Source organism: Phyllobates terribilis, unplaced genomic scaffold, assembly GCF_046119375.1.
Source record: "Phyllobates terribilis strain yellow unplaced genomic scaffold, ASM4611937v1 Scaffold_88__1_contigs__length_6355796, whole genome shotgun sequence".
Lineage (NCBI taxonomy): Eukaryota > Metazoa > Chordata > Amphibia > Anura > Dendrobatidae > Phyllobates > Phyllobates terribilis.
In genome coordinates this window covers 5,225,553-5,288,099 of record NW_027362848.1, presented here as the reverse complement: position 1 = coordinate 5,288,099, position 62,547 = coordinate 5,225,553, and the positions used below count along the sequence as shown (strand labels likewise).

General features: G+C 45.9%; 1 protein-coding gene across 1 annotated transcript; it reads left to right on the top strand.

Moving 5' to 3' along the window:
• Positions 1 to 4,567: 4,567 nt before the first annotated feature.
• LOC141197822 (uncharacterized) lies at positions 4,568 to 33,638 on the top strand. Its single transcript, XM_073662899.1, has 7 exons — positions 4,568 to 4,624; positions 9,674 to 9,823; positions 9,953 to 10,132; positions 10,216 to 10,339; positions 10,423 to 10,520; positions 10,719 to 10,809; positions 32,101 to 33,638. Exons 2-7 carry the CDS (start codon positions 9,731 to 9,733, stop codon positions 33,294 to 33,296), a joined length of 1,782 nt encoding a protein of 593 aa, XP_073519000.1. The 5' UTR covers positions 4,568 to 4,624; positions 9,674 to 9,730; the 3' UTR covers positions 33,297 to 33,638.
• Positions 33,639 to 62,547: the final 28,909 nt, after the last annotated feature.

Below are 62,547 nucleotides of genomic sequence, written 5' to 3'. Positions count from 1 at the left end.
GAACATTTGTATAGGAACACTAATCCCAATATCGGGAAGAGAAGAAACCATGGTTCCTATTACTGTTCTGGGCATTCCTGTTAGTAATACACATTATCTATTACAGTACACAGATTTTGCATTTGATGGTACCAACACTGGACAATTAGACATTTCTTCATACTTACATTTTGTTTCTAAGGTAATGTGTCTACCTGGACAGGATAAAGTCATTTATAACTTGTGTTTCCATAATCATACCTCATGTCATGCCAGAGTTGAGAATGTGCACACGATACATGACTTGGTGACTCCAATAAGCTCAAACAAAATTTGTTTCCAAGTTATGTCAGAAAAAGAAGTTGTTTCTGTATTCTTCTCATCTTGTGTACATGCTGAAAATCTGACCATAGTTTTCACACTTCCCTCCGTACAATATAAACCTATCTCCAAGAAGGAAGTATTAATATTACGTCAATAGGGACAGGAAATCTGAAAATCCTTCCTATACAGTTCAGTTTGTCACAAATACACTGCTCAAAAAAATAAAGGGAACACTTAAACAACAGAATATAACTCCAAGTAAATCAAACTTCTGTGAAATCAAACTGTCCACTTAGGAAGCAACACTGATTGACAATCAATTTCACATGCTGTTGTGCAAATGGAATAGACAATAGATGAAAATTATGGGCAATTATCAAGACACCCTCAATAAAGGAGTGGTTCTGCAGGTGGGGACCACAGACCACATCTCAGTACCAATGCTTTCTGGCTGATGTTTTGGTCATTTTTGAATGTTGGTTGTGCTTTCACACTCGTGATAGCACGAGACGGACTCTACAATCCACAGAAGTTGCTCAGGTAGTGCAGCTCATCCAGGATGGCACATCAATGCGAGCTGTGGCAAGAAGGTTTGCTCTGTCTGTCAGCTTAGTGTCCAGAGGCTGGAGGCACTACCAGGAGACAGGCCTGTACACCAGGAGATGTGGAAGGGGCCGTAGGAGGGCAACAACCCAGCAGCAGGACTGCTACCTCCGCCTTTGTGCAAGGAGGAACAGGAGGAGCACTGCCAGAACCCTGCAAAATGACCTCCAGCAGGCCACAAATGTGCATGTGTCTGCAAAAACGGTTAGAAACCGACTCCATGAGGGTGGTATGAGGGCCCGATGTCCACAGATGGGTGTTGCACTCACAGCCTAACACCATGCAGGATGCTTGGCATTTGCCACAGAACACAACACCAGGATTAGCAAAGTATCAACTGGCGCCCTGTGCTCTTCACAGATGAAAGCAGGTTCACACTGAGCACATGTGACAGACGTGACAGAGTCTGGAGACGCTGTAGAGAGTGATCTGCTGCTTGCAACATCCTTCAGCATGACCGGTTTGGCAGTGGGTCAGTAATGCTGTGGGATGGCATTTCTTTGGAAGGACTTACAGCCCTCCATGTGCTCGCCAGAGGTAGCCTGACTGCCATTAGGTACCGAGATGAGATCCTCAGACCCCTTGTGAGACCATATGCTGGTGCGGTTGGCCCTGGGTTCCTCCTAATGCAGGACAATGCCAGACCTCATGTGGCTGGAGGGTTTCAGCAGTTCCTGCAAGATGAAGGCATTGAAGCTATGGACTGGCCCGCCCGTTCCCCACACCTGAATCCAATTGAGCACATCTGGGACATCATGTCTCTCTCCATCCACCAATGTCACGTTGCACCACAGACTGTCCAGGAGTTGGCGGATGCTTTAGTCCAGATCTGGGAGGAGATCCCACAGGAGACCATCCGCAACCTCATCAGGAGCATGCCCACGTGTTGTAGAGAGGTCATACAGGCACGTGGAGGCCACACAGAATACTGAGCCTCATTTTGACTTGTTTTACGGTCGTTACATCAAAGTTGGATCAGCCTGTAGTGTGTTTTACTACTTTAATTTTGGGGGTGACTCCAAATCCAGGCCTCCATTGGTTAATAAATTTGATTTCCATTGATGATTTTTGTGTGATTTTGTTGTCAGCACCTTCAACTTTGTACAGAACAAAGTATTCAATGAGAATATTTCATTCATTCAGATCTAGGATGTGTTATTTGAGTGTTCCCTTTATTTTTTTGAGCAGTGTATATAATTTCCCTTGGGATATGTGGACAAATGAGATAAAGACAAAGGTTTGTTAAATTTGTTAACAAAACAACTAAAAGAAGCTGAAATTGTATTCCGACATGAACAAGGCCATTTAAATGATATTGAACATGAATGGACAAGTATGTCAGGCTCATCTTGGTGGAAAAATCTAGGAAGATCAGTAACTAGTTGGTCACAGTCTTCAGCAAAAATGGCTGCAGGAAGCGTATTAACAAATCCAATCATAATCATATTTATTTTGATCTTGCTGTGCATTTTTTATCAGATTTTTGTGTGTAAAATTAAGAAAATATATTAAAAGATAAAGACAGAAATGAAAAAGGAAGATGGTCTTTATTTTTAATTTAGAAGTTTTTGGGAACTCAGATGACGTTCAATACAGGAGTTGATACAAGGTTTTCAGAATAAAGAATGAATGTGATACGAATGGTGAGAGAATGAGTTTAGGATTGATTATGATATTTCTTAAATCATAATCAGGGGGGACTGTAAAATATTAATCTCTAATGATAAAATAAATACATAATAAGAAACTTTGAAGCTCTGGTTCGAACCATATTCAGTTTTAAACATTTTTAGAGCGAGACTGAGGGGTTATTTTGAAGATCTTGGCAGAGACACCTGTTCTGTATGTCAAACCTATAGGGCTCTTGTCAATATGGGTTATTTGGAGATAACTAATGATCCTTAAAGGTCACTAGCCATATGTTTAAAATATACCAACATAAAGTAATTGTGCACGTAGCCAAAAGGCATATTCCATGAGTTACTAGTTTTGTTCTAACATGGTAGAAGTTACTAATATACCTGAAAGCCGCCATATTGGGTTATGAAACTGTAAAAATAATCTCCAATGTACGTCTATGAGGCGAGATGGTATATAAGGAGAGCCAGACATGAATGGGCAGCTGTCTCATACCTTGAGAATCTCCACCACGGACCATCTCATGCTGTATACTTAAGAACTTATGAATGTTGTTTTCTCTCTTATAACCTGATACTTCTTTCTGTGCTATCAACTATTTTTTTCCTTATTTTGTAACCACTTTTGAATAAACCTTAAACAAGCTTTTGTTTTATCCACACAATTCAATATTGCTTTCCTTCCAATCCTCACTGTACTCTTACTCCAACGTAAGCCTTATATTTGTAACAGTGATGGAAAAGTATCATAGTCTTTAGTAAGTGGGCAGCTCCTCACACATCGTACACACGCGGCTCCGCTCCGTACACACGGCTCCGCTCCATACACCTCAAACACATGGCTCCGCACACCTCGTACATGCGCGCCTCCGCTCCGCACACCTCGTACAAGCGCGCCTCCACTCCGTACACGTGCGCCTCCGCTCCGTACACCTCGTACACACGCGGCTCAGCTCCGTACACCTCGTACACACGCGGCTCCGCTCCGTACACCTCGTACACACGCGGCTCTGCTCCGTACACCTCGTACACACGCGGCTCAGCTCCGTACACCTCGTACACACGCGGCTCCGCTCCGTACACCTCGTACACACGCGGCTCCGCTCCGTACACCTCGTACACACGCGGCTCCGCTCCGTACACCTCGTACACACGCGGCTCTGCTCCGTACACCTCGTACACACACGGCTCTGCTCCGTACACCTCCTACACACGCGACTCTGCTCCGTACACCTCCTACACACGCGACTCTGCTCCGTACACCTTGCACACACGCGACTCTGCTCCGTACACCTTGCACACACACGGCTCTGCTCCGTACACCTCCTACACACGCGGCTCTGCTCCGTACACCTCGTACACACACGGCTCTGCTCCGTACACCTCGTACACACGCGGCTCTGCTCCGTACACCTCGTACACACGCGGCTCTGCTCCGTACACCTCGTACACACGCGGCTCTGCTCCGTACACCTCGTACACACGCGGCTCTGCTCCGTACACCTCGTACACACGCGGCTCTGCTCCGTACACCTCGTACACACGCGGCTCTGCTCCGTACACCTCGTACATACGCGGCTCTGCTCCGTACACCTCGTACACACGCGGCTCCGCTCCGTACACCTCGTACACACGCGGCTCTGCTCCGTACACCTCGTACACACGTGGCTCCGCTCCGTACACCTCGTACACACGCGGCTCTGCTCCGTACACCTCGTACACACACGGCTCCGCTCTGTACACCTCGTACACACGCGGCTCTGCTCCTTACACCTCGTACACACGCGGCTCTGCTCCGTACACCTCGTACACACGCGGCTCTGCTCCGTACACCTCGTACACACGCGGCTCTGCTCCGTACACCTCGTACACACGGCTCTGCTACATCCACACTGTAAACCCCTCCTGACCCCACACATAAACTTCAGCTCATCCAGCACCATGACAACCAGCACAGCAGAGTCCTGCATCCACTGAGGCCCCTGATCATGTGACCCCTGACTCCTCCCCTCCTGTGACCTCATCACAGCTCCTGTGCGCACAGAGCAGCCATATATGTGGTGGCGGCTCTGCAGGTGGAGGTATGTGGAGACCCCATTACTGGGCGCAGGGGGCATTAACCCCTTCAGCACGGAGACTCTTTTGGGGTCTTGTGTTGCCCCTTTATAAGAATTATAAGGTTTTTGTTCTGTTTCCTGTAATAGATACATATGACCCAACTATGGAGACAAGAAGGGAGGAAACATATTGTTCTCATAGTACAGGACCCCTTTACTGGCCCCACAGTGTAATGCCCCCATTATGCCCCTTATGCAGGATGTATGATGCCCCCACAAGTGTAATGCCCCCATTATGCTACTTATACAGTATGTATGATGCCCCCACACAGTGTAATGTCCCCATTATGCCCCTTATGCAGTATGTATGATGCCCCCACAGTGTAATGCCCCCATTATGCCCCTTATGCAGTGTGTATGATGCCCCACACAGTGTAATGCCCCCATTATGCCCCACACAGTGTAATGCCCCCATTATGCCCCTTATGCAATGTGTATGATGCCCCCCACAGTATAATGTTCCCCCAGTACCACCTGAGGTTTTACATGTGGAATAATCCCTCTGGAGTTGGTTTTCCCTTTTCCTGCTCCCCTCCATGTATACCCTCGAGCATGTATACAGGCATGTAGGGGAGCAGGCCTTACTAGATATCGAGGCTTTGTACAGTAATATACCGCATGAGGATGGTATCAGAGGAGCAAGACGTTTCTTGAAATCGAGATCAATAGAGTGTAGCAGACATAATGACTTCATGGAGGATCTTCTAAAATTCACTCTTACTCATAACTTCTTTCTTTTTGACAGGAAGTACTTCCACCAGCTCAGGGGTACTGCGATGGGGAGCCCCTGTGCCCCCTCGTATGCTAATCTATTCCTGTGCTGGTGGGAGGAAACCACAATATTCAGGGATGATCATAAGTGGTGGCATCCATATATTGGGGTATGGTATAGATATATTCACAAAATTTTTCTAATCTGGTCAGGGACGAGTGAAAAGTTTATTGAATTTGTTAGGGAACTCAACGTCAATAGAGTGGGCCTGAGATTTATATCAGAATTCAACTATTACCAGTTGCCTTTCCTGAATGTACCAATCAAGAAAGTACGGGATAAGACCATAGGGACACTCATCTATCAAAAACCTGCAAGCACTAATAAACTATTGAAGTGGGATAGTCACCACCCCATCCTCCTTAAAAAAAAGCAATATCCAAGGGCCAATTTTTACGGTTGAGAAGAGACTGCTCTAATGTCACAGATTTTAATATACAGGCAATAGACATGAACACCAGATTCATGAAAAAAGGGTACCAACAGTACATTTTGGATTCCGTACCATTGTTTGCAGAAAATCGGGAGAGACAGACATTCCTCTATAGCTAACCAAGAGAGCAAGAAAAAGATGGGATAACACGAGTAATAGGAACTTAAAAGAATCAGAGTGACCATATCTTTAATATCCTCAGAAAACCCTGGCCGACCTGGACCTGAGGGTGCTGTGGGATCTACTCCCACAATAAGTTTCAGAAAGGGTTGGTCAATTAGGGACTGTTTAGTGCATATTTTCGATAAAAACCTGCACCCAAGTGGACTTGGCTGGATAGAAGAACCCCGAGAAAGTTGTATATGTAATTGGATGAGACCATGTAAATATTTCTCGAGTTCCTCTACAGGTAAAATCTTTTTCCAGAGGGATTATTCCAACTGTAAAACCTCAGGACTTTTATATGTGGCCACATGCACCTGTCCCCTAGATTATGTATGCACGACCAAGAGTTAGTATAGGAGGAAGGTGGGGGGCATTTGGGCAAAATACACCATGGTTGGGACACCCCATTAGTGAGACACATGAACAGTGCACATTGAGGTGAAACAAGAGACATCTCCTTTTGCATCATTGAGATGGTTAAACCCAATGTGAGAGGAGGTGATCTCAATACATGTGTAGTCAAAAAGGAAAGTGAGTGGATTTCCAGACTGGATTCACTAGCCCCTAAGGGACTGAATGAACAAATTTCCTATGCCTGTTTTGTATGAATACAGACCCATTCTGGATTACATTTTTGGATTTTATACTCTACCCATTTCTACTCAAGTCCCTGTGAATATGGTTCACATATTGTTTTACTTCATCAAGAGATCTGAGCTTCTATATCAGAATTATTTCTTATCAGTTATATCCCACTTATACTATTAAGTAACTAACAAGTGTGGTGTTCCTTGTGTATGTCTAATTATGTAATGGGGGTTAAATTTGACCATTTAGGAATTTACTGTGGGCCACCATCCCATATTTTCTGTAGTGATAAAGTAGATCTACATGCCTATTACATGATGGGAGGATGTGGAATACCTGTTTTTAGTCTCCCATGACGCTGATCTCAGAGATAGGATTTTTCTGTTGGTGGAATGCAATCCAATATCATATGTGCTCCGGTGTGGAGTGCAGACATCTGGGCATGCGCAATCGTGGACAATGATCCTAGATGCACTCCGGTGTGGAATGATAACTACGGCCATGCGCAGTCACAGGTATGAGTGGAGCGGCCGCAATCAGTTTATCTGGCATTTCAGTGTAAAGCACGTCACTTCCCAACATGCACACTAGGGGATGGACATTATCGGTCCTCTAGCTCATGAGAAGTAGCGTAGGTGCAGTACATTATTGTAGACAGACTCCATTCTGTATATCCTGTGACAATTCACCTCTAGGAATGGGAATGGGCCTCCTAGTCTGGGAGGGGTTTTGGATGAATTGGGCTATTTAAACATGGACACCTGGCTATTAGGCACACTATGCTGAACATCATGAATTATCATCCCAGTATCAAGCCTCCTGATGAACCTGTTGGGGGAAATGCGTTGAGGTGGATTATTGAAACATTTTCTGCGTACCATACCCTTTTCTTTATACATATAGTAGGGGTTTTACTCACTTGGATGCGACGGGAGGAAAATATGAGGCATGTTCCTTTAAAAGTTCATGTGGGTTTATTGCTTCATAAACCCAGAAGCCAAACAGAAAAGCAAATAGCCTTTAGATCAGGCAAACAAAGTAAATGTCCTTAGCATGTGTCTGCTCAGCCAGGCCTGTGTGGCACAAGCTGGGGTAGCGTCCAGTGTCCTGGCTTGGTCTGAAGACAAACATACACAGGAGGCCTTCTCCCTCCAAACACACAGACCATGTGCCAAACAACAACCTTCATTTTATAGGCTGTTAACCACACCCAGAGGTGAGGTATGTGGGTAGCTGGACCCGCCCATTCTCTCCTAGCTACCCGTAACCCGACTCCTAGGTGCACCGAACAATCCTCTTAGTGCTTATGTGCCCTAGAGAAACACTCCGGGTTACATCACAGAGACCAGCCATTTCTGTGACACATGCCTCCCATCGACTATGCGACCACTAGCCACCTTACAATACCTTGATATGTATCTGGTTTTATGACTACCCCACAGCTGATTAAAGGGAATCTGTCACCCCCTGGGACTTATCTGACCTCTACTATGGGCATACAGGTGATAGCAATGTGAATCTATACATCTATGCCTCATATTAGAGGTCTGTTTGCTGTGACATGGCTCTTAATTCAGTGAAGATTCCAATGCTTGCTGGCCGGGGGACGGGAAGAAATCCTCGCCTACTGTGTTAATTAAAATATTTCCCACCTCCCCTGCACGTCACAGTGCCCTGTGACGTGCAGTCACCATGTCCAGATCCCACGACTGCGCGCTTTTTACGGTAGTGACGAACTTGTACTGTGTACTAAGCAGTTATAGTACTGAAGGGATCTTGTGCCCAGGCGCCGGGAAGTCACCATGACTCGCCAGTGCCTGTGCACAAGATCCCTGCAGCACTATGATTGCCTAGTACACAGTACCACTGTGCCTTCCGCAAGAAGTGAAGTGCGCGGGACCTGGACATGGTGACTACACGTCACAGGGCATTTCTTCCCGGCCCGCAAGCATCGGAATCTTCACTGAATAAAAAGCCTTTTCACAGCAAACAGACCTCTAATATGGGCCATACAGGTAAGTATAGATTCACATTTCTATCACCTGTATGCCCATATTAGAGGTCAGATAAGTCCCAGTGAGTGACAGATTCCCTTTAATCAGCCGTGGGGTAGTCGTTTAAGTGGATTCCCTTTAATAAATACTCACTTAGCCCCATTCTTGGTGCAGGTACTAATGAATCCAGGACCTATGAGATTTTTACCAAATGATAGTTGGATAGTTAGGGGGTGTATCATCCATAGCGTCGGCCCATACGGCCACTATGGTGCCCGTGAAAAAACACAGATTTTGAGCTTGGTTTAAATTGATATCCATGCAGCACATAGACGCATGTTTACTATGGCCATAAATCAGAAAAAAACTATAAAGAAAAATTATCATAAACCCTACTGTAAATAAATAAATAAATAAAAAGCAAAAGTGCATTTAAATAAATTAGGGTTCTTATCAACACTGTTTTTGATCAAAAATAGCATGAAAGCTATCCCACCATAGCAAGGTGCACCCATTCGAGATAGTCCTACTCTGTATAATATTAAAAACCTTACCATGTGTGAAAGCCTCAAACTTCTGTGTGTGAATCAGACATGAGATCTAACGTGATAGAACATTACAGTCCGGGGAAGACGGAAAACATTCATATAGACGACCGGTGGAGATGTAGTCAGTAAAGCACTCTAGCCAAATATCTTTCTACAGCCGTAGTAGAAGATGAAGATGTCGTCCTATTCATGAAGTAATTATTTCTCATGTCACGTGTAATGAATATCTCCTGCAGTATTGCTAATGTCGACTGCAGTGTCGGTAAATGAGATGAGAATTAGCATTATGGAAGATGAGTCTTTGAGAAACGAGTTCAGCTACAGACTCCAAGGAAGAAACTGCTTGTTGTCTGTGGCCTAAAATATATAGGTTTTATTACTAGATGTAAAGAAGAAAACTAAATACTGTAAAATGATATATCTCCTCATATGTTTTCCCTTATTATCTCCAGTAATTGTGTAATTACACAGTATTTTTATGATGTTACATTGGCTTATCATCTTCTCATTCAGGTCCCTACAATATCGGATGCTCTCAGTGAAGATCTTCTATTTAAGAGAATTTTCCTTATGGACCCATCAAAGATGGGTATGGACAGAGACAAGATGGCGGAGAGGATATTGTGCCTCACCCTAGAGATCCTCTTCCGACTTACTGGAGAGGTGAGAGATTCTGATGACGTCACATTACCTCATTCTTATCTATGGGAGTTACAGATGGACAGAACTTGAGAGGTGAGGACTCTGGAAATGTCTGTAGTGAGATTTAATAATTTGTCTCTCCATAACCAGCATTACACAATAGTGAAGAAGACCTCTAGTGGGCGCTGTCAGGCCCCTGTGTCTGAGGGATGGGGAAGACCACAGAGCCCAATCACCGGGGCTCCATCTCACCCCCTGATACATGAGGACATCAATGACCAGAAGATCCTAGAACTCACCTACAAGATGATTGAGCTGCTGACTGGAGAGGTGACACAGCTGGGAATGCTGGGACATTATACAGTAACGCTATGAAGGGATCGGGGGGATGACGGTATCATTGTATGTGTCAGGTTCCTATAAGATGTCAGGATGTCGCTGTCTATTTCTCCATGGAGGAGTGGGAGTATTTAGAAGGACACAAAGATTTGTACAAAGACATCATGATGGAGGTTCCCCAGCCCCTCACATCTCCACGTAAGAGACAGGACTAAATACACACGGCCTATAATTATCTGTATGTAAAGAATTAATTCAGTCCCTGTATGTGTTTCCTCCAGATCTATCCAGTAAGAGGACAACACCAGACAGATGTCCCCGTCCTCTTCTTCAACATGCCTGTAAACAAGAAGATCCCAATGTTCCTCAGGATCATCAGGTAGATGGAGAGAAGGTGTCATGAGATCTCCCCTATGATGTGTAGATGGCTGTGAAGGTCTTGTGTTCAGTCTTGTTTTATCCACCAGTATTATATGTTTTATACTTGTGTAATGAGAACGGTGGAGATGGCAGGATTAGAGCTGATCATAGATGGGACTTCTCCATCTGTCTGTGACTTTTACAATATTTGTTTCAGGGTGAAGATCAGACCCATATTAATACTACAGAGACATATGTATGGGGTGATGAGTGGTGTAAGGAGGAGATTCCTACATATGACTACCCAGGTGAGTAGTAACCACTAGTAACGAGCGAGTGTATTTGTTAATATTCGCTTTTCACACTGATAGTACGGTATTCGGGTTACTCGTTATTCTGCGAGTATTTGTGTACTCGCCTCGCTATATTCGGATGTCCCGCCCTGCAGTTTTGGCGCCTTCTCTGCTGCCACTAAACATGCTGGGCTTCTTAACCAATCACAGTAATGCCGCAGACATCTTGGTTGTGGCATTACTGTGATTGGCTGGCTGCCCAGCGTCATGGGGTCCATTTAAGCCCTACCGCCGCCATTTTGTGCACATTGCATCTGGAGCCTATGTTGTAATAGCCTATGGTAAGATCGCTGAGCTGCTAGGGAGAGTGTTTAGGCCTCTTGATAAAACAAAAGCCCTTTTAAGGGCTACCTGCAGTGTATGCTAGTTTTGTGTTTAAAGGAGCCGCTCACTAGCTCCATAATACCACCAAAAAATAGCTCTTTTCAGAGCTGAAGGCACACAACAAAATCAGAGAACAGGGAGGGAGAGATTGTGTATTAGGTAGGGAGTGTATTAGCTAGTGTTCTTTCAGTGTCCATCTTAAAACAGCTCTTGTCAGAGGCAAAGCAATATTTTTCAAGCACACACAGAACTAGCATTTTGTGCTGCCTTTTTTTTTTAGCACCGGTCTATTTTCCCTGCTGTTTTAGGGGTCAGAGCCTGGCTTCTGCAGTCCACATTAGTCCACTTAAAAAGGTGTTTTGTGCCCTACGCAAAGCAGTAGTCCAAACATTTCCTACTGCCTGCTACAAAAGAAGCATGCACCAGCCCATTTTAACCACTATTTTGGGGTGTCAGCCTGCCTTCTGTCCATATTAGTCCACTTAAAAAAGCATTTTGTGCCCTACACAAAGCAGTAGTCCAAACTTTTCCTACCGCCTGCTATAAAGCACGCACCAGGCCATTTTAACCACTATTTTGGAAGCCACCATCCCAAGGGCCACCAATCACAAATAGTAGTTAGGCTGGAGTAGGAATACTGTCCTGGTTTGTCCACTGCACATTCTGCATAGGGTTTGTAAAAATTAGCCCTATGGGCTGAATCATGGTTGACGCAGGAAGCCGTCATCCCAAGGGCCTCCAATCACAAATAGTAGTTAGGCTGGAGTAGGAATACTGTCCTGGTTTGTCCACTGCACAATCTGCATAGAGTTTGTAAAAATTAGCCCTATGGGCTGAGTCATGGTTGACGAAGGAAGGAAACGGGTTCTTATGGGAAGGGGTTGACGTTAACAGCAGTAGCATGAATCTGCATTTTTGGTAAATTTAGGTTGGCTTGCTCTCATCTGGAGGGATTACAAACTGTGGAGATATCCAGTCCTTTTTGAATTTAATCAGAGTAAGTCTGTCTGCATTCTCCGTGGTGAGGCGTGTGCGCCTATCAGTGATGATTGCCCCAGCGGCACTGAAAACACGCTCAGACACCACACTAGCAGCCGGGCAGGCCAGCACCTCCAAGGCATATAAGGAGAGGTCGGCCAAGTGTTTAGCTTAGACACCCAATAATTAAAGGGAACTGAAGTGTCAGAAAGGACGCACGGATGGTCACTTAAGTACCCCTTGACCATGTTCTGCAACTTATTCCTCTTTGGCATTGTTACAGGCACAGATAGCCTTTACTGTTGTGCTGGTCTATATAAATAAAAATTATTATTATTATTATTATTACTGTTGGATAAAATGTGTATCACGCGAGGGTCTTGCCACAGATACTTATACATGAACTGTGCCATGTGGGTCAAGCTGCAAAAAGGCAAATGTTCTGTGTCCCCAACAGTAGAAACAGTACCCACCCTCTCCTCACGCTGACTCGCCTCCTCCTCCTCCACCACCTCCTCCTCTCCAGCCCATCCAGGCTGGGCAGACATGAAGCTTGGGTTGGGTGTCCCCTCTGTAGCATTACCCCTCGGTAGCACAGAAAAACAAGTCCTCTCCCTCCTCATCCTCCCCCTCTTCACCAAATGTTGCCTCAGAATATTGGCTGGGCTGGGTAGTATCACCCATTGGGAAATCTGGCTCCATATCAACATTCTGGGCACTTAAAGCTTTCTCTTTGAGATTATGCAGTGATTGTTTCAAGAGACACAGTAGCGGGATGGTTACGCTGATAATAGCCTGATCGCTGCTCACAAGGCTGGTGCAGTACTCAAAGTTCTCAACAACCTCACAAATGTCAGCGATCCACACCCACTCAACAGATGTTATGTGTCGTGGCTGACTCTCAGTCTGACCTGTATACTGAAGCTGGTATTCAGCTACTGCCCTCTGCTGTTCACTAATCCTCGCAAACCTAAGATAGGTGGAGTTCCACCGCGTGGGCAGGCCGCAAATGAGTCGGTGACTTGGCAAATTCAACCGCTTATGCAGCACTGTAAAAGCAGCAAAAGCAGTAGAGGAATGGCGGAAATGGGCGCTAATATGGCTCACCTTCTCAAGTAGGTACAGGAAGTCACGGAAAGTTTTCAGAAATTTCTGAACAACTATGTCCAGCACGTGAGCCATGCATGGCACGTGTACCAGCTTGCCGATCTTTAAAGCCGCCACCAGGTTACGCCCATTATTGCAGACGACCGGAGGCCACTGATTGGTCTGTTGTTTTACAGCTTGTCGCAGCTCTGTTGCAGTGTGTGCTTTCTGACCTAAACAGATCAGCTTCAGCAGAGCGTCTTGCCACTTTGCCGATGCACTACTGCACAGGTCCCAGCTTGGCAGTGATGGGGAGAATAATTCAGCAGAGGATTAGGAGCAGGAGAAGGGGAGAGAGGAAGTGGAATTTGAATAGGTGGAGACCCTGACAGAAGTTGGAACCGCTATTCTTAGCGTGGGTGGGATGTGTGATGTTCCAGTTTGCGCCTTTGTCCCGCCCTCCACCAGGTTCCCCCAGTGTGGCATGACAGAAATGTATCATCCCTGTACACAACAATTTGTCCAGGTGTCTGTTATTAGGTGGACCTTCCCGGTTACGGTGTTGGTGAGAGCATGGTTCAGATTGTTTAACACGTGCTTGTGTAACGCAGGGACGACACATCGGGCAAAATAGTGGCGGCTGGGAACACTGTATCGTGGGGCAGCCACAGCCAAGAGATCATGGAAGACTGTGTTCCCACAAGCCCAACATCTCCATAGCTAGCAATTTGGCAATGTGCGAGTTTAGTATTTGTACCTGTGGGTGCGTGGCTGGGCATTTACGCATTCTTTCCAAGCTCTCAGGCACGGACAATTGGACACTTTGCTGGAACAAGGAAGTGGATGTGGTTGATGTTTGTTGCGTGTGAGCAACTGCAGCTTGTGGGCAGGAGGTATGAGCGCCTGCTTCTTGAACAGCAGATTCTGAAGGACATAGCCCAGGCGACATGGCATAAGTTTCCACGGAACCCAAAAGCACTACAGATACTGGCTGGTGATCAGCTTATGCAACCTTTGTCTATCCCTCATCCCCTCAAGATGACTGGACCATCATTGTAAATAAGTCCCTGTCCTTTGTGTCACCCCCCACCTCATTGTACATCGTAAGCTCTTATGAGCAGGGTCATCATTATTTTTCCTTTAATTATTATATTATCTTTAGCTATGTTACTTATGACTGTTGAATATGAACCTCTGAATTGTAAAGCGCTGCGAAATAGGTTGTTGCTATATAAATAAAGAGTATTATTATTATTGGTTTGACCCGCAGGCGCAGATTTGGTACCTTGGTGTTCCGTCCACCTACTCGGCTGCTTGGCTGCCATGTGGTTTCTCATACTCTTTGTGCTCAGGTTGCCTTTGCCCTGGCCTCTGCTCAACTTGGTATTGCAGATGTTACAGACAACAATGTTTTTCTCTGAAGGACTTTTAGAAAAAAAAATTCCACACAGCAGCTGAACGCCCTCTTGCCCTGACTTGGCGCACAGCGGGGGTGCTCTTGGGAACAGTTGACCCAGTTTTTACTCACTCTGGGCAAACCACGACCCCTTGGTGCCTGTGTTGGTCCATCTTCCTCTGTGTTGCTGCCAACGGTCCAGGTCGGATCAGTGGACTCATCATCGACCACCTCGTCTTCTATCTCATCCTCCTTCCCAGTTGATATTGTAGGCTGACCTGATGGCAACTGTGTCTCATCATCATCAGCCTCCGCCTCTGGAGACAGTAAATGACGTTCCTCCAAGTGGCTTTCTTCTGGTTGTAGGTCCTAAAATACTTGAGCATCAACGCACGCCGCCACCTCTTGTCCCTCTTCAATGCTGCATGGTGATAGGCCAGAGCCAACCAAAGGATACGTACCAAACAGATCCTCGGAGTGGCCAAGCTTGGGGTCATATGTCTCCTGTGACTGATAATGGTGGGAGGAAGGAGAACCAGCTTCAGGATTGGAAGGGCCAGCCTTCTGTGTATCCACAGTAGACTGTGTGGTCGTGGAAGTTTTGGTGCTGCTTGACAAATGCGTAGAGGCCTTGTCTGCTATCCAAGACAGAATCTGCTCTCGCTCTTGTGGCTTCCACACATGTTTACGTTCCAGACCGGGAACTTTTTCCAGGAACATTGTGGATGCATCAAGCTTCTTCTGACCTGACACAGACTGAGTGGCTTCTCGCGCACCACTGACAACACCACGTCCACGTCCCTTAACAACAGGCTTTTTTGGCATTTTGGGTTTTGTTGACAGATTTTCAGATGTTGATGGCACAAGCCAAGCTAGCTGTCAAAGGCACAGCCAAAATAATGAGTCAACCGGGACACAGCCAATAGGGCTAATTTTTACAAATCCTATGTACATTGTGCCGTGGACAAACCAGGACAGTATTCCTACTCCAACCTAACTACTATTTGTGATTGGAGGCCCTTGGGATGGTGGCTTCCTGCGTCAACCATGACTTAGCCAATAGGCCTAATTTTCACAAACCATATGCACATTGTGCAGTGGACAAATCTGGAATGTACAGTAGTCCTTCCAAACTAATATTTGTCATTGGAGGCCCTTCTCACAGGTTGTGTCACATTGTGAGATAGGGGATACATATTCAATAGAAATTTACACTGATTGTTGATGACCGACTGATGGCCCTCTGAAAACTTAAATTGAGGATCACAACTACTACAATACTCCATCGTAGGTAATGTTTGTCAAGGGAGGCCCTTGTCATGCAATCTTCCTGCACCTATGACACAGCCCCCAGCCCCAGGAGTAATTTTTGGAAATACGATGCACATTCTACTGGACCAAGTAGTACAGTATCAATAAGTCTTCTCCTGCTATATAATCTGGGGAATATTGACAATCAAAATCTCTAAGCCAATCTCTAAGAAGCTTCACCAACCCATCCTGGAGGGGGGGCACCATAAATACTTTGTCCAGTGACTTGCACAAGTGATATATTTGAGCTTGTCATCGAGTTGACTAGTGCAGTTTTATTTTTACGGTTCACTGAGTTCAGCCATACCTGAGGGTCGTAGTCCGCACTCACTGCTACCTTCTAGTACTCCATGTATCTTGGCCATTTTCTCTGTAGTCTCTGCCCTTAAATTAGTTAAATAATAATGAGGGCCCTACAGTATGAATAAGTGAGGGCACTCTCAAGTGTACACAAGAGGCAACTCCAAAATTTCTAGAGGAGGGCACTTCAAAATGTTTGTTACAGGGCCACACAAGGGCTCTCACAAAACTCAGCTTTCCTGCTTACTGCAGGCGATCTGAACATTTGAATTTAGGGCCCGAGTCTCACATGGTGGTGGAGGAGGAGGGTCAAGCCCAATGCTGCAATGAGCATATTGTAAACTGCTATGGAATGTGTATTCCACTATCTGATTGTCAATGATGGAGGGACCGCCCAAATGTCTAAGTAATAGCTGTCCCTCCAAAACGCATGTTACAGAGCCACCTGAGGCCTCTCAGGTCAAAGATCTACATACATACTGATACTTTCTAGCTGTGCTTGTAAAGTGCTGGGGAATAGCGCACTAAAGATGATGTATGACAGACGGACCTACAAAATGTATAAGTCAGGGCCCTCCCAATTATAAAAGGCGAAAAAAAAAGCCACAACAGTATGTGTGAACAAACGCTAAAAGGGGTATTTTTTGGTTTCTCTGATTTATTTAGCCTTATTTAGGTTAAGTTTGGTAGTTGTTCTTGTGTGTCTGTAAAAGTGGTGTAACACTGCGACAAACTTATCCCCAGAAACCATATGTGAGTCAGAAATGCATTCAGGCACATTCAGGCTCTTCCCATTCTGTTTCATCACTTTCCCATCCATTTCACTTTCCCATCATCTTCTCCTCAGGCCCCTTTGTAGGGTCCAGCAGAAAATTATTCGCATTTCCCATTGACTTACATTGTACTCGCTATTCTGAACGAATACGCAATTATTACAAAGTACTATATATATAGCGAGTATAGCGATTACGAATATTACGGTACTCGCTCATCACTAGTAAACACTAAATGCAGAGAAGTCACAGATTCTTCTTAGTCACCGGCTGTGGCTGCTTTATCGGTGGTGTAGTCCGGCTGTATCACAATCGTGTGATCACCATTTTGCCTCTAGACCACAACATTCTCCTCCACCCAAAACTGTTCAGATGATTTTGGGCACTGAAAGCCCTTTTCTATAGAACTTACAACCTGGAGGATCCACCTCCCCCCTGGGATTAGAAGATGCTGACCGTTACCTGATGACAAGTTAGAAAATCACTTGAAGTAAAATATTATGATGGATCTGTAAGAGAAAGCGGAGGGTAATGATGCTGTTGGCTTCCTAGATCCCTGATATCTTATTGGATGAATCTACCTTCTCTCCCTTCTGTGCTGATGAATGTCCTCATATGGTCCCTACAAGACCAGGTCCAGTCTTTCTGGCCAAACTTCACTTTTATGATCGACAACATTAAATGTGCAGTGAGGGCCAAGTGTGAATTTCTGTACAATAACAGCAGAGTTTCCCTTTATCCTGACTTTTCAATTTTTTTTAAAACTAACTTCAAACAGGATTGTGACAAACTAAACAAAAAAACATTACACCTGTGCCATGATATATCTCTAAGCTAAATTTAAGACACCTCAGCTCTGCACTATTATAAAAAGTTCTCTTTGAGTGTCTAATATTTCTTCTTGAAACTCATCTGACAGAAAATATTGTCCCTTACGATAGTTTAGATTGCCAAGAGCCCCCGAGCCCCATACTCTAATTACCCCAGAGAGGTTTCACCACTAGTTACTCACTACTTACTGATGGAGACTGTTGAGTTTGATCATTTCAGTAGATGTGTTATGGTCTATACTCACAGTTTTGATTACAGTAGTTAGTGCCCAAAATACTCTGATTTAACCCCTTCCTGCAGCCAGTTTTGTGTTCCTATCTGGGCCCATTTTTCAAATCTGACGTGTGTCACTTTATATGATGATAACTTTGGAATTCTTCACAAAGGATAATAGGAAACAAATGGACCTTACAAATTATTTTCCAACTTCTCTTGAATCCGACAATCCCCTATATACGGTTGCACACTACTGTCTGGGCACATGGCAGGTTAAGAAGGGAAGGAGCGACATTTAGCAATTTGAATATAGATCTTGCTCGAATAGTTTGCAGACACAATGTGTTGGGGACACTGTTCATGGTCACCTGGCAGCGCAAAAGATGGCTACCACAAACAGGCTTGGCGTCATCTACTCCATTTTCCAGATCCCAGGGTTTGCCTTGCTCATCACCCTTTAACCCCTCTACATGGATTTGGACTTAGACAGAGACCCCTAGGCTTGGGCCACAGTGTTTCCTGCTGTTCTATTGAGTGAAATGGCAAGAAGAATAGTCACTTAACCGGGTCACAACATGGAGGTCAATGAAAATAGAAAATCACACAAGAGTAGTCAGTAAACGGGCCGAGGTCACAACAGGAAACAAATACACAAGCCGGGAGCTGAGCACAGAGGACTGAACCAGAGGAGAACAAGGCTGTATCTGGCAGCTTCTGGTAATATGCACAAAAAGCAAAGCCACACTAAGAAGAATTAAAATTCCCCCAATATTCAAGAAGAAACACAGCAAAAAAGGGCAGCAGTGTTTACCTGCCCAGATGTTCAGAACTAAATGCACTACCAGGGTGCAGTATACCCACATACAGATGGCGGCTACACGGGTGCAAAATACTGATGAGACAATCATTCACAACCAACCTACAATCACTCACAACCTACCATTTCATGGAGGGGTGACTGCTTAGTATTTGAATTACTCACAAAAAGGTTTGTATAGGGTGCTGTTCACACTTGGGTAGTTCACAGTATCGGCTTACAGCCTATTAGTTACGCCCATACTATTAGATTAGGCGGGCTGCCCGGTACTATCCATATATTATATATATGCATTTTTGCACTTTTTTATCCCAGGGTGCAGCCAGGCCCATCAGTGCGGGCATTGTAAACTGTGTCTGTTCTCATGGAGTGCACTTGGATAGTACCGGGCAGCCCACCTAATCTAATAGTATGGCCGTAACTAATAGGCTGTAAGTCAGATACTGTGCATTATCCAAGTGTGAACAGCTCCATATACAAGCCTTTTTGTGTGCAATTCAAATACTACGCAGTCACCCCCTCCATGAAATGGTAGGTTGTGAGTGATTGTCTCATCAGTATTTTGTCTCACCTGTGTAGCCGCCATCTTTATGTGGGTTTGCTGCACCCTGGTAGTGCATTTACAGTACTTCTGAAGATCTGGGCAGGTACATACTGCTGCCCTATTTAGCTGTGTTTTAGCTTTTGGCAATATGCTTTGAGCTTTAGTAGGGTGCGGTGCTTTCCAATTGGCTAAAGCACGGAGCAGATTACTCCAGCTGGACAGCACACACATCCATACTGCCAGACTGGATGGTACTACAGGTCCCAGACACTCTAATCTTAGTGGCTGGACAGAAGCTGTACCTCCCAGTAGCTTCTGGTTCTGACGTCTCCTCCATCACCAGCGCCACCTGCAGGATGAATAAGGCGGCTCCTGGTGAGAGAAGCAGACGTCACAGGAGCAGATCCCAGAGGAGATGGGATACACCATTTGCAGAAGCCCTAATGTGACCAAATTGCAGAAAACCAGAACAGTAGAAATCCTCATAAAGTGACTCCATTTTGGAAATTATAACCCTCAGTGAAATAATCTATAGGAGTAGTGACTATATTGACTCCACAGGCACTTTTCGGAAATTAGCACGCAGTGGATGTTGGTGAGTGAAAATAACAAATATATAGTTTCATTACCCAACACATAGTGCCCAGATTGTGCCCCAGGAGACAAACACCGTAAATTAAGTGGGTTCTTCTCACTATAGTAATGCCGAATACATGGATGCTGAATGTGGTTTGGGCACACTGCAAGGCTCAGAAGTGAGGGGGAGATTTGACTTTGGGGGAGCAGATATTGCTGGATTGGTTTATGGAAGCCATGTTGCTTTTCAAAAGCCTTTGAGTCACTAATAATGTGGAAACCTCTGGTTTTCCATTGACAGATTGTAACGGGTCTGGGAGGCGGAACCTCTGAGCAACTATACAAGGGGGCGGTCCTTGTAAGGAAGCGGGTGGCTCCCAGCGAAGACGGGCAGGTAGTCACGGCAAGTGACAGGGACAGTCTCTGGGTAGAAGGGCAGGTAGTCACGGCAAGTGACAGGGACAGTCTCTGGGTAGAAGGACAGGCACTCACGACAAGTGACAGGGACAGTCTCTGGGTAGAAGGACAGCAGGCAGGTGACTGGTGAGCGCTCCCAGGTGAGCACGCGAGAGTCTCTGGACAGGCAGGTGGTCACGGCTAGTGACGGCAGAGCCTCCAGGTAGGCTAGCAGGCAGGTAGCAGGTGAGCGCTCCTAGGTGAGCAGGCGAGAGTCTCTGGACAGGCAGGTGGTCACGGCAAGTGACGGCGGAGCCTCCAGGTAGGCTAGCAGGCAGGTAGCAGATGAGCGCTCCCAGGTGAGCAGACAAGAGTCTCTGGACAGGCAGGTGGTCACGGCAAGTGACGGCGGAGCCTCCAGGTAGGCTAGCAGGCAGGTAGCAGATGAGCGCTCCCAGGTGAGCAGACAAGAGTCTCTGGACAGGCAGGTGGTCACGGCAAGTGACGGCGGAGCCTCCAGGTAGGCTAGCAGGCAGGTAGCAGATGAGCGCTCCCAGGTGAGCGGGCAGGCTGGTCCATAGACAGACTGACAGGTGTCGGAAGGCAGACCGTCGGACCGCAGGCTTGCAAGCAGGTAAACGGATATCTGGCAGGTATCAAGCAGGAATCTGGCAGGTAACAGGCAGGAATCTGGCAGGTGACTGGCAGGTAACTGGAAACAGGACCTGAGGGCTGAAGCAGAGTGAAGGCTTTGCAACAACATTGCTCGGGCACCTCCATTTTGGAGGAGGTGCCTTATATATGGTGAAGTCCTCCGGCCATTGGCCGGGGACTCCTTAGGATGGCGCGCGCTGCCCCTTTAAGAGAGGGGGAGCGCGCGCGCGCGCCCTAAGCACCGTGGCCGGGAAGCAGCGCGCGCTGCCAGCAGAGCGGGAGGAAGACGCCGGGCACAGAGCGGAGAGGTGAGGGGAACAGCGTCCCTGCCTAGCAGGAGGCAGGGACGCCGACGCTACAGTACCCCCCCCTTTAGGCCCCCCCTTTTTTAGGCCAGAGAGAAATTTATCAAGGATAAGAGGGGCATGGATGTTCTCCCGGGGCTCCCACGTTCTCTCCTCAGGACCAAACCCCTTCCAATCTACCAGAAAAAAGTTTTTTCCTCTTACCCTTTTGGTGGCCAGAATGTTCTCTACCTCAAACTCGTTCTCAGCGGAAACCGGAGCAGGAGGCGTACCTGTAGACTTGGAAAAAGAGTTAAGTACCACGGGTTTGAGGAGAGATACATGGAAGGAGTTAGGGATCCGTAAGTTGGCTGGGAGTTTTAATTTATAGGCCACCGGGTTGATCTGTTTGATAACTTCCAGTGGGCCGATGAACCGAGGCCCTAACTTGTAGGAGGGAATCTTGAGCCGGACATATTTGGATGAGAGCCAGACTTTATCTCCAGGACGGAATTGTGGAGGATCCAGGCGTTTCTTGTCAGCGTGTTTTTTCATCCGTTCGGACGACTGAAGGAGTGCGGATCGGGTACTCTCCCAAATGGAGGAGAATTCGCGAACGAGAGATTCCGCAGCCGGATTGTCCACCGAGGTGGAGACGGGAAATGGGATCCGAGGATGCTGACCGAACACTACAAAAAACGGGGATTTGGAGGAAGATTCGCTCTCGTAATTATTGTAAGAGAACTCGGCCCATGGTAGGAGATCCACCCAGTCCGAATGGTGGGCATTAACGAAGTGCCGGAGGTAACTGGTCAGGTTCTGATTGATCCGCTCCACTTGACCATTGGACTGTGGATGGTAAGCGGAGGAGAAGTCCAGAGTGACGTCAAGCAACTTACATGTGGCTCTCCAGAAGCGTGAGGTGAACTGAACCCCACGATCTGACACGATGTGGAGGGGCTGGCCATGGAGACGGAAGATGTGGCGGATAAAGTCTTTAGCCAGTTCGGGTGCAGACGGGAGACCCGGCAGGGGAATGAAGTGCGCCATCTTGGAGAAGCGATCAGCGACCACCCAAATCACCGTACAACCGGCAGAGACAGGAAGATCCGTTATAAAGTCCATAGCAATATGCTGCCACGGGGCAGCAGGTACTGGAAGAGGAAGAAAGCGACCGGCTGGCAGGTGTCTCGGAACTTTGTTGCGGGCGCAGGACACACAGGCAGAAACAAAGTCTATTACATCCTTGTGCAGGGTAGGCCACCAGTAATGCCGGGTAATGAGCTGGAGGGTGTTTTTCTGACCGGCGTGGCCAGCTAGCTTAGACGAATGACCCCAGTGTAGGACCTTCTTCCGATCAGGTACAGTTACAAACGTCTTACCGGGAGGGAGACGATTTAGATTCACGGGAGCCACTTGCATTACTCTGGCGGGATCAATGATGTGCTTAGGTTCCTCCTCTAGATCAGATACCAGGAAGGATCGGGACAAGGCGTCAGCTTTGATGTTTTTGTCTACTGGGCGAAAATGAAGAACAAAATCAAAGCGGGCGAAAAACAAGGACCACCGGGCTTGGCGCGGGTTAAGTCTCTGGGCGCTCTGAAGGTAAGCCAAGTTCTTGTGGTCCGTGTAAATTATTACCGGGTGAAGAGCCCCCTCGAGCAGGTAACGCCACTCCTCCAGTGCCAGCTTAATGGCTAACAATTCACGGTCTCCAATAGAATAGTTGCGCTCAGAAGAGGAGAAGAGTTTGGAAAAAAAAACGCAGGTTACCATTCTTCCGGAAGATGACTTTTGGGTAAGTACCGCCCCGACTCCGGAGGAGGAAGCGTCAACTTCTAGGAAGAATTGTTTGTTGCCGTCCGGACGATGAAGCACTGGGGCGGAGGAGAAGGCCTGTTTTAAGGAAAGAAAGGCCTCCTCAGCTTCGGGTGGCCATCTTCTGGGATTAGTCCCCTTACGGGTGAGCGCAGAGATAGGGGCAGTCCGGGAAGAGAAGTGCGGTATGAAGAGGCGGTAATAGTTGGCGAAGCCCAGGAACCGCTGAATAGCCTTCAACCCCTCTGGTCGGGGCCACTTCTGGATGGCAGACAGTTTCTCAGGATCCATTTGTAGGCCGGTCTGAGAGATTATGTAGCCCAGAAATGGAAGAGAGGTCTGCTCAAAGATGCACTTCTCATATTTAGCGTAGAGGTGGTTCTGCCTGAGCCTGAGCAGGACCCGACGAACATCCCTCCGGTGAGTAGGAAGGTCCGGAGAGAAGACCAAGATGTCGTCCAGGTACACCACCACGCAGGAGTAGAGAAGGTCACGGAAGATGTCATTGACCAACTCTTGAAAGACGGCAGGAGCGTTACAGAGACCGAAGGGCATTACAAGGTACTCATAGTGGCCGTCCCGGGTGTTGAATGCCGTCTTCCACTCATCCCCTTGACGAATACGGACCAGGTTATACGCCCCACGGAGATCCAGTTTGGTGAAGATTCTAGCCCCCCTCAGGCGGTCAAATAATTCAGGAATGAGCGGGAGGGGGTATTTATTCTTCACTGTAATCTGGTTAAGGCCTCTATAATCTATACATGGACGGAGTGAGCCGTCCTTCTTTTTGACGAAGAAGAAGCCTGCTCCCGCCGGGGAGGTAGATTTCCGGATAAATCCCCGGGCCAGATTCTCCTCAATATATTCTGACATGGACCGGGTCTCCGCTGCGGACAAAGGGTAGATACGCCCACGGGGAGGAGTAGAGCCGCGTATCAGGTCAATTGGACAATCGTATGGTCTATGAGGGGGTAATGTCTCTGCTTCTTTTTTATTGAAGACATCCGCATAAGACCAATAGGGAACCGGTAGACCGGGTAGACTGACTGGGGTAGGAGAAGGACGAGCAGGATGAACGGGAGCTAGACAAGTCCTATGGCAGTCCTGTCCCCAGCGAAGGACTTCTCCGGTCTGCCAGTCAAGCACGGGTGCATGTTTCTGGACCCAAGGTAGGCCTAACAAGAGTGCGTGAGAGAGTCCAGGCAGAACATGAAAGGAGATGCTCTCAGAATGCAGCATTTCCACCTGCAGAGTTATGGATTCGGTGATGAGTTGGATGGGATGTGGTAAGAGGCCCCCATCCACGGCGGCGACAGATAAAGGTACGGCCAGTGGTTTGGTGGGAATGCGGTATTTCTCTACCAGAGACTGAGAAATTAGATTTCCAGCAGCTCCTGAGTCAAGTTGAGCCAGTTCGAAATAGCGGTTCTCTCCGCAGGAGATAGAGACTGACAGCATCAGAGATGGAGAGGGTTTACTTTTGTCTAGGGCGACCTCTCTGAGCGATCCTAGACACAGGCGTTTCCCGACCTCTCTGGGCAGGAACGGATCCGGTGCTCCTTACTGCCACAGTAGAAGCAGCTCCCCTCGGCACGGGTTTTGACCATCTTGGTCTGGTCGACCTGCATAGGCTCAGGTGAGTGTGCCTGGGGAGTAAAGGAGGGAGTGACGGGTTTCTGGAAGGTGGGGGCTAGACGTGGAAACCTCCTCTCACGGGTGACCTCTTTGGCGCGCTCCTGGAATCAGATGTCAATCCGGGTGGCAAGTGTTATTAAATCATCGAGAGTGGTAGGAGTGTCCCGACCGGCGAGTTCATCTTTAATACGGCCGGACAGACCCTCCCAGAAGACAGACACCAGAGCGTCGTTATCCCAGGCCAGCTCCGAAGCAAGGGTACGGAACTGTATGGCATATTGGCCCACGGTGAGATCTCCTTGACGGAGGCGTAGCAGAGACGATGCGGATGAGGTCTTCCGTCCGGGTTCGTCGAAGACTTTCCGGAAAGCCGTGAGAAAGGCTGGCAGGTCGGACACCAGGGGATCTCCTCTCTCCCACAGAGGATTTAGCCAAGCCAGAGCCTCCCCCGTGAGGTGGGACATGATAAAGGCTACTTTGGACCGGTCGGAGATAAACTGGTGGGACAAGAGTTCAAAGTGCAGGGTGCACTGGTTTATGAAGCCCCGAGCTTGAGCGGAGTCACCTCCGAAACGAGGAGGTGCAGAAAACCGGGGTCCGGGACAGGATACCATGGTATTGGTGGGCAGCGGCGCTGCCGGGTTGCGAGTCATGACACTAGCGGTGGTTGCAGGTGGAGCAGACAGAGTGTCCAGGCGAGAGTTGACACTCCGCAGGTGACTCAGGATGGACTCCTGTTGGGACCTCTGACGGGACAGTTCATGACATAGGTCCGAGAGTGAGGGAGCTTGGGTGCCACCGGATTCCATGGCCCGAGCAAACTGTAACGGGTCTGGGAGGCGGAACCTCTGAGCAACTATACAAGGCGGCGGTCCTTGTAAGGAAGCGGGTGGCTCCTGGGGAAGACGGACAGGTAGTCACGGCAAGTGACAGGGACAGTCTCTGGGTAGAAGGGCAGGTAGTCACGGCAAGTGACAGGGACAGTCTCTGGGTAGAAGGACAGGTACTCACGGCAAGTGACAGGGACAGTCTCTGGGTAGAAGGACAGCAGGCAGGTGACTGGTGAGCGCTCCCAGGTGAGCGGGCGAGTGTCTCTGGACAGGCAGGTGGTCACGGCAAGTGACAGCGTAGCCTCCAGGTAGGCTGGCAGGCAGGTAGCAGGTGAGCGCTCCCAGGTGAGCAGACAAGAGTCTCTGGACAGGCAGGTGGTCACGGCAAGTGACGGCGGAGCCTCCAGGTAGGCTAGCAGGCAGGTAGCAGATGAGCGCTCCCAGGTGTCGGAAGGCAGACCGTCGGACCGCAGGCTTGCAAGCAGGTAAACGGATATCTGGCAGGTATCAAGCAGGAATCTGGCAGGTGACTGGCAGGTAACAGGCAGGAATCTGGCAGGTGACTGGCAGGTAACAGGCAGGAATCTGGCAGGTGACTGGCAGGTAACAGGCAGGAATCTGGCAGGTGACTGGCAGGTAACTGGAAACGGGACCTGAGGGCTGAAGCAGAGTGAAGGCTTTGCAATAACATTGCTCGGGCACCTCCATTTTGGAGGAGGTGCCTTATATATGGTGAAGTCCTCCGGCCATTGGCCGGGGACTCCTTAGGACGGCGCGCGCGGCCCCTTTAAGAGAGGGGGAGCGCGCGCGCGCCCTAAGCACCGTGGCCTGGAAGCAGCGCGCGCTTCCAGCAGAGCGGGAGGAAGACGCCGGGCACAGAGCGGAGAGGTGAGGGGAACAGCGTCCCTGCCTAGCAGGAGGCAGGGACGCCGACGCTACACAGATGATGGACCTGAGTGGGGACTTGTTTTTTGTGAGATGAGTAGAAGTTTTTATTGGTATTATTTCACCTACGTAACATTTTTTGGTGGCTTTTTATTCCGTAATTTGGAGACAGAATGAACAAACAGTTGAACACCACGCTCTACTGGTTCATCCTATGAGGTTTTCTATTAGAATGTGAACTGTTATTGTCCTGGTGAATAATGATGGCTAACATAAGGCAAAATAAAAAAAAATCACAGAAAAAGATACAGCCTTACCAACACCAAATCATATAACAAATGCACTGGCAGGATGCCGCTGACCCCCATGATAAAGGGGGGGGGGGGCAGCGCAGGTGCAAAATACTGAGGGAGCAACCACTCACAAACCTACCAATTCATGGAGAGGGTGATTACTTAGTATTAAAGATCATAGAATCATAGAATCATAGAATGGCAGAGTTGGAAGGGACCTCCTGGGTCATCTGGTCCAACCCCCTGCTCAAAGCAGGATTCACTAAATCATCTCAGACAGATGTCTGTCCAGCCTCTGTTTGAAGACGTCCATTGAAGGGGAACTCACCACCTCTCGTGGCAGCCTGTTCCACTCATTAATCACCCTAACTGTCAAAAAGTTTTTTCTAATATCTAATCTGTGTCTCCTCCCATTTAGTTTCATCCCGTTGCTTCTAGTCTTTCCTTGTGCAAATGAGAATAAAGATGATCCTTCTACAATGTGACAGCCCTTGACATATTTGTAGACAGCTATTAAGTCTCCTCTCAGTCTTCTTTTTTGCAAGCTAAACATTCCCAAATCCTGCAACCGTTCCTCATAGGACATGGTTTGCAGACCAGTCACCATTTTGGTCGCTCTTCTCTGAACTTGTTCCAGTTTGTCTATGTCTTTTTTAAAATGTGGTGCCCAAAACTGTACACAGTATTCCAGATGAGGTCTGACCAAAGAGGAGTAAAGACCGATAATGACTTCACGTGATCTAGACTGTATGCTTCTGTTAATACATCCCAGAATTGTATTTGCCTTTTTTGCTGCTGCATCACACTGTTGACTCATGTTCAGTCTATGATCTATTAGTATACCTAAGTCTTTTTCACATGTACTGTTGCTTAGCTCTATTCCTCCCATTCTGTATATGCTTTTTTTATTTTTATTGCCCAGATGTAGTACTTTGCATTTTTCCCTGTTAAAAACCATTCTGTTGGTTGCTGCCCACTGCTCCAGTTTATTTAGGTCTTTTTGAATCCTCTCTCTCTCTTCTCTAGTATTAGCTATCCCTCCTAGCTTTGTGTCATCAGCAAATTTAATCAGTTTACCCTCAATTCCTTCATCTAAATCATTGATGAAGATGTTGAACAATACAGGTCCCAGGACAGAGCCCTGTGGTATCCCACTTGAGACATTCATCCAGCTGGATGTGAAGCCATTTACAACCACCCTTTGAGTCCGATCACTAAGCCAGTTATGAATCCACCTAACAGTTGCCTGGTCCATTGCATACTTGGTCATTTTTTCAATAAGGATGGTGTGAGATACTTTGTCAAATGCTTTGCTGAAGTCAAGATATACTATATCTACAGCATTTCCCTGATCCACCCAGTCAGTGATTCTGTCATAGAAGGAAATTAAGTTAGTCTGACATGACTTGTTAGTTACAAACCCATGCTGACTCTGGTTAATCACTTCATTCTTATCCAGGTACTTACATACATGATGTTTAATAATTTGTTCAAAGATCTTTCCTGGTATAGAAGTCAGACTCACCGGCCTATAGTTCCCTGGGTCCACCTTCTTCCCCTTTTTGAAGATAGGAACAACATTTGCTCTTCTCCAGTCTTCTGGGACTTCTCCTGTTCTCCAAGAATTTTCAAAGATTATGGAGAGTGGTTCTAAAATTTCTTCTACGATCTCCTTCAGTACTCTGGGGTGTAATTCATCTGGACCTGGAGACTTGAACTCATTTATGTTAGCTAAATATTCCCTCACAATCTTTCTGTTTACAGATAACTTTGATTCCTCTATTCCTTTAAAAGGACAGTGAAGATCAGTTGATGTTACATTTTCTTTCTGAGAGAAAACAGATGCAAAATAGGAATTAAAAAGTTCGGCCTTCTCAACATCCTCTCTTACCATTTCTCCATTTTCATCCTGTAAAAATCCTATAGCATCTTTGACTTTTCTTTTACTTTTGACATACCCCCAAAATCCTTTTTTATTGCTTTTGACATCTCTTGCAAGCCTTAATTCATTGTCAGCTTTAGCTAACCTGATACGTGCCCTGCAGGATCTGCAGACTGCATTATAATCTTCTTTAGATATGCCTCCCTCTTTCCATTTAATAAACATTTCTTTCTTTCTTTTTAGCATGTGTTTAAGTTCTGTGTTCATCCATCCTGGTTTCCTTAAATGCTTCCCATTCTTCCTACTTTTCGGGATTGTTAACGATTGTGCTTTGAGAATCTCATTTTTAAAAATTTCCCATCCTTCCTGGACATTTTTGTCCTTAAGGACATCCAGCCATTGGATCCCTCCTATTCTCTTTCTGAGTCTCTTAAAATCTGCCTTTCTAAAATCTAACCTTGAAGTTTGAGTCTTCACATGTCTTCCTCCTCTAGTTATCCAAAATTCTATAATAGCATGATCGCTGCCTCCTAGGGTCCCAGCCACCTTTACCTCCTCAACCATTTCCTCCCTGTTTATAAGGATTAGATCCAAAGTAGCAGATCCCCTTGTTTTCTCCCCTACCTTTTGGAAGATAAAGTTGTCAGAAAGAGAGGATAAGAATTTGCTTGACCTGTTAGTTTTACTTGAGAGAGATTCCCAACAAATGTCTGGATAGTTGAAATCTCCCATGACCACTACGTCATATTTTTTGGAGAACTTGGTCATTTGATACATAAAGAGTTCATCCATATCTTCAGCTTGCCCAGGTGGCCTGTAGTAAATGCCTACAATGGTGTCCTTTCCGTTGTTCTCTCCTTGTATTCTTACCCAAACAGTTTCCACAGAACTCCCAGTCTCTGAAGCTTCAATCTCTGTGCAGATATACGCTTTTCTAACATACAATGCGACACCTCCTCCTCGTTTATCAATTCTGTTTCTTGCAAATAAGTTGTATCCTTTTAGCCTTTTATTCCAATCATGTGTATCGTCCCACCAAGTTTCAGTGATTCCAATGACATCATATTCCTTTTCCTGCATTAGTAGTTCCAATTCTCCTTGTTTGTTGCCCATGCTTTGTGCATTTGTATAAAAACATTTTAGTTTGTGATTGGTTTCTCTTCCTCCCATATTTTTATTTAGATTTTTTTGTCTTTGTTCTTCCTTTCCACTTCCAGTAGCAGAGATCTCAATAGTATTTGTCAGCTGTATGGCTTTTTCTGGACTTTTGCTTCCCTTCCCACATTGTTCTAGTTTAAAGCTCTTCTGATGAGTGTAGCAAGGCGACTTCCAAATACATGTTTTCCAGTCTTCGTAAGGTGCACCCCATCTCTAGCAAGTAGTCCATCGTATAGGTAATTCATTCCGTGATCCAGAAATCCAAATCCTTGTTGACGGCACCATCGACGTAGCCAGTTGTTCACCTGTAGAATCTTATTCCACCTCATTGTTCCATGGCCATCCACTGGGAGGATGGATGAGAAGATCACCTGCGCTCCCAATTCTTTCACTTTCTTACCTAAGTCTTCAAAGTCACTGCAGATGGTTTCCAGGTCCTTTCTTGCGGTGTCATTTGTCCCCACATGTATTAGCAGGAATGGGTAGTGATCTGTAGGTCTGAAGAGTCTTGATATCCTGTCAGACACATCTTTAATTTTTGCTCCTGGAAGACAGCACATTTCTCTTGAGGTTATGTCTGGTCTGCAGATAGCGGCCTCTGATCCTCTTAACAGGGAATCCCCCATGACCACCACTCTTCGTTTTTTCTTCACAGCATTCTTCTTTCTCCATCCAGGAGGATTCTGAGGGCTTACAAGGTTGTTCATTGCTGGCAAAGTCTTATCTTGCTGTATTTCTTCAAGGTTCTCCTGCGTGAGAGCCTGGTACTGGTTCCTGAGCAGTATGGGTGCTGACTGCCTCTCGATCCTCCGGCTTCTGTGGGTCACATGCTTCCATTCCTCTGTTTCGTCAGGTGCAGTTCGAATTTCTTCTCTTTCTGAATCATGAAGAGATAATTCTGCTCTGTCTAAGAACTCTTCACCTTCCTTAATGATTTTCAAGGTAGTTAACCTCTCTTCTAGATTTCGCAACTTTTCCTCCAACAGGGACACAAGCTTGCATTTCTGGCATGTGAAGTTTGGCTTTTCCACTGGCAAGTCTGTGAACATGTAGCAGGATATGCAGCTCACCAAATGGCTCCTGGACTCTTCCATGTTCTTACTGTTAATGTTCTGAAAACAGTGAAAAACGCCTCAAAAAGCGCGCGCCGTCAGGCGCGCGGTTTACCGATGTCCTCTTTTCAGCTCCAACAGCCAAAATCCAGTGTTCTTTGAGCTCGCGGAGACTCTTCACTTACCCCAAAATGCAGTGGAAATATGCAAATTATCTCCTCAGGACTCCTCCCCTGGTTTACCGATGTCCTCTTTTCAGCTCCAACAGCCAAAATCCAGTGTTCTTTGAGCTCGCGGAGACTCTTCACTTACCCCAAAATGCAGTGGAAATATGCAAATTATCTCCTCAGGACTCCTCCCCTGGTTTTGCACACAGATGAGGCTAGCATAGGACGCCAGTCACACAGGCAGGTTTGATGCACAGTGTCTGGCTTAGCCTATATGCAAATTGCCTCTTCAGAGAAAAAGAGGACTTGGACTCTATAGCGCCACCTATTGGAAGCAGCAATCCTTCAAGTCACAATCAACCCTTTAACAAGACATGCAATATGACTTAAGATAGAAGCCAAATCAGAATCTCAGTTTGCAGACACGGTGTTTCGGGCTGTTGGCCCTCGTCAGTGCAAAGTATGAGAACTGATTTGGCTAGGTGAGAGGCTCTGGACTGAGGTCTAAGGGGTAATGTTTCTCCTTGTGGAGAGTGAGATACCACCTCTGACACGTCAAGGTAAGGAGGCTTATTCACCAAGCAATGCTCTTCTGGGAAATGTAATATGCAAATTGCCTCTTCAGAGAAAAAGAGGACTTGAACTCTATAGCGCCACCTATTGGTAGCAGCAATTCTACAAGTCGCTATCAACCCTTTAACGAGTCATGCAATATGACTTAGGATAAAAGCCAAATCAGAATCTCAATTTGCAGACGCGGAGTTTCGGGCTGTTGGCCCTCGTCAGTGCAAAGTATGAGAACTGATTTGGATAGATGAGAGTCTCTGGACTGAGGTCTAAGGGGTAACATTTCTCCTTGTGGAGAGTGACTAGTGATGTTGCCCATACTATTAGATCAGGAGGGCTGCCTAGCACTATATAAGTGCACCCCACATAGACAGACACTCGAGTACACCCAAGAAACACTAAAATACTAGTGCATTTGTTATCAGATTTAGTGTTAGTAAGGCTGATTTTTTTCTTGGTTTTATTCTTGGCAGATGACTGTACCAGGAGATCAGAGGAACAGCTGACATCTTCAATTTTTAAATCAGATGACCTTGAGATCACACAGGATACAATTGAAGTGAATGCCATTTCTCCAGATATACCATCATCCCTTCACAGCAAAGATCTGTCATCTGATCCTTTGAAACAGATCCTGTCTTCTGATTCATTACCGACTACTAAGGAAAATCAAAGTCACAAAATAAGCATTAAAAAACAAATTGCTCCTAAAGCAAAGAAGCCATTTTTCTGTTCAGAATATGGAAATAGTTTTTTCCTTGAAAAGTCTTTTCTTAAACATCAAAACATTCGCACAGCAGAGAATAGATTTTTTTGTTTGAAGTGTGGGAAATGTTTTAACCAGAAATCAAATCTTGTTAATCACCAGAGAAGTCACAAAGAGGAGAAGCCATTTTCTTGTTCAGAATGTGGAAAATGTTTTACAGATAATTCAAGTTTAATCAGACATCAGAGAACTCACACAGGGGAGAAGCCATTTTCCTGTTCAGAATGTGGGAAATGTTTTAAACAGAAAGTGCATCTTGATAACCATCAGACAACTCACACAGGAGAGAAGCCATTTTTTTGTTCAGAATGTGAAAAATGTTTTACAGATAATTCAAGTTTAATCAGACATCAGAGAACTCACACAGGGGAGAAGCATTGTTCCTGTTCAGAATGTGGAAAATGTTTTATCCAGAAATCAGCTTTGGTTAATCACCAGAGAACTCATACAGGAGTGAAGCCTTTTTCCTGTTCAGAATGTGGGAAATGTTTTAGCCAGAAATCAGATTTGGTTAAGCACCAGAGAACTCACACAGGAGAGAAGCCTTTTTCCTGTTCAGAATGTGGGAAATGTTTTAGCCAGAAATCAGATTTGGTTAGTCACCAGAGAACTCACACAGGGGAGAAGCCTTTTTCCTGTTCAGAATGTGGGAATTGTTACAACCAGAAAACAAATCTTGTTAATCACCAGAGAAGTCACACAGGGGAGAAGCCTTTTTCTTGTTCAGAATGTGGAAAATGTTTTACAAATAAATCAAGTTTAATCAGACATCAGAGAACTCACACAGGGGAGAAGCCTTTTTCTTGTTCAGAATGTGGAAAATGTTTTAAATTGAAATCACGTTTTATCAGACACCGGAGAACTCACACAGGGGAGAAGTCTTTTTCCTGTTTCGAATGTTGAAAATGTTTTAGCCAGAAATCAGATTTGGTTAAGCACCAGAGAATTCACACAGAGGAGAAGCCTTTTTCCTGTTCAGAATGTGGAAAATGTTTTGTGAAGAAATCATCACTTCTTAGTCACCAGAGAACTCACACAGGGGAGAAGCCTTTTTCATGTTCTTAATGTGGGAAATGTTTTACACGGAAATCAACTCTTATTAAACTTCAGAGAACTCACACAGGGGAGAAGCCTTTTTCATTTTTAACCGAAAATTGTATCTTAAAGGGTTTGTCCACTACTAGGACAACTATTTCTCTTTCCTCAAGGTTGGCCTTGTTAAAATAAAAACACTCATATACAGGTCCTGTTCTGGCACTGTTCCATTGGTGCCACAACTTGCGTTCCCGGGGCTCACATAAGGATAGGGCATCAATGTATTATCGTCTGGGGTCCCGCACGCGCCTCCCCTGACGATCAGCTGTTAACTGTACCGGCGGCGGCTGCCGCCGGCTGGAAGTCCTTACCTGCGGTGCTTGGCCATCAAGTTGTAGTGGCCGCCGCTTGTAACTGCACATCAGCCTCCCGTTCAATTGAATGGAAGGCGGATGCAAAGTACCCCGTGGCGGCCACTACAGATGGACGGCTAAGCAGCACAGGTAAGGACTTCTGGAGGGTGGTAGCCGCTGCCGGCACCGATAACAGCTGATCAGCGGGGGTGCCGCGTGCAATGACTCATCCTCAAAATGAAATGTATAAAATATGTAGAAGATTTCATATATGTTGCAAGCCATATCAGATGATTCAAAAGTCAATTTCTTCAGAAAGAGTTAAAAATTCAAAACTATGACTTCTCTCTAAAAAACAAAATGGCCGAAATAAACAGACGGAGGCAGGTGAGACGACCAGGTCACAGTGACATCCTGGAATGTAGACTGAAGAACAGGCAATGTCTTTTCTAAATAGAGCTTTTCTGGAGATTTTTGACAAGAGACATAATTGGTTTAGGGAGTGGCTAAGGAAAAAGTGTAATTATATGTTGTATAAAAGTGTTACAATGTATCATTAGTTATTTATTATTTTATACAGTAAAATTGTGAAGTTATATAGATTTTGGTAGATTTATATATATATACACTTATATACAGTAGAGATTGTATATAATTGTATTTATATAAATTTATAGTAATAATTAAAAATGAATTAATAAACTAGAACGTCATATATAAATTAAAGCAGCAATATTTTGGATTGCATTAGAATCAATATAAGATATTTAAATAATTATGTTTCTGTATGAATTTGATATTTAATTTTATCTTTTATGTATCCTTAGAGTTTTCATTCCAAAGCAGGATTTGATCAAACAACTCTAAAATTGATTTATTTCTTTATTCACACAGGAAGTAGGAAAAAATTGCATGATTTTATGTGTATAACATTTTAAAATAATAACATAACTAGTTGAACTATATTATGTGTAACACTTATTAATTAGATCTTTTGTGCTGCTAATATTTTTTGTGCATGAATTATTTGTGCTTTATAACTAAAGTAACTTTACAGTATGACGTGTGTGACAGCTGCAGCCTTTGAACTTTGAGCAAATAATATGGATTTCCATTCATCCTATTTTTAGTTGGTGTAATTTAAACCTGGTAGCCAGTAAAAAAAAAGAATCTAAGACATCTCTATTTTTGCAAGTCGAGCGCAATTTTTTTTTTTTTCAAGTGTCCTAAATTTCAGAAAAATATTGTATTATATCATATGTACTCAGGGAATATTCAAAGAAATATTAAGATATTACATTTAATAGTTTACAATGTGCATTGATAATTAGGATACTAAAAAATTGGGTTAAATATATACACTACAGACCAAAAGTTTGGACACACCTTCTCATTTAAAGATTTTTCTGTATTTTCATGACTATGAAAATTGTATATTCACACTGAAGGCATAAAAACCATGAATTAACACATGTGGAATTATATACTTAACAAAAAAGTGTGAAACAACTGAAAATATGTCTTATATTCTAGATTCTTCAAAGTAGCCACCTTTTGCTTTGATGACTGCTTTGCACACTCTTGGCATTCTCTTGATGAGCTTCAAGAGGTAGTCACCGGAAATGGTTTTCTCTTCACAGGTGTGCCCTGTCAGGTTTAATAAGTTGGATTTCTTGCCTTATAAATGGGGTTGGGACCATCAGTTGTGTTGTGCAGAAGTCAGGTGGATACACAGCTGATAGTACTACTGAATAGATTGTTAGAATTTGTATTATGGCAAGAAAAAAGCAGCTAAGTAAAGAAAAACGAGTGGCCATCATTACTTTAAGAAATGAAGGTCAGTCAGTGCGAAAAATTGGGAAAACTTTGAAAGTGTCCCCAAGTGCAGTTGCAAAAACCATCAAGCGCTACAAAGAAACTGGCTCACATGAGGACCGCCCCAGGAAAGGAAGACCAAGAGTCACCTCTGCTTCTGAGGATAAGTTTATCCGAGTCACCAGCCTCAGAAATCGCAGGTTAACAGCAGCTCAGATTAGAGACCAGGTCAATGCCACACAGAGTTCTAGCAGCAGACACATCTCTTCAACAACTGTTAAGAGGAGACTTTGTGCAGCAGGCTTTCATGGTAAAATAGCTGCTAGGAAACCACTGCTAAGGACAGGCAACAAGCAGAAGAGACTTGTTTGGGCTAAAGAACTCAAGGAATGGATATTAGACCAGTGGAAATCTGTGCTTTGGTCTGATGAGTCCAAATTTGAGATCTTTGGTTCCAACCTCTGTGTCTTTGTACGACACAGTAAAGGGTGAACGGATGGACTCTACACGCCTGGTTCCCACCGTGAAGAATGGAGGAGGAGGTGTGATGGTGTGGGGGTGCTTTGCTGGTGACACTGTTGGGGATTTATTCAAAATTGAAGGCATACGAAACCAGCATGGCTACCACAGCATCTTGCAGCGTCATGCTATTCCATCCGGTTTGCGTTTAGTTGGACCATCATTTATTTTTCAACAGGACAATGACCCCAAACACACCATCAGGCTGTGAGTGATGGGGTGCTATGCCAGATGACCTGGCCTCCACAGTCACCAGACCTGAACCCAATCGAGATGGTTTGGGGTGAGCTGGACCGCCAAGTGAAGGCAAAAGGGCCAACAAGTGCTAAGCATCTCTGGGAACTCCTTCAAGATTGTTGGAAGACCATTTCCGGTGACTACCTCTTGAAGCTCATCAAGAGAATGCCAAGAGTGTGCAAAGCAGTTATCAAAGCAAAAGGTGGCTACTTTGAAGAACCTAGAATATAAGACATATTTCCAGTTGTTTCACACTTTCTTGTTAAGTATATAATTCCACATGTGTTAATTCATAGTTTTGATGCCTTCAGTGTGAATGTACAATTTTCATAGTCATGAAAATACAGAAAAATCTTTAAATGAGGTGTGTCCAAACTTTTGGTCTGTACTGTATATATATTCATACCTTTGTATGTGGAATGTATAGTTCAACAAATTTGTGAATGTTAGAGTGAAATAGCAGCTTCTCATTTACTTCATCTAAGTGTGATTTGTGTGACAGAGGCCTCATTTCATGTATGTTTGAAAAAAAATGTTTCTTTATGTGAAGGTACACAAATATATTTAATTCTGAGAAAATTATGATACATAAATAAGTATTATCTACATAATATATGTATACATTTCTATATTTCTTTAGTAATTATTTCTTGATTTAGCTAATAGTGGATAAGGGCAACCACACATCAAAATGGTTTACAAAGCAAATTTACATTTAGAATAATTTTTCCACATGATAATTTTATAGTATTCAAGGTTATTATTTTTTAATGGTTACCTAAATAGGTACACACCTCTTCAGACAAATATATGCTACACATTGATATGAAATTTATGCAAAATATTTATAGAAGAATAATTATTTTTAATTTAGTTCTGATATATAAATTATTTTATAAAATAATAATTTTTGGCATTAAGGAGGGAAATGTATTTTTGATCCTGATTACATAATCACATTTGATCGATACTTATTTTTCACACATTTTTAATAAAGGAAAAATAGTAATAAGGTACAATGGTATAACAAAGAAGGGGTTATATGCAAAGTTGCATAATTTAATCATTTTTGGTAATACAATGTTATGACAAATATGAAATCATCCAGATAATTGAAATCTTAGAGTATTTTTATGGAGAATATAATTACTCTGCATTTGTAATTAACATAAAAAGGCATTATTATTATTATTATTTTTAGTCTTAATTTTAATCTTCATTTTTAAATTTTATTCTTACTTATTTTCCATTTTTCATTTTTAATTCTCATTTTTTTTATTTTATTTCAGCTCCATATCTCAATTGAGAAAGCACATTAATATTTAATAAAGTAATGTCTAGTACAAGAATATTGCTTCATTAAATACAATGATATGGTTCCAATATAAGAAGAAAAAATGTTTCAATTTTCTGAGTAAACACAACAAGTCATTCTTTCATTCCTTCATTCTTATATTTATTCATTTTGGTTCAGGAGTATACATTCTTTGGTATTATTGGTTTAATAAAGATATAGACACTTGTTGTTTCAAAACACACTGACACCTATGGGTTGGAAAAGGTAATTACACAAAAATATTCTATCACATGAAGAACTTGATTAATAATGAATTACTATCTATTATTGTTTTATTATTCCTAACATAATTAATTTTAATATTTTGATAATAATTAGATGGATATTATTGATTGCTATGGTACGCTGTGATATTATAGGTTAGGAAAATTGCCAGATTTGGTATCAGATTAGGGAATGAAGACTTCAATCAAGACATCGCAATTATGAATTCTATCTTAATAAAGACTTTCATATTTAAAAATCATAGAGAAGAGGGAATATTCATTCTCTTCAGCAGTGGGCATGGAGGAGCGCTGAGCCGCGGCTCCTGTCAGTGCCCGCTGCTAAAGAGGAAGCATATTCACGCTTCTTCACGCACATAGTCCCGGCGTGGAGAGGAGTGAATGTGCCGGCAGCAGCTCACCTCAGCAACTGAGAGCGCGCGCTGCTCAGATGCCGACATGAGCTGCTGCAGACAGGACTCAGCGATGGAGCAGAGGTGAGGAAGGAAGGTGAGTATAAGTGTTTATTGTTTTATGTGTGCAGTGATTGGGGATTGAGGAGGCCACACATACCAGGATACTTGCATTGAGGAGGCCACACATACCAGGATTGGGGGATTGAGGAGGCCACACTTACCAGGATTGGGGGATTGAGGAGGCCACACATACCAGGATTGGGGATTGAGGAGGCCACACATACCAGGGATTGTGGGGGCCACACATACCAGGGATTGTGGGATTGAGGGGGCCACACATACCAGGATGGGGAAATTTACCAGTAGCTGCTGCATTTCCCATCCTAGGCTTATACTCAAGTCAATAGGTTTTCCCATTTTTATGTGGTAAAATTAGGGGCCTCGGCTTATTTTCGGGTCGGCTTATTTAAAATATACAGTATTTTAAAATCAGTGAGTACGTGGTGCCCATAATACTGCAGGACTGTGGCATTATACTATATGGGCTGCATTTTACCCTATGGGGTGTGTAATATACTGTATGGAGGACTATGGGCAGTGCATTATATTCTATGGAGGACAATATGAAGTTCATTATACTATATGGAGGATTATGGGGGGTACATTATACTATATGGGGGGAGCATTATACTATATGGAAGATTATGGGGGAGCCTTATACTATATGGAGGATTATGGGGGCACATTATACTATATGGAAGATTATCGGTGGTGTATTATACTATATGGAAGGCTATGTTGGGCCATTATAATATTTGAGGGCTATGTGGGGGGCCGTTATACTGTATGAAAGCAATTATACAGTGTGAAGGTGTGTGTGGGGTCCATTATACTGTTTGGAGGGCTGTGTGGGGGCCATGAGAGTGTATGGAGGCTAATGTGGAGGAATGCACCATGGGGGTATCATACTGTGTTTGGGGGGCACTTTTGTTGGCATCATACTTTATGGGGCAATGAAAGAGAAGGAATCTACAACTTCAAAAGGAGGAAAATTACTATGGAAAGTTATGAGATCTGCTCTTCTGTGACACAGACAAATATTTATTTTTTTTTGGGGGGGGGGGGCCCAATTAGAGCTTCTGCTATGGGGCCCCATGACTTCTATGTACGCCCCTGCATTCACATCACTGATAACCACGACTACAGAGGACGATGATCCTATATGAACTGGGTTGTGTTCAAGTTTTCATCACGTTCCAGTGGTTTCCTATCACCTGAAAGCTGCTGAATAATGAAGGAGTGTCAGAAAGCTGCCAGCCTGACATATGTGTCCTGTACATTAAGGACTGAGTACTGGTTATGGTGCTATATAAAGCTGGGAAGTGTCAAGCTAACCCTTGCTTTACTGACCAAAGATGTCACATCTGTTCCAAAAGTGACACGAGACCAGTGTGGACACACGGAAGATTCCAGAATATCCAACGTAAGTCCAGGTGACACTGCACAGATATTAAAGCTACATTTCATCCATGGACTTTGTTTTCTTATCAATTGACACACATGATCTTTCTAATAAAGAGTACAGTTTATGGACTGAACAATAATGAATACAATTATGGACTGTACAATAGCTACACGCTATAATTTATTTCAGAGGAGTTTTCATCTAAAGACTGTATTATAAAAGAACCAAGAAGAAGACGAGACGAAGACCCGATGACATCAGATGATGACGATTGGACCTGTGATTGCTTCAATTTAGATTTAGGGAAGTATCATTATACATGTTAAATGAATATTAGTCACGGCTTACCATAACATGAATTCACATCATTATGCTATTGAATACATATAACAATAAACTGATATTGATATTAATATTATTATTATGGACATTAAATTATATTGTCAAGGAAGAAGAAAAGAAAATGATCCTGTTATCCTAATGATGAACCTATCTACTTTGAGGATTTCAGTTGATGTCTGTCATCCTCTAAAAGGGGGAATTGTTAAATATTAATTACTGATATTCATTTTATTCTGAATTCTGTACCATATACTGCATAAAAATGCATCAGCCATCGTGCTAGGGTTTCTAGATGACATGTGCTATTTGTGTATTTTTAGTTCAGTGCCATATGCAGAAGAACAGGTGTTATATGACCAGCTATAAAAGCCCATGTTAGAGACAAGTGGGGCTCTTGCCATTTCACAGGACACAGGACGAGAATCTATGTGTGAAGAAAACAGCTGCTGATGTAGGCCCAAAAAGACATGTTCTTTACCCGGACACATGGTGTCATCCGGACACAGTGGTGGACACAGGCAGACGCAATCTACTATCCAGGATCCCAGGGAAAGATGGGTGACTCTCAACAATAAAGCTAATTATGGACAAATGGACAATCACTTTGTAACTAACTTTTATGTAACTATTTCAATCATTCTTTTTAATGGACAATCCGAGAATAAATCAATACATTTTTTTCATAAGAATATCGTGATATAGTTTTTGATCAATCGCATCTAATAAGAAGTCCTCAATAGAAAATTATACGGAAATAAGTATTTTTTTACAGATTACCGTCAGAACTGGGGTGAGTATATAATTTAAATGATTAAAGAATGTGTCTGTTGTATTTCAAATAAAGTGTTTACTCTGTGTGTTTATTTAACTCTTTACTTTAATTAGGTTTGGTCATGAAATGGTCTGTTTGACACCTTGTCATCACCAAACAAGAGCTAGGTGCCAGCTAATTCCATTCCAATCTTCATTAGCATTTCTATTCATGTAGTTTCTGGGGCAGCTTCGAGCTGCTATTTTTAGCCTGGGAAGGTGCTATTTGCAAACATGGTCCCTGGCTATTATTAACAGCTCACAGCTGTTACGTTAGCCGCTACGTCACCACGAACAGCAAGAAGCAGCGCTGTGGATGCAGCATATTCTTGCTGCGTCCAAAACGAGGTGTTCTAATGCCGCATTTTTGTTGTCGGTACATGTGAATCCACCACATACAATAACACTTCAATCGGTCAAAATCTGCAGCGTAGACCAGTGTCAAATCAAAAATGGCATCAGTGTAAACAAAGCAAAAAAGTGGGCACCCACCTGTACTATTACAGATGATTGTCCACATGCATGCTGAGAATAGCATAAACAAAGGAGGAGAAAGAACTCAGCAAATATTGCAAGAAATATTTATTTAGTTATACACAATAAAAGGGTACAAATAGAAATTAAGACAATGAGGTAGTGTCAGATGATAAAGTGCTTTCAAGTAGGGTAGATGTAATATATTTAAAATGAATCCACGAGACTGCAAAATTGCACATTGCCCAAAGAAATAATTTAATTATAGGTAATAGTAAATTGAAATAAATAAACTGGGACAAAAATCACAGGATTTTCATGATTCACATAATCTCACTGAGATATAAATGGAACAAGATGAAGATGTTAAATGTTCTTAGTATATAGCTATATGCCCATCTCCATAACCAAAAATAAATCAAACCAGCGAGATAATTACCTGACAGGAAAGCACAGCAGAGGGGGAGGTAGAAAGATAATGAGGGTGATGGCCCAACGTACATTTCGCGGCGTTCCAAGCCGCTTTCTCAAGGGCAAAAAGTCATCATAGTGACCCAGAAAGTATATATACGTCTATCCCCATGGAGCCTGGAATGCAGACAGCTGGTCGGCGGGGCACACACCCGGAAGTGGCCAGCTAAGCCGGGGGCGTGCTCCACGGACCACGTGACATGGGGTCAAAGACACCAGGTACGGTGCATGCATGTGGCTGAGGGAGCACGCCGTGCGCGCACCCTGGCCATCACACCGCCAAACTGCACATGCACCGGAATTAATTCTGACACAGGCGCAGGGCGGCCCTCAGATGACCAGGCGCGTGCGCGCCACGATCCCCACCGCGGGCACGCACTCAGCCATGTCAGAAAGCAGTGTAACAGCTCATTCTGGAGAAGTTGGGATCACATAACGGAGCAACAGTGAAACAAAAGGGGGGAAGGGGGAACTTAATAGTCAAAAATGGGGAGAAGGCCATAGAAAGTCACACATGTATAATAGCAGCAATCATAGATCTTTATAATCATATCTCCCGTCTGGACATGAGGTCAAATGTATATATCCGAATCTCGCTGGTCTCCAAACGTGAGCAGGGTCACAAGGACTTCATAAATATGGACTGGGAAGAGGAAGGAAAGAAAAATAAATAAAATGAAAACATTGGACTTAAAACCACATAAAAAAATAATTCCTCTTATAATCACCCAACCCACATGTGTTAATACAAACATGTGGGGATAAAGGTATACAAGTTAAGCTTACTGTTACAAAAATGAGGAAAAGATTAGCGACTCATTCAGGCCATTAGGTGTTACTGTGTTCAGGCGCATGATCCATTGTGACTCTTTCTGGGAAAGTCTCTTCCTGACATTGCACCCCCGAATCCCCATATGTATTACGTCAATACCCCGCACCATGAAGGAACAGGGATTGCAATTGTGGCGCCCCTGAGGGTTCGGTTGCCACAGACGTACTGCACCTCACCCAGAGGTGTGGTGTCTCCTTCTCTCAGGTAAGGAGGGAGTGCTGCCCGGAACCCCAACACCCGCATTCAACACTACACTACTCCAGGCCGGCTGGAAGGGCAAGATGCAATGTGTTTCCTGCTGAGCCCTGTCCCTGGCTGGGGTGGGGGGAACCAAAAGGTAGGGGGAACCAGTAGTGGGTGTGGGTGGAGGATGTAGAGTAGGGGAGCATCATTGTAGGAGGTCTATATATAGGGAAGCCATCTTAGGGTGGCAGGTCAGTAAGAGGAGGGAGTGAGAACAGTCAGGGAGTCAGGGAGCCGAGTCTCTTCAGGAGCTCTGATCCACAAGTGGGGCCTAGTGATAGAGGCCCAGGAGGGGAGCAGAGGAGTAAGGCTCCATTCTATAGAAGGGATCCCAGGGGGTACGGCGAGTGCAGGACGGCACCCGTTTGCCCCGAATCTGCCCAGAGTCAGAGGGATCAGGCCGCAAGAAGGGGACCGGCCCCTGGACCAGCCGTGTTGCTCCAGGTCTCGGCTTCTGACTTTTATAGTGCAGTTGCCACAGCCCCATCCTAGTCACCGTGAGGGTCAAGTAGGTCCGGGAACTCCAGTTGCCCAGAGGGACTTCAGAGCACCCGAGCGGGACTGTGAGTGGGGAAGCGCAGGGCAGGAGGGAGAGGACCCAGTGTGAAGTTGGTCAAGTAAAGGAACATAGGAAAGCGGTGTTCTGTTAAGCACTCCTGACGCATCTGAGGAAGAGCTGAATCCCTGGTCTGGTGAGCGCAGCGTGACGTGGGAGGCTGACACCCGTACAGTGTACCAGTGGAACTAACATAAGAACTGTGAGTAAAGACTCGGATGACTGCACTGCACTGCCTCCGTCAATTATTTCAGCTGCGCCATCTCTTCCTCTGCACTACAAGCCCCAGCATCACCACCCACCATCAAACTCCACACTGCCCCGGGGGCCCGCTCCACCTGTGGGGAGCAGAAACACCTCATCTGCCATTCCAACACCCCCGGAGGTCTGAAGCAGCGCTGGTAATCATTACCAGGTACCACAGGTGGCGTCACAAACTATTTACTTTGTTTATTTATTTTATCCAAGTTCCAATCCCCTTTTTCAAGAGTGACCCCAGGGTAAGGGGCCGGGAGCCAACCACCGCGACACCCCCCCAAACCAGGCGTCCCCATCCCCTGGGCGCTACACAATCATGTTTAGCCTTAAAATGGCGTGGTATCATCTTGAGTTGAGTTGGATCATTTGCTGACCTGGCAGCCATAATGTCCCTCACATGCTCCCGTATGCGTACCCGCAGCTCTCTCGAAGTCAAACCGACATAAATCAATGAGCAGCTGCAGGTAGCATAATAAATGACATTAGATGTACCACAGGTGATATGATGTCTTATATCAAATATCTTTGTGCCATCTGTCGAGCAAAAGCTGGTACAGCGTAGGACATTGGGGCATGCCACACAGTGTCCACATTTGAAATTACCTACCTTCGGACCACTTGAGCCAAATAGACGTGGACCAGTGTGTCCGGTACAGAAATTGACATGCTGCGGGTGAGTTTGGGTACATGGCCACAATCAGGAGCCGCTTGTTTATACAGCGTCAAACCCGCAGCATCCAGATGTTACACATAGTGGATGGGATCTCTAGAAATCCCATGTTCACTATGCGTGCATCAGAGGCTGCGGATCATCCGTGGACACTGACATGCGGCGCGTCTTTCAGGAGTGCAGCATGTCAAATTCTCTTGCGGAGTCGCTAGTCTCCACAATATAAATTGACCACTAGAAAGTATTGAATGCGGTAAATCCGTATGGTTCAGTGAACACATGCGGATTTACCTAAAAAAAACAACAAAACAATATATGCCTCAGAAAAAAATTGGGGTCCCCCTATAAAAATCTAACCAGAAAAGGCTAAACAGATAGCTGCGGGCTGACAGTAATAGCCAGGGAAGGGGCCATGAATACTAGCCCCCTAAGCGGCTTTTAATATCACCCCTCAGCAGTCCCAGAAATGGCGCATCCATAAGATGCGCCAAATCTGATGCTTAGCCTCCGCTCTTCCCACTGCCCTGTAGCAGTGGCGAGTGGGGTAATGGGGTTGGGGTTCATGTCAGCCTTGTATTGCGGCTGACGTGAAGCCCAGGTTAGTAATGGAGGGTGTCTATAAGACGCCCCCATTACTAACCGCGTAGTAGAGTGTTCACCGCTTTTTCAATAAATACACGGCCAGAATAAAGTATTTTAATGAAATAGAAAACACACGGTTCTAAAAGAATTTTTATTACACTCTCAGTCCCCGAATCCCTCGTCTCCTGAAAAAAATAAAATAACAAACAACCATATCCCTCACCTGACCGCCGCCATTACATAGTCCACGATTACCGTCAATGATTGTCACTCGGTGATCCATGTTACTTCTATAGCAGCGACATCAGTAATCCGTGATGTCACTACTGTAGAAGACAGCAATGTATACTGACAGGGGTGTAAAATCACTTCTGTCAGTGTACATTGCTGCTGCAGGAGGTCACTGAGGTTCATCAGCTGAAGATCAGCTGATCAGCCCTGGTGAGCTCACCACCGTGGGAACATTCTTGAGAATGTTCCTACGGTGAGGTCACGTGAGCGATCAGCTGATCGCTCACGAGACCGCAGGTCCAGACAGCGCAGTACACTGCTGGGAGCGAGCATGCTCCCTGCAGTGTACCGCCAGCCAGTGGGAGGAGAACATCGCTGGGGGACATCGGGGGCGTCGGACAGGTGAGTATAGTGTTTTTTTTTTCTTTTTTTAACTGCTGGTGGTTCCCTGCTTGGCTGAGGAGAACTACTGCTCTCCTCAGCTGCACCGCTGACACTGTTATGAGCGGGAACGGCGGTCGGATGAGAGGAGTAGTAGTCCTCCCCAGCCGACCTGGGTACCACTCGCAGCGGGTTTCCGGAGCGTTTCCCGTCCATTAGTTTTAATTGAAACGCAGCAAATCCGCAAGTATAAATATTATACCTGTGGATTTTCTGCGTTTCAATTAAAGTCAATGGGCGGGAAACACTCCGGAAACTCTGGGCATAATGGTCATGCTGCGTTTGTTTCCGCAATGGTTATTTCCGCATCATGTGCACAGCATATCAGGATTACTATTGCAATAGCTGGCAGAGTGTTTATGATGCGTTTTCACACTGAAAAACCGCCGCAAAAACGCATTAAACATACTACGTGTGCACTTAACCTTGGTGTGTCAGCGTCACATGGCACATCCGTCCCTCATATAGGGATTGATGTACAACTAGTCCCTTTTGTTAAGAGAGTGGCAGTAGCCCTGGATGTCCTTTTATCCAGTGAATGTGCTCAGCTTTGCAACATTATTAAACTCCTTCATTTTGAAACATGTTGCCTTTCATTTCAATGCAATTTTTTCCAGCACTAATGAAATAACTGTGGTATGCTCTGTGAGTATAGTCATATTTACTGGCAAATGTGATGCTGGGGACATTGTACCCCATATATATGAATTTATGACCCCCAGCTCTTTCAGCTGCTTGTAAAACCTGGCCCTTTAATCCGGGCCCATTAACTCCCTCTCAGCACTATGTGTGCTGGAGCCTGCTTCTACGGGTCCTACATCACTGAAGCTTGGTACTTCGGGGACACATACCTCCCATCCATGACCTGTCCGGAAGCCACCTTACAGCTCAGATACATACACCTCGTACACGCTCAGTACACCTCGTACACGCACGACTCCACTCCATATACCTCGTTCACACGCTGTTCCTCTCCGCACACCTTGTACGTGCGCGGTTCCACTCTGTACACCTCGTACATAGGCGGTTCCAGTCCGTACGCTTCGCAAACACGCGGCTCCGCTCCGTACGCCTCGTACACGCGCGGCTCCGCTCCGTACGCTTCGTACACGCGCGGCTCCGCACTGTACGCCTCGTACACGCGCGGCTCCGCTCCGTACGCCTCGTACACACACACGGCTCCGCTCCGTACGCCTCGTACACACACACGGCTCCGCTCCGTACGCCTCGTACACACACACGGCTCCGCTCCGTAAGCCTCGTACACGCGCGGCTCCGCTCCGTAAGCCTCGTACACGCGCGGCTCCGCTTCGTAAGCCTCGTACACGCGCGGCTCTGCTCCGTACGCCTCGTACACGCGCGGCTCCGCTCCGTACGCCTCGTACACGTGCGGCTCCGCTCCGTACACCTCGTACACGTGCGGCTCCGCTCCGTACACCTCGTACACACGCGGCTCCGCTCCGTACACCTCGTACACACGGCTCAGCTCTGTACACCTCGTACACACGCGGCTCCGCTCCGCACACCTCGTACACACGCGGCTCCGCTCCGTACACCTCGTACACAGACGGCTCCGCTCCGTACACAGGCGGCTCCGCTCCGTACACCTCGTTCACACGCGGCTCCGCTCCGTACACCTCGTACACACGCGGCTCCGCTCCGTACACCTCGTAGACACGCGGCTCCGCTCCGTACACCTCGTAGACACGCGTGGCTCCGCACACCTCGTACACACGCGGCTCCGCTCCGTACACCTCGTACACTCGCGGCTCTGCTCCGTACACCTCGTTCACGCGCGGCTCTGCTCCGTACACCTCGTACACACGCGGCTCCGCTCCGTACACCTCGTACACACGCGGCTCCGCTCCGTACACTTCGTACACACGCGGCTCCGCTCCGTACACGCGCGGCTCCGCTCCGTACACCTCGTACACACGCGGCTCCGCTCCGTACACCTCGTACACGCGCGGCTCCGCTCCGTACACCTCGTACACACGCGACTCCGCTCCGTACACTTCGTACACACGCGGCTCCGCTCCGTACACCTCGTACACGCGCGGCTCCGCTCCGTACACCTCGTACAGGCGCGGCTCCGCACACCTCGTATACACGCGGCTCCGCTCCGTACACCTCGCACACACGCGGCTCCGCTCCGTACGCCTCGCACACACGCGGCTCCGCTCCGTACGCCTCGTACACACACGGCTCTGCTCCGTACACCTCGTACACACGCGGCTCCGCTCCGTACACCTCGTACACACACGGCTCTGCTCCGTACACCTCGTACACACGCGGCTCCGCTCCGTACACCTCGTACACACGCGGCTCCGCTCCGTACACCTCGTACACACGCGGCTCCGCTCCGTACACCTCGTACACACGTGGCTCCGCTCCGTACACCTCGTACACACACGGCTCCGTACACCTCGTACACACGCGGCTCCACTCCGTACACCTCGTACACACGCGGCTCCGCTCCGTACACCTCGTACACACGCGGCTCTGCTCCGTACACCTCGTACACGCGCGGCTCTGCTCCGTACACCTCGTACACGCGCAGCTCTGCTCCGTACGCCTCGTACACACGCGGCTCTGCTCCGTACGCCGCGTACACACGCGGCTCCGCTCCGTACACCTCGTACACACGCGGCTCCGCTCCGTACACCTCGTACACACGGCTCAGCTCTGTACATCTCGTACACACGCGGCTCCGCTCCGCACACCTCGTACACACGCGGCTCCGCTCCGTACACCTCGTACACAGACGGCTCCGCTCCGTACACAGGCGGCTCCGCTCCGTACACCTCGTTCACACGCGGCTCCGCTCCGTACACCTCGTACACACGCGGCTCCGCTCCGTACACCTCGTAGACACGCGGCTCCGCTCCGTACACCTCGTAGACACGCGTGGCTCCGCTCCGTACACCTCGTACACTCGCGGCTCTGCTCCGTACACCTCGTTCATGCGCGGCTCCGCTCCGTACACCTCGTACACACGCGGCTCCGCTCCGTACACCTCGTACACACGCGGCTCCGCTCCGTACACCTCGTACACTCGCGGCTCTGCTCCGTACACCTCGTTCATGCGCGGCTCCGCTCCGTACACCTCGTACACACGTGGCTCCGCTCCGTACACCTCGTACACACGCGGCTCCGCTCCGTACACTTCGTACACACGCGGCTCCGCTCCGTACACTTCGTACACGCGCGGCTCCGCTCCGTACACTTCGTACACGCGCGGCTCCGCTCCGTACACTTCGTACACGCGCGGCTCCGCTCCGTACACCTCGTACACGCGCGGCTCCGCTCCGTACGCCTCGCACACACGCGGCTCCGCTCCGTACGCCTCGTACACACACGGCTCCGCTCCGTACACCTCGTACACACGCGGCTCCGCTCCGTACACCTCGTACACACGCGGCTCCGCTCCGTACACCTCGTACACACGCGGCTCCGCTCCGTACACCTCGTACACACGCGGCTCCGCTCCGTACACCTCGTACACACGCGGCTCCGCTCCGTACACCTCGTACACACGCGGCTCCGCTCCGTACACCTCGTACACACACGGCTCCGCTCCGTACACCTCGTACACACGCGGCTCCGCTCCGTACACCTCGTACACACGCGGCTCCGCTCCGTACACCTCGTACACACGCGGCTCTGCTCCGTACGCCTCGTACACACGCGGCTCTGCTCCGTATGCCTCGTACACACACGGCTCCGCTCCGTACACCTCGTACACACACGGCTCCGCTCCGTACACCTCGTACACACACGGCTCCGCTCCGTACACCTCGTACACACGGCTCTGCTCCGTACACCTCGTACACACACGGCTCTGCTACATCCACACTGTAAACCCCTCCTGACCCCACACATAAACTTCAGCTCATCCAGCACCATGACAACCAGCACAGCAGAGTCCTGCATCCACTGAGGCCCCTGATCATGTGACCCCTGACTCCTCCCCTCCTGTGACCTCATCACAGCTCCTGTGCGCACAGAGCAGCCATATATGTGGTGGCGGCTCTGCAGGTGGAGGTATGTGGAGACCCCCATTACTGGGCGCAGGGGGCATTAACCCCTTCAGCACGGAGACTCTTTTGGGGTCTTGTGTTGCCCCTTTATAAGAATCATAAGGTTTTTGTTCTGTTTCCTGTAATAGATACATACGACCCAACTATGGAGACAGGAAGGGAGGAAACGTATTGTTCTCATAGTACAGGACCCCTTTACTGCCCCCACAGTGTAATGCCCCCATTATGCCCCTTATGCAGGATGTATGATGCCTCCACACAGTGTAATGCCCCCATTATGCCCCTTATGCAGTATGTATGATGCCCCCACACAGTGTAATGCCCCCATTATGCCCCTTATGCAGTATGTATGATGCCCCCACACAGTGTAATGCCCCCATTATGCCCCTTATGCAGTATGTATGATGCCCCCCACACAGTATAATGCCCCTTATGCAGTATGTATGATGCCCCCACACAGTGTAATGCCCCCATTATGCCCCTTATGCGGTATGTATAATGCCCCCACACAGTGTAATGCCCCCATTATGCCCCTTATGCAGTATGTATAATGCCCCCACACAGTGTAATGCCCCCATTATGCCCCTTATGCGGTATGTATGATGCCCCCACACAGTGTAATGCCCCCATTATGCCCCTTATGCAGTATGTATGATGCCCCCCACACAGTATAATGCCCCCATTATGCACCTTATGCAGGATGTATGATGCCCCCCACAGTGTAATGCCCCCATTATGCCCCTTATGCAGTATGTATGATGCCCCCCACAGTGTAATGCCCCCATTATGCCCCTTATGCTGGATGTATGATGCCCCCACACAGTGTAATGCCCCCATTATGCCCCTTATGCAGTATGTATGATGCCCCCACACAGTGTAATGCCCCCATTATGCCCCTTATGCAGGATGTATGATGCCCCCACTCAGTGTAATGCCCTCATTATTCCCCTTATGCAGGATGCATGATGCCCCCACACAGTGTAATGCCCCTTATGCAGGATGTATGATGCCCCCACACAGTGTAATGCCCTCATTATGCCCCTTATGCTGGATGTATGATGCCCCCACACAGTGTAATGCCCCCATTATGCCCCTTATGCAGGATGTATGATGCCCCCACTCAGTGTAATGCCCTCATTATTCCCCTTATGCAGGATGCATGATGCCCCCACACAGTGTAATGCCCCTTATGCAGGATGTATGATGCCCCCACACAGTGTAATGCCCTCATTATGCCCCTTATGCAGGATGCATGATGCCCCCACACAGTGTAATGCCCTCATTATGCCCCTTATGCAGGATGCATGATGCCCCCACACAGTGTAATGCCCCCATTATGCCCCTTATGCAAGATGTATGATGCCCCCACACAGTGTAATGCCCTCATTATGCCCCTTATGCAGGATGCATGATGCCCCCACACAGTGTAATGCCCCCATTATGCCCCTTATGCAGTATGTATGGTGCCCCCACACAGTGTAATGCCCCTATTATGCTCCTTATGCAGGATGTATGATGCCCCCACACAGTGTAATGCCCCCATTATGCCCCTTATGCAGGATGTATGATGCCCCCACACAGTGTAATGCCTCCATTATGCCCCTTATGTAGTATGTATGATGCCCCCACAGTCTAATGCCCCCATTATGCCTCTTATGCAGTATGTGTAATGCCCCCATTATGCCCCTTATGTAGTATGTTTGATGCCCCCACAGTGTAATGCCCCTATTATGCTCCTTATGCAGTATGTGTGATGCCCCCACACAGTGTAATGCCCCCATTATGCCCCTTATGTAGTATGTGTAATGCCCCCACACAGTGTAATGCCCCCATTATGCCCCTTATGTAGTATGTGTAATGCCCCCCCCCACACAGTATAATGCCCCCACAGTACCGCCTGAGGTCCTGCAGTTGGAATAAGTCCTGAGGTTTTACAGTTGGAATAATCCCTCCGGACAGTGGTTTTCCCTTAGCCTGCTCCCCTACATGTAGACCCTCGAGCATGTATACACTCATGTTGGGGAGCAGGCCTTACTAGATATTGAGGCTTTGTACAGTAATATACCGCATGATGATGGTACCAGAGTAAGACGTTTATTGAAATCGAGATCTATAGCGTGTAGCAGAAATAATGACTTCATGGAGGATCTTCTAAAATTCACTCTTACTTATAACATCTTTCTTTTTGACAGGAAGTACTTCCACCAGCTCAGGGGTACTGCGATGGGGAGCCTCTGTACCCCCTCATCTGCTAACCTATTCTTGGACTGGTGGAAGGAAACCACAATATTCAGGGATGATAATAAGTGGTGGCGTCCATATATTGGGGCATGGGATAGATATATTGACAACATTTTTATCATCTGGTCAAGGACGAGTGAACAATTTCTTGAATTTGTCAGGGAACTCAATATCCATAGAGTCGATCTTAGATTTACATCAGAGTTTAATTATTACCAGTTGCCTTTCCTGGATATACTAATCAAGAAAGTACGGGATGGGAGCCAGCGTTGAGGAGTCGGTAAGCCAAACCTTCGACTCCTACATCTCAATTTCCATGACACCGACTCCCTCATACATGGCTCATTTTAAGTGATAAATTTACGGAGGACACATTTTTCTTAGCTAAAAGTCTAGACCCTTAGATCAGGAATAGGAAAGACATTTATAGGACATTTCATAACTTTCCCAAATTCTTATGAAAAAATATTCCTCACAAACTACATTGAACTACTGTACCCAATTTATTTTAGGAGTCCGACTCCGAATCCACAGCCCTGGATGGGACCCTAGGGACACTCATCTACCATAAACTATTAAAGTGGGATAGCAACCACCCCATCCTCCTAAAAAAAAACCAAAGCAATATCCAAGGGCTAATTTTTACAGTTGAGAAGAAACTGCTCTAATGTCACAGATCTTAATAAAGAGGCGATAGACATAAACACCAGATTCAAGAAAAAAGGTACCCACAGTACATTTTGAATTCCGCACGACTGTTTGCAGAAAAAAAGGAGAGACCGACACCCCTCCATACCTAACCAAGACACCAAGAAAAATATGGGATGACATAAGTAATAGGAACTTGTGACAATAAGTGTGACCTTAGCTTTAATATCTTCAGAAAACACTAGGATGTACTTGTGGCTGAGCCGGACCTGAGGGTGCTGTGGGATTTACTCCCACAATAACTTTCAGAAAGGGTTGGTCAATTAGGGACCGTATGGTGCATAGTTTCTATAAAAACCTGCACTCAAGGGGACTTGGCTAGATAGAAGAATCTGTGGTTTATTTAGATGTGGAGAAAGTTCTACATGTAATTGGATGAGACCATGTAAATCTTTCTCGAGTTCCTCTACAGGTGAAACCTTTTTCCAGAGAGATTAATCCAACTGTAAAACCTCAGGACTTGTATATGTGGCCACATGCAACTGCCTCCTAGATTATGTATATTAAATTATATCATCGCACACTCATGAATTCTGATGCAGTGTTCATTTATTAACATTTGGCATAATATCAAACCGATCAAACGTGATTTGCGACAGTGATTGGCGACAGACGTTTCGGCCTTATCCAGGCCTTATTCATTGAGTCGCACTACTAAAAGAGAGGAAATACAGTGTTAGGAGTAGGGATATAGGAAATCACATTAGTTAAACAGAAAGTCCAAAATATACATTATTGAAGGACGAGAGTGGAGGGGGGGGGGGCGGAAATGAGGGGGAGAGGGGAGAGAGAGATAGAAGCAAGGGGGGGGCAGAATAAAATCACAATTATGCATATGTACATTATATACAGTGGAATCATCAAGTAACATAAAGTATACTGTGGGGTTACCTTAAGTGGGTTCAGATGAAGGTATATGCCATAAGAGATAGAATAAAAATCTTTATATGGTGCTGTAATAGTAAGAAATGCATGTTAAGCGCCTGGAAAATCAAACAGGGTATTTTTAGAGAAAGCAGACCACTACCTTTAATGTCTCTTGGTTCACAGCCTAAAGGAGACTTTCATGCTGGTGTGACGTGAAGTCTCTACGTCTTGATACAGTGCTGGCGTCCCTGTTGTGGCTGTTTCATATAGTAGAGAGGAGCGGTGTGGCCTTTTCCCTATATTGTTATTCATATAGTGTGGGGGACTGGAGTAGGGAGAATGTCCCAATTAGTAGGAGGGGTGAAAGAAGAGGGGAAGGGGAGGGCTCCTGGGAGCTGGGTACCTTGTTCCTGTTAGCTTCTGCTTCTGGCTGTGGTGCAGAAGTCCCAGATATGGCTCGTTGTTGCAGGGGAGGAGGAGGGCGGCGTGACCGTCTCCCAGCGCTGTGGAACGTGCACTGGGAGTCCTCATTTAAGTATGTGCGCGCTGAGCGCTGGGGCGGAAGTGCGTCACAAAAGGGGGCGGGGAACCGGAAGTGACGTCGCGCTAGTGGAAAACTCACTTATGTGTGTTTTGGTTGCTATGGTGCGCTGTATACACTGATAGCTGGTTGGCTAATGCACATGCAGAGCGTGTACACTTCACAGCATATCGTGTCATGCCAGTAAAGGAGCATACCTCGCTGCTAGGGGTAAAAATACTCCAGTAAATCAACCATGAGGACTATATGATCCACAGAAATTGTGGTAGTGGAACAGGGTTAAGGTGACTAAACCTCATACTTAAAGAAAGGAAATCTATGTGCACAAATTGTCCTGGATCCCTTAATACACTGTATGTAGTCATGGGTAGTACAGATAGTAATGTTGTCTATTTAGGGGGGGGGGGGGGAATGATAAGAGAAATATCATGGCATATAGATGGGCACATCAAAAAGTCAGATAGGATAACTTTTAGTTGTGTAATCTTTAGGGGGAGGCAACTGGTAAGAGGGATATCATGGTATGTATAAGGGCACATCAATAGGTCAGAAAGGATCACTTTTAGTGGCAAAAGATAAGAGGGATCTCATGATATGGGCACATCAATAAGTCAGAAAGGGTAACTCACCTAAGAGTGTGTTCAATGGGTCTGTAGGAGCAAAAAGGTCAGTGATTAGAGGTGAGAGAAATAAACTCAATAGATTAAATGGCAATTTTTAGAATCAATGGATCCAGTTAATTTCTCGGTTCAAGCCTTTAGGGGATAGTGTCTGGAGTGTGTGGATCCAGTAGGACTCCCGCTGTTTCAGTAATTTAATATGGTTGCCACCCCTCCTTGGTCTTGCCACATGTTCAATTACTTGGAAGCGGAGTTGGGCCACTGTGTGCCTAGCTCTGGTAAAGTGGTCGGGTAATGGGAGCCAATTTTTGCCGCAGCGGATGGTAGACTTGTGGCTCGCTATGCGATCTTTAATATGTTGTGTGGTTTCCCCTACGTATAGAAGACCACATGGGCATTTGATGATGTAGACCACAAAATTTGAATCGCATGTAAAAAAGCCTCTGATGGGGTAGCTTTTCCCTGTCCTTGGGTGCGTGATGGTATCAGACTTGATGATGTTGGAACATGCTGCACAATTGAGGCAAGGGAAAGTACCGTGACGACGGGTACTGAGTAGGCGTTGGGAGGCAGTTGTGCGGGAAGATCCTATGTCAGCCCTAATAATCCTATCTCTGATGTTAGGGGCCCGCTTGACGCACATAAGTGCAGGATTGGTAAATGCGGGGATTTCTGGATAGGCTCTAGATAGGAGAGGCCAGTGCTTCCTAATAATGGCTTGGACTTTAGGTATTAGTGGATGGAAGGTATGTACAAATGGTATTCTCTCAGGGCTAGTGGTAGTCAGCTGGGGTGGTTTGGGTTCTAATGCTCGGTCTGTCTCTTGTCGTAGGAGTTGGGTGGGGTAGTCACGTTCTCTGAATTTAGTCGCCATTTCCTGTAGACATCGAGAGAGTGTGTCCGGGTTGGATACGATTCGAGTCACCCTGTGGAATTGGGAACGTGGAAGGCTGTTTTTTGTCGATTTGGTGTGGCAGCTTGAGTAATGTAGGAGGCTGTTACAGTCGGTGGGTTTCGAAAAGATGTCGGTTATTAGTTTATTATTGTCATCACGGATGACTACGGTGTCAAGGAAAGAAATTTGGTTGTAATCATGGGTAATTGTGAACTGTAGTTCAGGTCTGATTGAGTTGATATGTGTGAAAAAGGAATCAAGTGTTTCTGGTGGGCCTTGCCATATGAGAAAGATGTCGTCTATATATCGATGGTAAGTGGTGCAGTACTGTTTGAATAGCTCATTGGGGTATATGAAGTCTTCCTCAAACTTGTGCATATAGGCATTGGCATAAGCTGGAGCTACATTGGAGCCCATTGCGGTGCCCCGTCTTTGTATATAGAAGTCATCGCCGAACAGGAAGTGGTTTTGATGTAGGACTAGGGACAGTATTTCCAAGCAGAATTGGATAGAGAGGGGGGAAAGGTCAGACTCGGAAAGAAGATGTGCTGAAGCTTCAAGGCCTAGTTCATGGGTTATGGAAGTATACAAACTGTTGACATCCAGTGTAACCAGTTGACTGGTCGGGGAAAGGCATGGGTTTTTTTTGATGATGTCCAGAAAGGCGTTAGTGTCAAGTAAAAAAGCTCTAGTTTTCTTCACAAGTGGTGTTAGAATTTTCTCAAGATAAATCGCTAGATGACAGTATATTGTGGCTGGTGGTCTCGTCGTAGGCGAAAGTATCGCTTGACATCTGGAAGACCGGTGCAACGCTGAAGACCAGGTAATTTATAGAATAAATAATTAGCGTGCACTCTTGTCATAAGACGAGAGGTGCTGATGAAGAGACACAAGGTGTCCAATACATATATTAAATTATATCATCGCACACTCATGAATTCTGATGCAGTGTTCATTTATTAACATTTGGCATAATATCAAACCGATCAAACGTGATTTGCGACAGTGATTGGCGACAGACGTTTCGGCCTTATCCAGGCCTTATTCATTGAGTCGCACTACTAAAAGAGAGGAAATACAGTGTTAGGAGTAGGGATATAGGAAATCACATTAGTTAAACAGAAAGTCCAAAATATACATTATTGAAGGACGAGAGGGGAGGGGGGGGGCGGAAATGAGGGGGAGAGGGGAGAGAGAGATAGAAGCAAGGGGGGGCAGAATAAAATCACAATTATGCATATGTACATTATATACAGTGGAATCATCAAGTAACATAAAGTATACTGTGGGGTTACCTTAAGTGGGTTCAGATGAAGGTATATGCCATAAGAGATAGAATAAAAATCTTTATATGGTGCTGTAATAGTAAGAAATGCATGTTAAGCGCCTGGAAAATCAAACAGGGTTTTTTTAGAGAAAGCAGACCACTACCTTAAATGTCTCTTGGTTCACAGCCTAAAGGAGACTTTCATGCTGGTGTGACGTGAAGTCTCTACGTCTTGATACAGTGCTGGCGTCCCTGTTGTGGCTGTTTCATATAGTAGAGAGGAGCGGTGTGGCCTTTTCCCTATATTGTTATTCATATAGTGTGGGGGACTGGAGTAGGGAGAATGTCCCAATTAGTAGGAGGGGTGAAAGAAGAGGGGAAGGGGAGGGCTCCTGGGAGCTGGGTACCTTGTTCCTGTTAGCTTCTGCTTCTGGCTGTGGTGCAGGAGTCCCAGATATGGCTCGTTGTTGCAGGGGAGGAGGAGGGCGGCGTGACCGTCTCCCAGCGCTGTGGAACGTGCACTGGGAGTCCTCATTTAAGTATGTGCGCGCTGAGCGCTGGGGCGGAAGTGCGTCACAAAAGGGGGCGGGGAACCGGAAGTGACGTCGCGCTAGTGGAAAACTCACTTATGTGTGTTTTGGTTGCTATGGTGCGCTGTATACACTGATAGCTGGCGGACACTACAACCTACGATCGTATCACCCATGACCCCACCCATAACATTCATTCTAAAATTCAAGCGATTCTTACCAGATATCTTGATTGTAAGACAATTGACCAAAAAACCGCTACATTCCTTACCAACTCCCACCCAATAACCCCAGTGTTCTACATACTCCCCAAGATACACAAATCACTGAGCAATCCTCCGGGACGACCGATAGTAGCCTCTACCGATTCTATCCTTTCCCCTCTAGCGATTTATCTTGAGAAAATTCTAACACCACTTGTGAAGAAAACTAGAGCTTTTTTACTTGACACTAACGCCTTTCTGGACATCATCAAAAAAACCCATGCCTTTCCCCGACCAGTCAACTGGTTACACTGGATGTCAACAGTTTGTATACTTCCATAACCCATGAACTAGGCCTTGAAGCTTCAGCACATCTTCTTTCCGAGTCTGACCTTTCCCCCCTCTCTATCCAATTCTGCTTGGAAATACTGTCCCTAGTCCTACATCAAAACCACTTCCTGTTCGGCGATGACTTCTATATACAAAGACGGGGCACCGCAATGGGCTCCAATGTAGCTCCAGCTTATGCCAACGCCTATATGCACAAGTTTGAGGAAGACTTCATATACCCCAATGAGCTATTCAAACAGTACTGCACCACTTACCATTGATATATAGACGACATCTTTCTCATATGGCAAGGCCCACCAGAAACACTTGATTCCTTTTTCACACATATCAACTCAATCAGACCTGAACTACAGTTCACAATTACCCATGATTACAACCAAATTTCTTTCCTTGACACCGTAGTCATCCGTGATGACAATAATAAACTAATAACCGACATCTTTTCGAAACCCACCGACTGTAACAGCCTCCTACATTACTCAAGCTGCCACACCAAATCGACAAAAAACAGCCTTCCACGTTCCCAATTCCACAGGGTGACTCGAATCGTATCCAACCCGGACACACTCTCTCGACGTCTACAGGAAATGGCGACTAAATTCAGAGAACGTGACTACCCCACCCAACTCCTACGACAAGAGACAGACCGAGCATTAGAACCCAAACCACCCCAGCTGACTACCACTAGCCCTGAGAGAATACCATTTGTACATACCTTCCATCCACTAATACCTAAAGTCCAAGCCATTATTAGGAAGCACTGGCCTCTCCTATCTAGAGCCTATCCAGAAATCCCCGCATTTACCAATCCTGCACTTATGTGCGTCAAGCGGGCCCCTAACATCAGAGATAGGATTATTAGGGCTGACATAGGATCTTCCCGCACAACTGCCTCCCAACGCCTACTCAGTACCCGTCGTCACGGTACTTTCCCTTGCCTCAATTGTGCAGCATGTTCCAACATCATCAAGTCTGATACCATCACGCACCCAAGGACAGGGAAAAGCTACCCCATCAGAGGCTTTTTTACATGTGATTCAAATTTTGTGGTCTACATCATCAAATGCCCATGTGGTCTTCTATACGTAGGGGAAACCACACAACATATTAAAGATCGCATAGCGAGCCACAAGTCTACCATCCGCTGCGGCAAAAATTGGCTCCCATTACCCGACCACTTTACCAGAGCTAGGCACACAGTGGCCCAACTCCGCTTCCAAGTAATTGAACATGTGGCAAGACCAAGGAGGGGTGGCAACCATATTAAATTACTGAAACAGCGGGAGTCCTACTGGATCCACACACTCCAGACACTATCCCCTAAAGGCTTGAACCGAGAAATTAACTGGATCCATTGATTCTAAAAATTGCCATTTAATCTATTGAGTTTATTTCTCTCACCTCTAATCACTGACCTTTTTGCTCCTACAGACCCATTGAACACACTCTTAGGTGAGTTACCCTTTCTGACTTATTGATGTGCCCATATCATGAGATCCCTCTTATCTTTTGCCACTAAAAGTGATCCTTTCTGACCTATTGATGTGCCCTTATACATACCATGATATCCCTCTTACCAGTTGCCTCCCCCTAAAGATTACACAACTAAAAGTTATCCTATCTGACTTTTTGATGTGCCCATCTATATGCCATGATATTTCTCTTATCATTCCCCCCCCCCCCTAAATAGACAACATTACTATCTGTACTACCCATGACTACATACAGTGTATTAAGGGATCCAGGACAATTTGTGCACATAGATTTCCTTTCTTTAAGTATGAGGTTTAGTCACCTTAACCCTGTTCCACTACCACAATTTCTGTGGATCATATAGTCCTCATGGTTGATTTACTGGAGTATTTTTACCCCTAGCAGCGAGGTATGCTCCTTTACTGGCATGACACGATATGCTGTGAAGTGTACACGCTCTGCATGTGCATTAGCCAACCAGCTATCAGTGTATACAGCGCACCATAGCAACCAAAACACACATAAGTGAGTTTTCCACTAGCGCGACGTCACTTCCGGTTCCCCGCCCCCTTTTGTGACGCACTTCCGCCCCAGCGCTCAGCGCGCACATACTTAAATGAGGACTCCCAGTGCACGTTCCACAGCGCTGGGAGACGGTCACGCCGCCCTCCTCCTCCCCTGCAACAACGAGCCATATCTGGGACTCCTGCACCACAGCCAGAAGCAGAAGCTAACAGGAACAAGGTACCCAGCTCCCAGGAGCCCTCCCCTTCCCCTCTTCTTTCACCCCTCCTACTAATTGGGACATTCTCCCTACTCCAGTCCCCCACACTATATGAATAACAATATAGGGAAAAGGCCACACCGCTCCTCTCTACTATATGAAACAGCCACAACAGGGACGCCAGCACTGTATCAAGACGTAGAGACTTCACGTCACACCAGCATGAAAGTCTCCTTTAGGCTGTGAACCAAGAGACATTTAAGGTAGTGGTCTGCTTTCTCTAAAAAAACCCTGTTTGATTTTCCAGGCGCTTAACATGCATTTCTTACTATTACAGCACCATATAAAGATTTTTATTCTATCTCTTATGGCATATACCTTCATCTGAACCCACTTAAGGTAACCCCACAGTATACTTTATGTTACTTGATGATTCCACTGTATATAATGTACATATGCATAATTGTGATTTTATTCTGCCCCCCCTTGCTTCTATCTCTCTCTCCCCTCTCCCCCTCATTTCCGCCCCCCCCCTCCCCTCTCGTCCTTCAATAATGTATATTTTGGACTTTCTGTTTAACTAATGTGATTTCCTATATCCCTACTCCTAACACTGTATTTCCTCTCTTTTAGTAGTGCGACTCAATGAATAAGGCCTGGATAAGGCCGAAACGTCTGTCGCCAATCACTGTCGCAAATCACGTTTGATCGGTTTGATATTATGCCAAATGTTAATAAATGAACACTGCATCAGAATTCATGAGTGTGCGATGATATAATTTAATATATGTATTGGACACCTTGTGTCTCTTCATCAGCACCTCTCGTCTTATGACAAGAGTGCACGCTAATTATTTATTCTATAAATTTCCTAGATTATGTATGCATGACCAAGAGGCAGTCTAGGAGGAGTGTGGGGTGGCATTTGGGCGAAATACGCCATGGTCGGGACACCCCATTAGTGAGACACATGAACAGTGCACATTGAGGTGAAACAAGCGACATCTCCTTTTGCATCATTGAGGTGGTTAAACCCAATGTGAGAGGAGGTGATCTCAATAGATGTATCCTCAAAAAGGAAAGCAAGTGTATTTCCAGACTGGATTCACGAGCCCCTACGGGACTGAATGAGAAAATTTCCTATGCTTGTTTTGTATGAATACTGCCGCATTCTGGATTACATTTTTGGATTTTATACTCTACCCATTGCTACTCAGTTCCCTGCGAATGAGGTTCACATATTGTTTTACTTCATCAAGAGATCTGAGCTTCTATATCAGAATTATTTCTTATCAGTTATATCCCACTTATACTATTTAGTAACTAACAAGTGTGGTGTTCCTTGTGTATCTCTAATTATGCAATAGGGCTCAAATATGACCATTTAGGAATATACTTTGGGCCACCATCCCAGTGACAAAGTAGATCTACATGCCTATTGCATGATGGGAGGATGTGCAATACTTGTGTCATCACTGCATTCTTGGTCTTCTATCCTTTGGATTACGATATCGGAGAGAATGAAGACACAGGACAGGATGTTTGTGTCTAAACATACTCTAAACTTTATTACAAAACACAGGGCTAATATACACCCTGAAGGCAGGAAATGGATTTGCCATATATGGTTCGATTATACAGTTAGCTGAACAAGCTAAAAAAGCTAGTTTCTGTATGCTTTAAAATATTTAATTAGACGTATCTGGTTAGCAAGGCCATTTTATCTTCTTGCAAGAACACATTATTGCTACAAGAAGAAACATCTGGCCAAGGAGGACACTTTATCTTCTTAGCAAGGACACGCTATTGATACAAGAAGGAACATTTCAGCTTGCTGTTGTTTTGACCTAAAATAACTGTCAGACTTATATAGCATAGATGGGGCCTTTAAACTTGAGGGACTCCATCTTCTGCTATAACATTCCATCCTTTTGTTCCTTCATTTATCGACACGAATCTCTATGTTTTCTTTTAGTACAACGCTGAATACACATTAGAAAAAGCTTAAAAACCAAATAAACCGCAAGACACATTAGCAAAACCTGTAAAATAGCTTGTACTATACCAGCCAACCATCCACCGATACCTTTAAACCAATTTGCTTGATTTAGAAAGGAAAATCTCTGTGTGGAATTATTGGCCCAAGTATCTGAACAGTTCACCCAAAACTTTATCTCTTCCCATGAGACTGGAACTGCAAGAAAGGGTATGCTAGTGGATGTCACAGGGGCATGTGTACATATCCAACAATTAGCAATGGTCTGGTTTTGCTCCTTTAGTCCATCGATTAGAGCAAGATGGTGTTTAATGAATCTATTGTCGTCTCCATCTGTGGCGCTCAACCTAGTCCATGCACCTGTGGTTGTAAGTATGCAGGTAAGTAT

What these genes read in the sequence shown, in the direction of transcription:
- LOC141197822 (XM_073662899.1), top strand. Translation starts at nt 9,731, where the DNA reads ATGGACCCATCAAAGATGGGTATGGACAGAGACAAGATGGCGGAGAGG. An exon ending in TCTTCCGACTTACTGGAGAG is followed by an intron (nt 9,824 to 9,952) that starts GTGAGAGATTCT and finishes CTCCATAACCAG; the next exon opens with CATTACACAATAGTGAAGAA. An exon ending in CCAGCCCCTCACATCTCCAC is followed by an intron (nt 10,340 to 10,422) that starts GTAAGAGACAGG and finishes TGTTTCCTCCAG; the next exon opens with ATCTATCCAGTAAGAGGACA.